The 70765-nt window shown below is 44.8% G+C and overlaps 3 protein-coding genes across 3 annotated transcripts; 2 read left to right on the top strand and 1 right to left on the bottom strand.

Moving 5' to 3' along the window:
• Window positions 1-13096: 13096 nt before the first annotated feature.
• PROK2 (prokineticin 2) lies at window positions 13097-20727 on the top strand. Its single transcript, XM_005521979.3, has 3 exons — window positions 13097-13228; window positions 16759-16884; window positions 19613-20727. The coding sequence occupies exons 1-3, from the start codon at window positions 13133-13135 to the stop codon at window positions 19736-19738; spliced, it is 348 nt and encodes a 115-aa protein (XP_005522036.1). The 5' UTR covers window positions 13097-13132; the 3' UTR covers window positions 19739-20727.
• A 10629-nt stretch (window positions 20728-31356) lies between these two features.
• Window positions 31357-33496, bottom strand: GPR27 (G protein-coupled receptor 27). The gene has a single exon (XM_005521980.3). It carries the CDS (start codon window positions 33490-33492, stop codon window positions 32350-32352), a length of 1143 nt encoding a protein of 380 aa, XP_005522037.1. The 5' UTR covers window positions 33493-33496; the 3' UTR covers window positions 31357-32349.
• A 14968-nt stretch (window positions 33497-48464) lies between these two features.
• On the top strand, window positions 48465-65200 carry EIF4E3 (eukaryotic translation initiation factor 4E family member 3). The gene is made up of 7 exons (XM_005522230.3): window positions 48465-48523; window positions 56945-57017; window positions 58940-59034; window positions 61050-61110; window positions 62375-62441; window positions 63489-63644; window positions 64169-65200. Exons 1-7 carry the CDS (start codon window positions 48465-48467, stop codon window positions 64198-64200), a joined length of 543 nt encoding a protein of 180 aa, XP_005522287.2. The 3' UTR covers window positions 64201-65200.
• The last annotated feature ends 5565 nt before the right edge of the window (window positions 65201-70765 follow it).

The following is a 70765-nucleotide window of genomic DNA, read 5'->3' as shown; positions in this document are numbered from 1 at the left end:
ACTCATTATTCAATACCTTATTTCATGCTTTGGTAACAGAAGCAGCAACCTTAGCACTTCCTCCTTTTACAGCCTCGTGGTTTCCGTCATTCTTTTCAACTCATAATGAGATTTAGTGTTGGAGAGAGATGGTTGTGCCAGAAAAACCAAGGTGGGATGGTTTTGGTAGAAAAAAAAATAAAATTTGAAGTTTGTAGGAAAGCTCAATTTCAGTGTGGAGGAACAAAGCTAATGCCACCTTTGTGAAGGTCTTTGGCGTTGTCTCCCGACTCCTGCTACGTCACAAATGTGTTTGTGGAAAGTCTGCGAGATCTCACTGTGTGAACTTGCCAGGGATTTTCTTCATGCCAAAAGAAACGTCCTCCCATGGATGCTTGGTCAGCTAATGGATTAGGTCAGGCTGCAGATGTTGGGAAGGCGCAGCAATTCTCTGTCCCTGCGTCACTGGGCAGAACTGCTGCTGCCAGTGAGCCGACAAAGAGGAGAGGCATTTTTCAGAGTGTTCGGTATCATATCCAAAGAGAAAAGGGAAAAAAAACCCCTCTGTGGCTGTGCACCTCCTGCAGTAGATTGAATCTGAAGGCAGGAGTGCAGTAAAAGTATGTTTTCTGCTAATAAACTGAGCAGAAGTGACAGGGAAGTCAGTGCAACACGGAACATGCATCTTACTTTTGCCATTTTCCTGATGATCTTGTCTTACCCAGGGCGTTTTGCAGACAGCTGCAGTTATCTCTTATCCCTGGTAAGGATGCAATGGGAAATACAAATACTTGAAGGGTCAGGATGCTGAAAAGCTGTAATTATTCACAGATTTTGCAGATATGCAGAATTATAAGAGTAATAAATCTATGAATTTATCATACAGCAATCTTAAAATTACCCTTTTCAGATTTTTATTTAATTTTTTTTATGTCCAGAGGACTGAAAATGTGGGTTAATTTCTCTCAGTTATGACTAAATACCACATGAGGAAGGGGCAGTATGGGGTCTGAGTGCAGAGATGTGCGTGTACCACAGCCAGTGTGCAGCATCCCACAGCCCTGCTCCTGCCTGTGTGTGACCCAGTCCCAAAGGAGCAGCTGTTCCTGCTGCTGTCCTCCCTGCAGAAGGACCAGCACCCTCAGTACCTGATCTCTGCCACTCATCCAGCCAGACCACCCCACTGCTATCCTCAGTGGAGAGGCACTAGCCATGGGGATGGAGACCACAAATACCAGAGGGGAAGATTATGGCAGCGGTGGTTCAGTGGTCTCCCTTTAATTTGACAGCTCTGGCCACTATTAAAACACCACAAGGGCCGAGGTGGGAGCACACAAATGCCTCAGGATTGCTCATTCCTGGTGCTGTGCCATGGATTGGTGTGTAGGCCTGAGACAGCTGCTGTCCCTCCTCCTGCCCCAGCAAGCTGAGCCTGTGGTCAGGATTCTGGAGCCCTTGGCTATCTCATGATCCCTGGAGCGAGCCCTGCTCCAGGCTGGAGCTGGCCAGGCTGTGCTGAGCACAAGCACCTTTGTGTCACCCAAGGGTCAGCCTGCACGGCCTCCAGCTCCTCCTCCTCCTCTCCTCCGGGAGCCACCAGCAAAGCTCAGCCATGCACCCTAAAATGATTAATTTTAGCCAAAAAAGCCCCGATGAACACACTCAGGGCTCTGATCTTAATGAATCACATAAAATGTTATGCCCTTTGGAAAGGCAAATACAACCCCAGTGGCTATGAGCTGCTTTAGTTTCTGCCTTGATGTCCTGCTCTGCCTTTTGGGTTTGCTATCTCTACATGCATATTTTGTGAGCAGCCCTTTGCCTTTGGATCACCAGGGAGCTCTGACACTGAGGTGACCCCCGTGCCTGGAGCACCACGTGTATCTGGAGGTGTAGGAGCAGATGCTGGAGGTACAAAGCAGAGATGGTAATTACTCACTCATTTCCTAAACGAGCATCTGAGAGGCGACGCTGACCCAAGCTCAGTGCTGCCATGACAGAATCCCCAAAGTGAAGAAACCCCAGAGCCAGGGAATGAGCCTCCTTTGGAGCTGTGGGTGGGCAGCAGCCTGAGCAGGGCAGCTGGACCAGCCTGGGGGATGAGGGTGCTGAGCAAAGAGCTGTGGTGTGGCCCGGCATGCAAAGGGCTGGAGCAGCTGCGGGGGCGGCCCCGCTCTCCCTGTGGGACCTCCATGGCACAGCCCAGCCTTTGAAGCTGCAACAGTCAGGGCTGATGCTGGGGAAAAGAACTGAGGATTTGGTTTGTTCTTTTTCAAAGGCTTTATTCCTCTGACAGCTGAGCTGGAGTCAAACCTGACTGTCCGATGAATCCAGCCCTTTTATTTTTCCCTCTTTAAGTTCCAAGTATGCACTTTACATACAGTCATGGCAGGCTTAAGCTTAACTGTCAGAATAAAAGCCTTTTCTTTTCCTAAGGCTTCCTCTCTGCAGTTCAAAACACCTCAAACCCAAGTGATGTCAGCTTCAAAGGCTTGCCCACACTGCACCCAGGGCTTTTGCCCGCTGCTGCCTATTTAGGGGTCTCTTGATGGCCTGTGGATCTGAGGGAAATCTGGGGGGCTCCAGCTGTTTAAATGAGCTGTCAGGGTGCAGCAGAGAGTGGGGTGGTAGATGCCAGCCAGGGTCAGGAACTCCCGGTGTGCTGGGAGCTGCAGTGGGGACGCCAAGGCCAAGGGAGCTGTGTTTGTGATGAGGGAGATCGCCCCGTCCTGCCACTGAGACAGCCAGGATGAATTTGTCCTTGCAAATAGAAACCTCAAGAGCTTCTCCAGCTTATGTTGGATTAGAGGCAGAATCATAAACAACCATAAGCACTCCCAGGGCAGAGGAAAGCCACAGGTCCCAGGACATGAGGAGTTAATTCCTGGGTGCTGCTGGTTGAACTTTAGTTAGGATTTGTTTGTGGCAAAGTTTGCTCTTCTGTCCACATTCTGGGCACCTTTTCTGGTAGAGGAAGTTGTTTAAAGTGCTGATAAAGATGATAATGTACAGAGGGTTTTCTTTAAATTCCTGCTTTATTGAAACCACACACTTTCCTTTATTTTCCCCTCAGTTTGTGCTTAATAATAAGCAAGTAGGACTAGTCTGCTGAAGAAAATTACATGCATAGTTGAATATTGCTCCATTTCACCTTATTTTCAACAGAGTATCCTGTTTCTGCTGTTCAGAAAAAGTAAAATTCACATCCATGAAAATTGTACCTGGCCTTTTAAAAAACCCATGCAGGTTTCTGGCCACGTCACCCCAAGCTGTAACCAGGAAGTGCAGAACAAGGAGCAAACACGGGGAAGTTTCAGCTAATAGTGTTCATTCACAGAGGAGAAGGAAACAGCAGGAAAAGGTCAGCGTAGACTAACACAAATGTGGGGTTTTTTTTCAATGAAGGATACACTCCTCTCTCTTTTCTCCTAGGCAATTAGTGTAATTACAGAACCAGCCATTTAGCAGACTTCTAACTGAGCACTATCAGCACTGGCTATGAGAGGTAAGGCACTTGACTTTACGCCAGTCAGACACGAAGCACTTGCAGCTTAAAATGTCATCTCAGACAAGACGATGAAATGAGCTGGAACCATCCCAGCTCTGACTATTAACCTTGGCAGGATGAGGCATGTAAGGACACCCTAATGGCAGAAGTGAAAGGGATCTGAATAGGTAAAACAGAAAAGGTTTTATTGGGGGATTTAAATACCAAAGCGATCCACTGAGAATTGATTTGTTCACGCTCTTTACTGTGTTAGGTGATGCAAAACTAAAGGATGGCTGGTTACATCACTCGCTGGAATTTAGGGTAAACTGAAGGAAATATTTCATCATCTGGAGTGTAATTGCTCTGTCTTGCTGCAGGAAGTTGAGAAACTGGGTTTAGAAAGAGCTGGATTTAGAAAGAGCTGGAGCGGTACCTGCCTGTTCCGCTCTTGATGCTTCCAACAGGTCTGAATACATTCATGCAACCACACATGGTGGGACCTTGAGCAGATGGCTCAGTGCTTCTCAGAAAAGGGACTCCTGAAACTCCAGCATTGCAGAATAATCCTGGCTGGGCGATGACCCTCATAAGAAAGCCTGTTTCTTATTTATTCATGGAGCTCCTGCATGGAGTGATGAAGGGAGGAGTCGCTTTAGGAAATGGTGCTGCTCCCCAGAGACCAAGTAATGGACTGAGCTTAGGCAGCCACATTTAACTGTTTTCTCACTGCTGCATGCTCTTGTCATGGCACTGAAGTGTATTGGTCACTGAGGAATTCCTAAATTAGATGTGCCATGATTGGAATTAATAGCAATGTAAAAGAAACCATGCTCTGGAAAATAGGAATTCTATTCCTCTGTGAGCAGCAGCCTGTTGGTTTAACCCCCCTAAGCCCGTGGATGTTGGCTGCAGGTCATCTTCAGACTCAGCAGATTTTGCAGGAGGCTCTAGCTAAAGAACATGAGTGTTTTGGACATTTGGGATTACTTTTTTATTTTCAAAAAACAGTGGAGTACTGGGAAGGGATATGCTATATAGTACTTGAAAACTCAGCCTTTGGAGGGAGAGACCGAAGACTCTTCCCAGGCAAAGATCCAGTCCCTCTCCAAAGGCAAAACCCTTGGTATATCATCATGGATAAGTGTATCCTGATGATCCTGCACATGTGTGAAAACGGTTTTGTGAGTCTAGTTGCTTGCCTTGTTTCCAGCCGGGTTTCATCAGCTGGTATTACCCCAGCACAGGGTTAAAATGGATCTCTTGAGCTTCAGTGCATTGTCAAGGCAACAAGAAACAGTGTTATGGTCTTACTCAGCCATTCCCCACAACTGCATTGTCCTCAAGCAAAGCTTTGGTGGCACCCTGGTCACAGGAGGGAGGCAACAGAGATATTGGCTCTGAGGGGAATGGAAAATGTCACTGCCACGTGTGCCCAAGCTGGCCATGCTGTTTTGGAGTGGTTGGTAGAATGGGAAAATGTCCTTTAGGAACCTGGGCAGCAAAAGAGCTGGTGCAGGTCCACATCCTCGGCATGGGGACACTGGCTAATGGGGCAGGTCTGTGGTGGGGAGAAATGAGCTCACCTCATACATGGCCCTAAAATTGCTGCCATGCCAGAAAATCACCCTGGGACTGGAGTTAAGACAATTCCAGCACTCAGTGAAGTGGTTTTGAGAGAGCAGAGCTGCTGCTGGGCTGTGTGGTCTAGCATGGACAACCTCTGTCACACTTTAACCACACTCCTTTTGCTGCTTCCTTTCCCTCAGCCTTGTGCCATCCTCATCCTCCCGTGCCTCCATTCCTCCCCATGAGTTTTCTGGCAACTTCTGCCCAGATAATGAGCTGTTGGGAGGATGAGATGCATCTTCCCAGCACTGGGCAGGGCTCAGGCAGGCAGCCAGCACCAGCCCGAATTGCTGGAGGTTTGCTTTTGTTTGATCTTTGCCATAAAAGGAACCAATTTGAATTCCTGGAATAATTAGCTGCCCTTTGCACTAGTGACTCTTGAAAAGCGAGCTGGCAGGAGAACAGAGTGGGAAGTGGGAGGATGAGGTGGATAATTTGTCCTTTGTAGCAGGTCGTTTTCAGGAGATGACGCTGTAGGTCACGATCTTCCCTGGAAAGCCAGGGCTTCCCTGCTTCCTCCTACCCTCACCTGGGGCTTGTGCACCTCTGGTCAGACCCAGCCAAGCCATGGTTAAGGGATCTCAGGGCTGCAGCCCCAGGCTGTGCCCTCAGTTGTGTGTGCAGGACTCACCCTCATGATGGCTATTTGTCAGCTGTATCCAGCTAAAAGGTAAACCCAAGTTGCTGATTTCTTCTGATGCTGAAAACTCCATGATATTTCCTGAGAATAGCCCAAACAGATCTAAGCTCCACATTAGCACTTTATTTTCTGCATCCTGAGAGAAAACTGCAAACCACACTGCTACCAAGCCAGGGGTGGGGTTCTCCTCTTGTGTAGCTGTAGCCAAAGTTCATTTTTAATGAGGGCATGTGAAGTTAAACACTTACCAGTTGTCACCCCAGCTCTGGTTATACCCCAGTCACAGCTGAAGGAAGTCAGGAGAATGTAATTTACTAAGTGCTTTGGGATTCTTAGAAATATAACTCACTAGAGAGACATTGCAATTTTCTAAGTTCATCCTTAAGGGAGTAGTAAGTGAAGTTTCTGTGTTGGAGGTGGCTCTGGTGAGGGAAAGCATTTTGCAGCCATCCCCACAGGGTTGTTAATGCATGCTTTTTGCTAACATGCCATTTCACTGGAATTTTCACCCTTCTGAGCAATCTTGCATATGGATGAAAAGGAGAAAAAGGAACTCAGTGGTACTCCAGGCCCTGGAGGCACCTCAGATGGGCTCTGCTGGGAATACCCGCCTTCCCATGGCAGGGACACATGAAGCAGAGTACAGGGATGAGAGGAAAAAAGTCAGAAATGAGAAAAAATGGGAGAGAAATTAAAATTTTAAAGATCTCATGGGGGGCCTGAAAGCCAAGGCAGATGGGTAAGTGGGCGAGATCCTCTGTGTATGTGTTCCCCCTGTTTCTGCCTTGGATGACCAGCCTTCAGAGCATCAGGGAAGGCTGGAGAGCCATGGAGCTGCCAGTCCCACATCCAGTGGGATGGACAGAGATGTGCTCCCAGCTGCCTCTCCTTCCCCTCCCTGCAGGTGACACCCCACAGCCTGCCCCACACACCACACCTACCATACATACCCCAAACAGGAGAACAGCTGCAGCTTCCACTGGCCTTGGGAAGACAGTGGGACAGAGCAGAGGTGCAGAAGAAGGGATTTTAGTGGTTAAATTCTGGTAATTTGCAGAACAAGTGACTCTTTTCTCTGGGCATTGCCTCGTTGGATAATTCTTTCCAGCCCTAATATGCTAATAGGGGCAGGAGCACAACCTGCCCTTCTCCTCTCGCTGGCCACCACCACATTCCAGCCAAGGACTGGAAAAGCACAGCAACAAAGAAACTAAACTGTGTGCTAAGGAGGAAAAAACCCTGCTCCCTCCAGGCAATCCAGGGAAGCCATGTGGCACCAGTACAGTAAATAAAACCAGAACAAGTGACCTCTTCTTGGTCCCTCTAGAGACAGTGGCAAGCCAGGGATTAGCAACATTCATAGTGCTCCCACAGGTTTCCATGATGAGGGACACAGAGGAGATTTGTGCAGTGCCTGGGGAGATGGGGAAGCAGAACTGGAAGGGACCAGAGGGACCCACGATGGGCCTGGCAGGGAGGAAAGGTGGGCTGGTTTGTTTATTGAACATGAGCCTACAAAACCTGCATGGCTTTGGTCTCTCCAGATCCCATTGAGGCATAGGAAGAATTGCCTGTCTGTGGTGGGAGCAGATCTACAACAATGCCCTCCTGAATGACTTCTCTCCAGTTCTTGCGTTTTGTAGATCTCTGTGGCCATGGACACCTCCCCACCTCCTTTTCCCATGGCTCAGTAAATTTTCATTTTCAGAAATTTTCATTTCAATGAAAAATGACCTCACTCTCTAGGTCTGGTGTGCAGGGAGAGACCCTGGCTCTACCAGAGGATCCTCTGCCCACAGCTCACAGCTCATGACCCTTTTTGGTGTGTAGGAGAAAGTTGTTTCCCACCAAAAGCAATCAGCAAGAAGAAAAAAGGCTGAAAGAATGTTTCCCCAAAGTCCAGCGAATTCCCCAAACCGATTCTCTATCTTCTTGGCAGGAGCTCTACATTTTTGAAAAGACATATCTGAAAATTATAGAAAGGCATTGAGTCCCTGCCCATCACATAAATCCACAGTTCCTGCTGAATCACTCAGAATTCTGCTGCCCTGGATTTTGCCAACGCAGTCATGTCTGCACAAAAGTCTAAATAAAATCTGTGTGCAAATCAAAGGAGTAAATTTCATGAGTAACTAGAAATTGTTAGTTTTTGTGGTATGTTTGCAGCTTTTTCTTATTCTAGCACTGTTTCCTGAGCAGACTCTGTAATATTCCACTTCAATCCCTCTAAGCTGACGGGAGAGCGTGTACTTCGCAATCAAAGTGATTCATGCAATTACATGAGCCAGTGCAGAGTAAGGGAGTGAGAATCCCTAATCTAGAACATTAGCACTCATCTGCTAAATGCTCTTTTCTAACATACTGCAGAACCATCATCTTATTCCTTACATAAGGTTCTTCAGGGGCTACTATGACAACAGCAGTGCTGAAAAGCAGCGTAATGAGACACCAGGAGCACTGGGAACAGATCGCTACAACAGCAGCTCATTACAACTATTTCTTGTCTTGACCCCAGAAATAAAATCACTTGTGGATGTTTTTTTTAATGCTGAAGTTCTTTGTTAATCTGTTTCATTTTTATTAGTGTATTCACTATATTTCTGTTCATACACTGATTGCTGACTTGGTCTGCAAGATTATATAAGTAAGAATGGAACAGTGTGGCTATTCCCAGGGGATGACAATATTCCTGACATCATACCAGAGACTTTGCAAAGTTTGTTGGTCTATGGGAAAGGTCGTGGAGGTGAGCTACCAGAATCACTTGTTAGTGATAAAAATGTAGTTGTGTAGTAAAACAGGTACTATGGAACTTGTTCCCTGCTTATTACACACGGAATGTGAAGATTCATATTAGAGGGCTTAATATCATATGCTGGTCCAGATCAGTGAAATTCAAACAGGAAATGAGCTTTTAAGAGTTGGAGAACTTTGCTGTGGGAAGCTGTCTTCATTGTTGTAAGTCAGTGCTTGATATCTCTTGAGGTAAGTGCTAGTTTAAAACACAATATATCTTTACATTTTGGATTCACTAACGAAATTTATGGATTGATTTGGCAGGGATTCAGACAACAGTGCCACTTCTAACCCCAAAATCAGCATTTGTGTTTAGACTTTTTAGAAATCAGTTTATTTGACGTCAGAAGAGACCAGGCATGAGCATGACGTGCGTGGATGCTGCTGCTCTCCTCCCCTGCATCCCATCCCAGGGCAGAAACGTGCTGACCTCTCAGCCAATGCTACAAGTTCCCACAAGCAGCAGCCCCATGGACATCTCCAAAGGCAATTCCAGTGTGAGAATTGCGTCTCACAGCCTGAATTGCCTCTCATTTTCTCCACATGATGCAAACCGCTGTCAGTGTGATCCAGCATCACACCAGGGGTGCCCAGACTTGCTAAGCCACTCACACCTCAGATCCCAGCTGGATTTTACAGTCACAGTGAGAGCTGCAGGTATGAAGCCTCCATTTCTCTGCCAGACTGCTGCTGGTAACTTGAGAAGGCACTGGCCAACTCCAGCCACATCAGAGAGAGAGGCAGGAGACTTAGAAGTCATTTACAGAAATATTTGCAACTCAAAAAAAGATAAATGGTCGTTGAGTAGATGCTGGGGACCCAAATTAATGTCAGCAGAAATGGTCTGTTCTGTCTCATGTACAGACCCCAAGAGAGAAGACAAATGATTGAGAAGAGGCTTGGGCTGTTTGTCTGTCAACCTTCACTGAACATTAGTTATTGGACTAAAGCAGAAATATTGGATGAAATAAGGACTACATCCCAACTCAGCTTAGAAATTTATTCTAAATTATTTGTTTGTTCGGGTTATTTCAGGCACTACAGGCAACTGATTTGAGGACTTTCATACCTTGGGTGAACTTTACACCTAGACTATACATTTATATATCTGATATAAATAAATACATTCTTCCTCTACAAGAGCCAGCAAATGTTCACCATTTTGCTGAATCAAGACCATTTTTGGGTATGCAGTGTGAAAGATTAAACAAATTAGATACTGTCATTATTAAGAGAGTTTTAAGATAAAAAGATAAATCCCCTGTCTCACATTACATTATTTTTCTCATTTCTTTTATGAGAAAATTATCTTTTTAGATAGCTGATATATTCACATTCTTAGTCTTCAAAATTCTGTAAACTCTGTAGTGCATTATCACTTGAATAGGCCAAATAATTACTTGAATGCCTACTCATAGATAGTCTTCAGTAAAACTGAGGCTTTGAGAAGAACCAGAGAGACCCACTGGAAGCTAAAAACAAGTATTTCACTCCAGATTCTTAATGCAGCTCAGGACTTTGTATGATCATTATCGCTCTGTGTCGAATCTAAAGTATTGTGATTAATTCAGAGTGATGTTCCCTAATCCTGATATTAGAAATTTTGTGGTGTTTAGTGGATTTGTGAAGGTGATCCGAAAATGGGGCTTTTGGGGTTCCCTCTTGGGAAGAAGCTGAACCCTTCTCAAGCACAGCCAGAGCTGGAGCTCCACCGAAGCCTTGCCCGGGGGTGGCTGCACTGGATCCTCCTGCTGGGTGCTCCCACGTGGGAGGAAAAATGTTCTGGGGTAGATTCTTTTTCACCAGGGTCATATCAGGAGTGTCTGGACCTTATTTAAGTGGAGGACTGGGAGTGGTCTCTGTGTTAATTGTGATAAAGCTGGAGAGGCTGGAGTGCTGTTTCTGCCCACTGCTGTCCCCAGGGGTCTTGCAGGGTGCTCTGGTCTTGTACCAGCAGAGACTGAAAGGATACAGCCAGAAATGTAACATATTTCAGAATGAATTTGTCCAGTGAGAAACCCAGCTATGCAAACAACCTTTCAAATGAAGAAAAGTAATATGAGGCTAGTCTTCAAAGTGGAGCAAAGAAATGAAATAAAACTTCTGAAACTCTGGTGTGTTCATGAGATGGGCACTGTGAGGATTTACACTTAAGACATGTTGTGGATTTTTACTACTTCTGCAGTAAAACAATTGTAATGACACTGAAATTCGGAACGTCATCTCCTGAACTTTCACCTTTTCTTTAAGAATAGGAATGATTTAGTCAGAATTAATTAATATTTCATTACAATTTTGTAATCACCTAAAGGCCACAGATGTCAAAGGTCTCTTCTGACAGCAAACCAGTTTTAGCACAAGTTGGTAGTAAGAATATTGGCATTAGGGTGGCTTCTAGTAAGGCTGTAGCATCCCCATTTTAATGTATAATGTTCCCCTTCTAAGCTCAGGACTGACAACTTTCCATAAACTATACTTTTTATGTCAGATGACTTTTACAAGAAATGACTGAGCCTACACAAACCTGCACAAAATTCTTCCCTTCCCCCTTATTATTTCTCCTCAATGCTGTAGTGTTTTTAGAGGATCAGGAGTTTTAGAGCTGAAAGTTATTATTTGTGTTTGAAAGTTATGGGCACCTGGAGATGGTGAAAATAATAATTCCGGGCTTATATTAATTTTTAGTTCCTAGGATACAAACAGAATTTAAAACAAGCTAATCCCTTCACCTGATTTAAACTGCCAGTGCTTTAGGCAGCAACATGAGTTTACAACAGCTAAGGATACATCCCAGTTATTTTTAATCCTTTCATGTCAAAATTGCCTTATCCCAATTTGCTTTTAAAGCATCCTCGGAGTAAAGCTCTATTTACCCAGCCCATATTTGTCTTGAGTGCACTTGTACAAAACAAACCTAAGCACCCAAAAAGGCCCTGTTTGTAATGAAAACACCTCCAGACAGACTGACCCCCTGAGGGGAGGCCACTGAGGAATCGATTTGACAGCTCCTGAGCAGGGCTGAACTGAGCAGGAGACACTCACTCTGCTCCTGCTCCCCTTCAGCCAAGGAACGAGGCTGGCTGAGGGCTCAGGGAAGTGAGAGCTCTGCAAAGGCTTTGCCTTCCTGGCTGGAACAAAAATATAAATTGAAAAGTCTGGGAAAAAAACTTGTGTGAACGGGACACGCTGGAGGAAGGGAGTAGAACAAAGGGTCCAGAGAGATGGAAATAGGAAGAGAGAAGCAGGAAAGGGGACAAAAAGGGAGTTAGGAGGGAGAAGAAAGGCAAAAAGAAGCATAAAGAGCTGGAAAAGTAAGGAAAATAGAGAAGAAAAGGAGTGAGAGAAGAAGGGAAGGAAATCCTGCATGTGTTTGTGATGTCCTCCTCCCACAGGGGACAGAGGCGCCCAAAGATACCACCATTAGTGGTTAGACCTTGGTTTGTACTGAATTTCAGTGCTGTGCAGGTAGAAACAGCTGCTCACAGAGACCATGAGATCATGGCCTGGCATTTGTGCTGGAAGGAGCCAGTGGGGCACTGCTTCTGGAATGGGGCTCTCTGCTCCTAGTGCTCCTTCTTCTCCATTCCCATGGATCTTTGGTGGGAACCAGCCCTGCTGTAGAAGAGAGAAGTTTTCCTCTGAGTGCCACAGGAGCCGGGAGGCTTCGGCAGAGGCAGGGATTACCTGTGGCAAGGAGGGGAGAACCACAGGAGAACAGGAATTCAAAAGGGTTCTGGGCTTCCAGCAGGAACTGGGGTTGGTCCAATTGGACTGTGGGGTACATTTGATGCTGCTCTGGCCCAGACAAGGTGAGCACAGCCTGCATGTCCCTCCCACGGCCATGCCCACAGCTCTGCCAGGTGTCAGCAGAGGCTGGGTTGAGGGCTACAGGTGGTTTCTGGTCACAGAGGGAGCAGGGGCAACACTGGGTCTGGGTCTGCTGCTGGCCAGGGGGCAGAGGGAACATAGGCACTGCTCCATGCTGGCTCCAGTGGCTGTGGGCTACTACTGCCCCACTGTGGGATGTGCTCTGACCTGCTGCGGAATTCCCTCATCCTGCTGCAGGATCTCCACAAGACCTGCTGTGTCCTGTCCCCGACTTGCTTCATGGTGTCCCCAATATGTTGTGGGATGTTTCCCCTCTAGCCTGCTGCTGGATACCTCCTTGATCTGCTGTGGGATGGCCATAGCCAGCCTTGGGACGATCCCCTAGACCTGCCGTGGGACATCCTCACACCTGACACAGGGCATACCCCAGCCAGCCCTGGCACGACCCCACCACACCCGCTGTGGGAAATCCTTCAGCCGCCCTGCGGGACGTTTCCCCCCGAGCCCTGGGATGTTCCCCAGAACTGCTGCGGGATGTTACCCCCTAAACCCAGGTCCCCCGGACCTGATAGGGGACATCTCCAAGATACCGGGGGATGTCCCCTGGGGCCCCCCCTCCAGTTTTCCCTCAGCGCGCACCTGGGCGCGGTGAGTGCGGGCGGCGCTGCCGGGCGGGGGTGACTCAGCCCCGCTTTATAACCCGGGCCGGGCCGAGCCCGGCTCCGCTGCGCCGCACCGCGCCCGCGGGGAGCGCCGGGGCTCGGCACCGCACCATGCGGAGCCTGCGCCCAGCCCCGCTGCCTCTGATGGTGCTGCTGGTGCTGCTGGTGCTGCTGCTGACCGCGGGGCACGGCGCCGTCATCACCGGGGTGAGCGCCGCCGCTCGGCACCGACGGCACCGACGGGACCCGGCACCGGGAGGGAAGGAGAGAGGGAGGGAGGGCTTGTTCGGGGCTTGTCCGGGGCTTGTTCACGGGGAGCGCTAGCGGGACTGGGGGAACCTGCCGGGATAAGGGGAGCGCTCTGCCGTGCCCGGGGCTGGCGGAGCTCTGCGGGAGCCGCGGTCTGTGCGCAGCCTCCGGTGCCAGCACGGAGCGGGGATGGATTGCCGGAGCTGGGCTCGGTGATAGCGAGGACGCGGGAGGGAAAGCAGCGGCAGGTGATGAGAGGTGACAGGGCTTGGGGGTCCGCTTGGGATAAGTGATACCGGACGTGGCATCTCTCTAGGGATGAGGGATGCTCGGAGCAGCGGGTCGGTCTGGATTAAGAGGTATCAGAGCCCGGGGGTCTCTCTGCCGTGAGTGATGCCAGCATATGTCAGTCCCTGCGGTGGGCAATGCTCGTGGGTCCCTGAGGTGAGGGGATGCCACACCGCGGGGTCTGCTCCTTTGGGGTGAGGGATGTCTGCACTGGCGGGGGGGCTGTCTCCAGTCTGGTCAGGAAGCGTGCAGAGATTCCTGCTGCTTTTCCAGCTCTGGAGCTGTCTCCCATCTCCCCCCATGCAACCCCAGTTCTCCCCAAACCTCTCTGAGAGGGTCTGGCTCAGGGCATTGCACTGCCCACTCCAGCCCCTCCGTGTACAGGGCAGAATTACAATCCTCGGAAAACGCTGTTTTCCTTCTTTTTTCTTCTTTGTCATTGACTGTGCTGCTTTTTCCCTTCAGTAGCAACCCCTTGCAAACAAGTCCCTCTTGTTGTTGTTGTTGTTTTTAAGCTCAAGATTTACTCTGGTTGTGAAAACACTTTTTTTTCCTAAAGACGTTATTTAACCCAAAGCGTTGCATCACTTTTAAGTAAAATAATTTTTGAAGTGTTTGCTTTGGATGAATAACTCAGCACTTACATTCCTCTGAGAGCTTACATGTCTTTTGTAACCATCAGAAGTTGCACTCACAGCAGTGGATTTCTCTGTGGCTGTCCAGGCTCTCTGTCTGGACCCCTGAAGTGCATGAAACAGCTCGTGGGCATTTTTCTGGAAGTCAGATCAGTTCCCAAGTCTGATTATTTTTTTAGAGCAGAGAATGTGAAGGAATTTTTTAATATTTGAGGATTTCAAGTTTCTTTTAAGTAGAAACATTCCCAGCAACAGAGGAGCAGTTTATCAGTTATTAGAGTTGAGGCTACACCTTTAAAGCATAATTAATCCATTAAATAAAGCAATTGTGAGGCACTGAATAATGGACCAATGACAAGGCTGATTCAAAAAGTAAAAATAGATTAGAACCAGCAAGTGTAACTTTTATTAACTATTGCAGAGCATTTCTACTTAAACCACTTTGATGCATTTTTGGCTTTTGATGAATGTGCAAATCTCAGATGAGAGCTGATGTAGGTGTTCCCCAACCTCCAAGCCTGCAAGGTACTTTTCCTTTGCAATTTAAGGACTTTTGAAAAATTTCCCTCGCTTCAGTGGTGGTTCTTGTGCTGACACCTGTTTCCTTTGCAGCTGGCATTTCACCTGAGACACATTCTTGGGCTGATTTTCCAGAAAACTGTGTTTAGATGAGGTGCTCATGTGGTGTTTGGGGAAATTTAGCAGTAGCAGCAGGAATTATACATTGCAGATAAGGTGTGGGCAGGAATGCTTGGGTTGAATATTTTCAAAACTTGTCATACATTTTTTGGAAAGGGAGCCTTTCAAGTTCTGTGTGTGTAAGTTTAGGAAGGAAATTGTTCAGCCTGGACATTCAAGACACTTGCTTGGTAGAACATACTTGGGTGGGTTTTTCAACTGAGTGGTGTTTCACCCCAGGACCAGTTCTACAGAGATGAATGGAGTTTGAGGTATATAACAGAAAAAAAAAGGAGTCAGGAGCTGACAGGTGAAAAATAGCAGAGCCTGTGGCTCCAGCTGAGCAGTGTGAACACCAGTGTGCTGGGACAGCCACTGGACCTGCATTTTTATTTGTGACTAGGGCAAAATAATATCATTAGAGTGCTTTTCTTTTCTTTTTTCTTTACTTTTTTTTTTTTTTTTTTTTGAGAGAGAGTTCAGAAAGTGAATAATATCTACCTGGCAGGCTTCAGTCATAGTTTTATGACCATATTAGTTTTAAAAGCAAATGCCCTGTGTTTGGGCTTACCTACAGCACAGAGCTCTGTGTTTAGGAGCTGTTTGGGTCACACACACTATTTAATAGTGATCCTAATGCAACAGCTTCTTCCAAAATTAGTGACTGATCTTTAAACGTGTGTTGTGATCTGGCTTCTGCTGGTCAGTGCAATATTTACCCATGGAGTACAGTCTAAAGTCATTCATCATGTAAATCCCAAGGTAAGATCAGTGAGTTTTTCCCTCGAGAGAATGTTTACTGTGATATGTGCCTTCCCCAGAGCTGTTATCATCATTTACTTATGTTTTTGAGTTTCCCATTTACGTAGTGCTGACCAGTGCCTTTGGTCTCTCACTGCTACTGTCAGATACCCAGAGCCCCAGTGAGTTAATCCAGTTTACATGGGTGTAATCAGAACCTTTAACTGATGGCATTTCTCCCTGGAGAAAGGAGACTGGTTTTTGCCTTAAATCTATTTAATATTTTGATTAAAAAGTAACTGAAGGATGTACAGTAACTTGTTTTCAAACCCTAATGTGTCAGCTGCTCTTCATAGTTTGTGGGTTTTAAAACATACCCACTAGTTTGTAATTTAGTTTTTTGCTTATCTAAGCTGTATTGGGTAAGTGGCTAAAATATTTTTTTGCCTCCCATGAAGGGGAATGCTACCACAGTAGCATTTTTTTTGGATGTGGATGCTTATGCAAAGCTTTTCTTAAGACCTCTTTTAGCTACATGTAATTCTAGATAAAAACCACAGAATCCATATTTAAACTTCTGGTTTAGCTACTTGGACTTCTCTAACAAAATTATCAGGCAGTCTTGCAAGGGCACTCACAACCATGATATTATTATATGAAGTTAGAAGGAATAGTTACCTAAAAGTCATTAAATTAATGGATGGTTTCCTATCTTAGCTCCTCCATAAGACTGGTTTGGTGACTCTTTTGGTGACAAGTTTAGTGTGGTTGGTCCCTGCTCCTGCCTGAGCTCACTTGTGCACCAGTCTGGGAGCTGGGAAAGCGTGTGGCACATGCCATGGTCTATCAGTGCTCAGAAGCTGGGACTGTAAATCACTGACAGTCCTGGGTTTGGCCCAGAGCAGCTCTGCCTGTGGTCCTGGCTTTAAACAACCTGGTCTCAACTCCAAAATGTGCCAGGAGCCTGCACGCTCCAATCCATGGGAGACACGAGTATTGCACACCAGCTTTAAATCTTATTATTCAGCCTTAATGAGCCATGATAACTTAGGGGTGCCAGAGGCAGCTCCTGAGCACCTGATCTGTCCTATTTCTGGACTACATTTATTATTCATTTAATTTGCTTAATGCTGTGTTGATCTCCAGGCCTGTGACCGAGACCAGCAGTGTGGAGGTGGGATGTGCTGCGCCGTCAGCCTGTGGATCCGCAGCCTGAGGATGTGCACCCCGATGGGAAACCTGGGAGACGAGTGCCACCCCTTGAGCCACAGAGTGAGTACCTCAGAGGGGGGATGTGGGGCTGGAGGAATGTCCTGAGCTGTACATCACACGGCATAAAACCTGTACGTGGTGGGAAGGCAGGGAAACTTCCCGTTCCTTACGATATCCAACCATCGGCGTCTGTATGGGAGCAGCAGTGAAGGCACCTACGTAAGGAAGTGCATTACTGTCAGAATTATGCTGAGGAGAAGCAGAGGATGAAAGCACTACACGCTCCCCAGATTGTTTTCTTATTAGTTTGTTGTTGCTGCTTTGTTTTGTTACGTGATCTGAAGCAGCGTTAACAGCTCCCAAACCCAGCCCTGCCAATCCTCACTGGAGTGAGCAGGAACACAGCAAGTGCCACTGACCCCAGTGGCAGTGGACAAGATCCTGTCACAGGCATAGAGATGTCACAAGTTGGTGCTGGGACCCCTGGTGCATTGATAAAGTGTTGACACACATTTGGACTTGAGAGAAGTCCCCACAGGCTCTCTTTGTTTCCATTCTACCTATTAATTTCAAATATAAACACACACTGTATTATTAATACAATGATTTTAACAAGTGCATTAATTTAAGGCTATGTAATGATGTATTTGTCATGCAGTATGAATAAAGGTGCTTCTTTAAAACACAAAAGATTGAAGGGGATGTTACCAGAGAGCTTGAGAACCTGGTGGTCTTCAGAGCCATCCTCAGGGAAGAGCACAGCCCAAGAGTCACCATAAGTGGAAGACATGAGGCAATAAATTCAGACCATAAATGTGCAGCTAGTTAGCTGCCTCTCTCACTGTTTCATCCAAGACCTGGCTCCTCAGCTCAGTATCTACAGTTTATTTTCTCAGTTTTAGGAAGTTTTAGGCTCTATTTTATTGCAGTTAAATTTTTAAAACTTCTGCTCTGATATTGGGGACCAAATTGTCATTTTTACTATGTGATGTAGCAGGTTTTTCTTGTAAGGGCTCTTTCCATTACCAGGAATTAGGATAAGAAAAATTGTCTTCTAGAAGGTTTTATGAGCTTATTGTTATTGGGCAATAATTTAAACTGTCTGATATATTTCAAGTTGATTGCCTGCCTAATTACAATCAGAGAAGATGCCTGTCCACTCCAGACTTAGTCACTGATGTTTATAAGCTTTATGAGGTTAATTTTAGATTTTTGATTCCTCACCCCACTGATCTTCCTGAGAAACACAAAGCAAATTGATTTACTGTAGCAGGTGAAATGAGGTTTTTTTAAGGATGGAGAGATTGCTCAGTGGTTCCTCTCTTGTAAAGAATTGTGCAGGGAGCAGCTGGGTGCCCTGATCACCAAAACCTCTCATTTACCTGCAGGAGAGGTCAAAAGCAGGCATGGCCATGGCACCTTGGGGACATCCAGAGGAGCCAGGAGATAACTGGGGGAGATGGCTGGCAGCTGGGGTTCCACCTTCTACTTTCCTTCTCAACAACTAGATGGTGATGGACTGATGCCATTAGCATCAGTCCCAGCTGGAATTTCCAGGCTGGGTCTGAGGCAGGGCCAGGCAGGGGAGATTCCCACTGAAAGGAACATTTCCTTGCAGCAAGTGGGATGTTTTTAATAAATCACCTGAGCTCTTGGAAGGCTGAGAGCTCAGCTTTGGGTTTTGCTGCAGTGTTGTGTGTGGGCACCCGAAGGGGTCATTCCCATGGGGAGTCCCCAGCACGAGTGGTTGTTTCCTGTCTGCTCACACTGGAGTGCCATGGGGAAACCCATGACATCCCTTGCCCTGGGGCTGCTCTTCAGGTGGTGCTGGCCCAGGGCACTGCAGGGGATGTGAGCCCTCTGCCCACCTCCTGCACCCAACAGGGTGGCACTGGAGTCAGGCTGGTGCTTGGCACCACGTGTGGAGGACTGCGTGGGACTTTCTTAAAGACAAAATTTGTATGCTGACACAAGAAAATCTTGGAATATTAAAATTTTAGGCTTCAACCCCACAGAAATCTGGAAGTGAGGGAATTAGGGTTGGTAGGGCTGCCTGGCTCATAGCAGTGGCTTTTTACCTCTGTGCCTCCTTTGCTGCATCCAGGGGATGCTCTGAGTGTGCTGCCAGCCTGCAGCACCACAGCTCCCAGACACTTCCCATGGGGCTGTCCTGCTTGGCTCCTGGAAGAGACAGAGCTTGTGACCAAGTTGTTGAAGAGTGTCAGTGCATGTGCATGTCATGGCACAATTAAATTTGTCTAATGTACTCCATATGTGCTCCCTGCAGCACAATGTGGCTGGAGGAGGGTGGGATGAAATGAGAAACCTCTGCCCTGTGGTGAAAAAGATCCTGCTCAAAGGGAGGTCAGGCAAGGTGACCTCCAGAGGTCCCTTCCAGCCTGATTACCACGGGATCCTGAGGTCCTGCCCTGTGCCATGTGATGGGGCAGGACTTGGGACACGCAGAAAACCCTGCACAGTGGCACCACAAAACGTGATGTAAAAGGCCAGAGTAGTTTCACAACAAACTCCTTTATGAAACAGGAGTAAGTGGAGAAGATGTGTCATCACAGATGTAGATTTACACAGCAACACAACTGTTAACGTCCTGCTCTTAACCCTGGCTGGACCAGGATGGGTGTACAGCGGGGCTGCCTTTGCCATCTGCTCTGTGCTGGGGGCCTCTGGCTGTGAATGGGCAGCATTCCCCACATCCCCATTATTCCTCCCACTTTGTGCCCCAGTGCCGTGGTTGTCCCAGTCACTGATGTCCCTGCTTTGTCCCCAGGTGCCCTTCTCCGGGCGGCGGACGCACCACACCTGCCCGTGCCTGCCGGGCCTGGCCTGCCTGCGGACTCCTCACAGCAGGTTCAGGTGCTTACCGGACTTCAGAAAAGAAGATGTCTTTTTTTAGCAGGAACTGCTCTGCGCTAGAAAGAGCCACTCAGTATTTTCGTTCTCTAGTTATTGTGACAAAAAACAAAGGGTCCTTGCCAGGGGAAACCCTTCACCAACATCGGCTGGAGATGAGACGCTGCTGCTGCGGCCAAGGTTTTCAGGAGGGACTCGCAGTGGAGGATGCTTTCATTTTGGGGTAGCCAAACAACATCTACTAGAGCAAAACTCTTTCTGAGGGCAGGGGCTTGACCATTCCTGAATAATTTTGTGAGCTTCATGGTTCTGGTTTAACCCCAGAATGAAAACATCCAAATTTATTGCCAATTTTTGAAAAAATTGGCCACATCTTTACACTTGGGAATACCTGAATTGAACTGAGAGTTGGATAACTGCATAGTGTGAAGCATATGACAATTTTGTCAAAAGAACTGTATTTATGTTGCATTTCGTATCTTTATTAATATAATTTTATTTGTAAGTTAGGCTCACCTCTAGGGTAAAGGTTTAACCAATAGATGTAGTTGTTACACTTTTAAAAAGTGACAGGTGGAACCAAAGCATTTCAGTATTCAGAGCATTAAAAGATTTTGTTATTTTAGTATTCTAAGATGAGAAGTTGTTTTTACTTGAATTGGTGTAAAACTACCTGATCATCTCAAACTATGTATTAAGATGTAGTTTCTATTAAAGAAAGAAGGAACACTGAAGTTAATTGTAATAGGCTGCCTGACTTCTTGTATATGTATCAAATTTGCTGTGCAAAAATTCTGTATCAGAAAAATGGCAGTGTATGATTTGATTTATTTTAATATTATAGCATTATTTTGTCATTGTGGTTTTTCATTTTTATTCAGTGTAATCTTTTATCCCACGTTTGATTCACTCAAGCTATCAGAGCTCCTTATGCATAGCTTAGCAAAAGATTACATGCCTCTGTCTGCTTCTTGGGAAACCTGGAGTTTACAAGGTATGAACTCCTCAATCAAGCTGCAGTTTCAGAATTTGGAGGAATCTTGGTGTAAATAATAGGAGAGGTTTTCCTCGGCTTGTGCCTCAAAGGATCAACTTTAGCCCAACAAACATAAGATTTGTGGGTTTTCTATGAAACACTGTGTGATTTCATATTTACTTGTCAGTCTCCAGAGCTGGAATAGCTTGTGTGAGAGTCACATGTTCCTTGCTCTTCTCAGACATGCAAACAGATGCTGGAACTGGAAAAGTGAAGTTGTTCACCTTTCAACCATCAGTGCTTTGCTGCTGGTGGAGATGGGGGGTTGGAGAAGTGAGCACACTGTACCAAGGCCAGACCTGTAAAACTTAGAGGAGAAACATCCCTGTGAGTTACCAGGTACTTTCTACAGGCTCCACAACCTTTCTCAGGAGACAGAAAAGAATAACTGGACTAGTTATTGCCAGGTCCTCATGGATTCTGTGTATGTTAGGGAAATAAAAGCCTTGAGAGAGACTCTATTCTCCTGGCTGAAGACAGCCCATCCCCAGGGTACCCACTCTAGTGCCTCTGTATTTTGCCTGCCCCTTTGCAGTGGTGACACAAAAAAAAAAAAGGACTGAGGTGTCACTAAAGGGTAATTTCGCATCTGGTTTGCATTAATGTGATCAGGTACAAAGTGCCTGTATTAGACCTGAATTCTCAGAGGGGCTCAGCACTAATCCAAAGGGCTGGTGAAAGGCCATGTCATTTATTGAGTTCAAAGTGACATGTCAGCACTGCAGAAATTCCCATAACCGGGATCTAAAACCAAACCCCAAGCCTGATTTTACCATTGTCACTAAATAGGGGGGGGTTCCCCAAACTCCCTGTGCACAAATTCTGGGTTTGCAGAGGAGGAACACACTGGAAGTGTGGGGGTTGCTTTTCTATTCATGTCTGTCCCCATAAAATAAGCTCAATATCATGGACTTCAATTTACACAAAATCAAGAAGAAAAATAGGAGCAGCCCAAATGTGCCAGTGCCCCATCTCTTGCTCCATTTTTTAAAATCAGAGCACAAAAAATGAACCATAGCAGGAAACTGTAGTCCTGCTCCTCTTCTTGTGCTGCCAAAATTCACCAGTGACTCCACTGGAGGCACAAACCCTGGTTTATATCTTTGTGATGGACAGTTATACCTAAGGACTGCCTCAGACCTGCCAAACTGAAATCCTAGGAGAGTTTATCAGACAAGAGCAGAGCAGCTTTGTAGTTGCAATTTGTGCCAATTAACTTGTGGGATTAAGCATTTATCTGGGTAATGAGAACAGCCCCAATTACATGAGTTTAAAGTTCTCACCATCTATAGCAGGTGGAAGATCCTGTGTCCTGCAGACACTCCTGGACAGAGTATTTGTGCAGCTTTGAGAGATGCATTATCCCATATTCGTCCTTGAGGGGCTGCTCCACACCTTCCCTGCTGATGTAGAGAGATAAAGGCAAAACTTCACTGTCCTACATCCCCACTATATTCACTTGGCAATAATTATTACGATTCCCCTTTTAGTAATTTAATTTCCATTAACTGACACTCACAATGGAGGTTAGTTGATTTGAGAGAATAGTTCTGGAAGGAAGATTAAGCTTTTGCATCCCCATTATTTCCTAAACTCTGCCCTAATCAATTATCTTTTCTCCCACCCTAGGGGAGATTTTCTCTCCCAAGCACACCTGCAAAGTCCCTTTAATTTCACTCTGCAGTGGAAGGGGCTGGGAGGGCACCCTTTACCTTTGCCTTACAACCATAATTGGCAAACCAGTGACCACAAGCATTTCCAAATGTGAATAGCCATGCAGTCCCCTCTGCTTTTCCCTGGAGCCAGCTTTTGTCTTGAGGAGCACAGCAAACGACTCAGGATGACCCACAGGAAAGGCGGCCAGCCTCAAGCCAACCCTGACACAAAAAGTTTTCTGCAGTCCCCTGTGCTGTTCAGTTTGCCTCAGAATCACCCTGGAAGTTATCTCAGGCCAGGGACAGCTTCCTCACCTGCCTTGAAGGAGGGGAAGGGGACAGGCTCTTGCAGGAGAAATCAGATGAGAAAATAGAACTTGTGCAGCCCTGGAACCTCCTTGGTGTGGTGGAAAAGCCTCACTCCCCATACCCACAGCTTGTGAAGAGAGAGGCTGGTTTAAACACTTCCCTTTATTCACTGCACTTAGATCTGTGCCAACGTGTGTTTTAACTTTATTAATATTGCAGTAATTTCATTATTAATAGAAATGTGTGCATTAATTTTTAATATTATATGAATATTGATATTACTGATATGTTATAGAATAATGTTGGTATCCCACCACACTCGAGGCATTTCCATGTTTCTTGCCAGATTTTGGGTTAGCAGAGAGGCCTTGCAGGAAAGGCCACCACCACTATAATGAGTTGCTGCCTTAATTTGATTACATGCTTATTAGGAAAGGGGAAGCAAGGTGTTTGGGATTTGAGGGTGCACATCTGGCTGAACCAGCACACACCTGTGAGCCTGGGGGATTGCAGGGAAGGCTCTTCTGCTGAGCACCAGCAACCCAAGCTGAAACTCAGCTTTTATCTGCATCTCCCTGCCCACAGTTCACCCCTGGGAAATTCTGGCACTTCAGAAAAACAGTGTTACAAGTCTTTGAGAGAGGAGGTGACACAAAAGTAAATTATTCTGGTTGTGTGGCAAGGGGGGGGACTTCAAATCTGAAGGGGTCCATGCAGAAGAGACAGGTCACCCTAACCTGGTTTTACAGAACTAGTAACTGGAAGGAGATTAACTGGCTGAAGGTTATCATGAGGTTTGAGAAGATAAAAGGGAACAATCCATACCTCTGTGGAGAGCACTTTAAGGTAAGAAAAGTGATTATTGCTGGTATTGTTAGTTCGTAGTGGTGTGGGAAACGTTATGCTTGTTGTGACCCCAAAGTGTGTTTGATGATCACATAACATTCCATGTCAAGGGGTGCTTTGCTAATTTTCCTCATCAGTACAATCCACCAAAGCAAAGGATGATACCAGCAAGTGTGACCCCAGACTGAGGTCCTTGCCAGTGCCTCCCCTGCCCCCGTAGCTCTGGGATTTGTTTCTGCACAGATGGATATTCAAAAGAAACAGAAGGTGCTAAGAATCCCTTGATTTAAACAAGATGTCTCAGGAATTTGATCTTGACAATGTGTAACGTGTTTTCCAGGAGGAATTAGAAAATTGCAAGAAGAGACTGTGCAAATGCAAGAGGATTTTGATAACAGCAAAATCAATGTGCCTTTCTCTGTTACAGAGATATGAAATGGCAAACCAGCAGGGGTACAGTCATTAGACTGATCAATAATTCTGAGCACAGGAATGGAGATGAGTTTAATGCACATCAGCAAATCACCTGTGGTGTCTCAAGGAGAGTCTTGAGCGCAGGCAGACCCAGCCCAGTGCAGCAGGAAACATTCCAATGATTTGGCATGACATGTGACATGTCTGCCTTGGAGGATGGTGGCAGCCTTTGGGTCATTCTGCCCGGTCATCAGGGCTGGGAAAGGCTGAAGCTGAGTAATCCTGGTGCACTAAAGGGAGGAGGATGGATGGCAGCTTGTTTTGTGACAAGGAGTACAGTGCAGGAAAGGAGGGAAGAGCAATATAACCACAGAGGACAGGTGTACATCTCCCTGTGGCAGGGGTTTCCCAGAAATCTGACTGTGAGCAGCTTAATGGGGCAGAAGATGAAGGCAAGAACAATGTCAAAAGGACAGAAAGTCTCCTCTGCAAAACCTGGGAAATTCTGTGCATGTTAATTGTGTGCCAGGAGTGCCCAGAGCACTCCAAACTGATGCTCCATTGTACTGTGGCACCAGAGATCAGCGTGTTACAGGCAATTCCCTGTCCCCAGAAGTTTGCAAATCTCACAGACCACATAAAGCAAGTGCCTGTGGCCTGTGCTGTACTCAGCGTGTTCCTGCATCGCTGCAGCCTCAGCTAGCCGGGGATGCAATGCTGTCCCTGCACTGCATCCCAGCACAGGGTACAGGAAGGATGGGCCATGGACCCCTGTGGAGCTCTGCACTGCACTGCTTGGGCAGCTGTATCTCTTCCAAGGCTGGGAATTCCACCAGGTCTCACAAACTTTGGTGCCTTGCCTCCACCACAGCATCGTAACACACAGAAAGGATTAAATCTGTTTTTAAAGCATAATGTGGCTTTTTAAATCCCAAGGCAGTAATGCAGTGCAGAAGCAGACTAAAAATATAGCCTGGTTCCAGCCCAGCAAGCAGGGCTGCTCTTCTTTATTTTCTTTTTCTCTTGCACGTGTGAGTGCACTCATGTAATTTCATGCAGAGATTTGTGGGCTTTCACTGCAAATGGGCAGATGTGGCTCTTGCTGCGAGGAGTTTGCAAACCAGCAAAGCTGATATTAATTCCAGGGGGTGCAGGATTCACCCTTTATTTATCCCTCCAGGCTACATGGGAGCCCAGACAGCAGAGCACACCTCTGACCTCTTTTATGGGACCACAAGGGTCAGCTCAGGGAAAGGCATCAGTGAGGCAGCTGCCAACATTCTCACTCTTTCCAAAAATTTCACCTCATCCTGTAAAATTAGTAGGTTTCTAATTTTTTCCTCCCCAATTTCTTTTCTCACATGGATGAAACCTTGACAGAAAGGTCCCCCACCACTTCAAATCAAACAGCAAAATTTCCTGACTGTGGTGGTGTCATAATTCCAGCTCCCTTCCCCACTCTTTCATTAAACTCCCCAAAGTTGCTAACAAACCTTCCACACATTGCAATAGAGCCTTCAGCTATTTGGATTTGGTTTACACCAGCACTTAGGCACAGACAAACATTGCACAAAAAGTAAGTAAAGGTCTGTCCTGCTGAGTATTTAGGATCTGTTGGGGAGGAAGCTCATCACCGAGCCCTGTCCCCACTGGCAGCTCTGTGGCAGGTCCTGCAGAGCCTGGTTTCTGCAGCCTCCCTCATGGCCCTGCTGGGATACCCTTGGGTGATGCTCAGCCCCTCCTTGCTTTCACATCCCAGCTCCAGCTCTACCTCTGCCTGTGATGCTGCTGGTTCCTTGGCTCAGGGGCTCATGTTCTCCCCCTGTAGTCACTGCAGCTTGGCTGAACATACTCCCTCTTCATCTGCCTTCCTGCACACCCAGGTGTCTCCTGGGGCTCTGCTGGAGCTGGCTCCCAGGGGCAGCTCGGTCCTGTGGGCACCCAGAGCTGGTCTCTGTGCCCCAAGGCCACTGCAGCCCTGTGCCACCAGGGCTGTCCCCCTGCCCTTGGCACAGCATGCTGAGGCACCTGCTGGGAGCCTGCAAAGCCTAATGAGAGAGGGAAAGGAAAGGAAAAGGAAAAGGAAAAAGCCCAGTTGATTTACTCGACTATCAAGCTACTCAACAGTTTCCTTTCCAGCACCCTCCTGCAAGTGCTCAGTGACAGATGGGGACAGATTGAGTGGTTTGATGCAGTGAGGTAATATTCCACTAAATCATTCCTCTATCTCTCACTGTCAGAAGACACCCAGACTTCAGCCCTTCCTCTGAATCTTCCTGTGTTTCCCTCTTTAATGACAAAGCCATTTTAGCTCTACCTCCGCTAAAATTTCTGAGAGAAGCAAGCACTGTTTATATGCTATGATAAAATGGGTGTTGTACAACAGTTAGCAAAAGGAAGGAGTGAATCACCCTGAGACAGAGAGGGTTCTGGTGCTGTTTACTGGTGTTTCTGACTTCTTTTTCTTGCCTGTGTGCTGGGGCTGAGCCCCAGACCCCGGTGCAGGGACCCTGGCTGGGCAGGCAGAGCTCGGGGCAGGTGTGCCGTGGGCAGGCGCGCAGGCTCACACTGCACGTCTCACAGATGGAAGATCCATTTTTTTCCTCTGGATGATTTGTTCCAATGGTTAATCATCCTCACAAAAACACAGGAGATTTTTTTTTTCATTTTTTTAATGACATACCAGTAAATAACATTCAGAAACCTTAGGATGGGCTTTCTCTCCACCGGGCAATCTCTTGATTTCTGCCTACTCTATGAATGCCATGATGATGCCTAAAATTAGCTGTGACTTCACAGCTTCCCTGTGCCCTTGCAAGACTAGCTTTGAACTTGAAAGCCTCCTACACAAAGTGCTTTGTGCTATCAACCTGGTCACGGCAGACGAGAAAAATGTGGCACTGAAGACGGTGGCCTTCCAATAAATACATCCTCAGTACAGCCATGCATGACTTGAGATCAAACACAGAGTGCAAGTGCTGAGGTCATTAAACATGAATAGAAATACAGAAATGCAACAGCTTGCATGAAAGGCTGAGCTTGACTTTAAAGTGATGAAAGCTTGTGTAGTCAGCGATTGTTCACCCGTGATAATGCTCCTGCCATCAGTGGTTCTCTGCCTTAGAAAGGTGAATAACTAATCATTCTTGGGATAAAGCATCGAGGTGTGGGGCAGTTAATGACTTGTACCAAGTCAAATTAGGCTGGGAGATGCTCAGCATCAGCAGCTCTAGGGAAAGTCAGAGTGCCACAGATGTCAAGTTGGAAAATCAGCTCCCGGTCACCAGTTCTGCAACTGATGGATGAGTAAGGATTTACCCCACACAAGTCCTTCAGGAATGACATGGCATCATAAGCCACCAGCATAAAAGGAGGTTTGGGGTAAGATATCCATAGGCACAGCCCCACCCCAGCATGACTCAGCACCAGCTTTTAGGAGACCATCTTCACAGTCTTTCTCGGATGGCTGCATTTCTTCAATATGTCATATATTTTTTAATATTCTGAATCATAAGAACATTATAGCATGGGGAATGCTTCCTGGTTCCTATCACAATAGAGTTAATTATAGCCTGTGCAGTGTTTTGAGCAACTACAAAGGAAGCTGTGCTAAAAATGATGACTTTAGGAAACCTCTATTAGAAAACAGCCCCCCTGCCATGTTTCTAATAATTTTTTGATTAGAAGCATAACTATCTAATAAGGTTTCTGGGGTATTCTGATACTGTGTGGAATGATCCAATCTGCAGCCTGAGCTAATGAAGTGATACTTAGTATTGTACTCTGCCAGTATGTGTCTGTTACTCTGTCTGGAGCCACTTCCCTCAGGGCGGTTTGTTGGCAATTCTGAGCAAGTGCAGGTGCCTCCAAAGAGCAAGGTGACTGTGCTTAACCATGTGGGGTGAGTGGCAGAGGTCCAGCCACATCCTTTTCTGGGAAGAGAGGGAAAATGCCAGCTTTGTGCTTCTCTGAGCTCTGCACAGTGTATCCCAGGACAGGCATACAGCATATGGCAGAGCAGCCTTCTGAAGATGTAGCTGTACCACATCCAGGTAGAGCCTCAGGAAAGAACTGTTGTTATCAAAGTAAGCCAAATTCCTGCCCTTTTCCTTGAGGCTACTGGCTTCACACCATTTTGGGAGGCAGCTTTGCCTCCTCTGTGCAGACCTGGTATTGGAAGAGGAAATGATGACAGCTCGTGGGCTTCGCATCCGCTGCTCACCCTCCGCCTCTAGCACGACCACTGAATGAGACCTTTACCCAACAACATGATTTGACTGAGGCCAAATGCTTCAGCTCCTTTCCTAGCTCTTTCCAAATCTAATAGCAGAGCTACAAGCACCCTGGAGTAGTGCAGGCACTGAGTGCTGTAAATCAGAGATTGTCTTAGCTGCTGACTGCGATTTCCGACCAGTGCCATTTTTCAAGCTGGCCTGACATTTAAGTCTACACAAAAATCCTCCACCGATTTCAAGATTTTGACTGGAAACACTTGTAAGGAATGTGTTAAATACCTGGTGAGTGAGTGAAGATGCCAGCAGCAACCAAGATTTTTATGGAGCAGCTCTCAGCCCAACTGCAATCCCTCACCACAGATATGCAGAAGCAGCATGCTGTGACCTCTGAGCCAGACTGTGAAGAATCTCTGGGGGAGATGATATTAGTATTTCCTGTGGTACTCAGCACTTGTGGTGCCCAGAATATGGGAAACTATCATGCAGCTGCCTGGAGGGGTAGAGAGAAGACTGAATGTCCATTCTGGTGAAGCACAGGTCAGTGGAAGAGCTGGGAGAGCCCCACTGCTGTGCAGCCCACCAAACCTTCTGAGTACTTTGTGTTTCGGTCTGTGGGGATGGGGAGAGGGGTTCAAACCATCTGAGTTTTTGGAAGAGAGTCCAGGACTTGTACAAGCAGCAATAGATTCACGCATGGCAGTAATTATTAATACCAGTCATTGGCACTTCTCAGTGAGACCAAAAGCACTCTGTTTTTTTGTGGGATGGAGGATTTACAGCCACACCTTACAGCAGCAGCCATCTCTCCCTGTGCTCATTCCATTCTCCCAAACACTATTTCTCTCTTTTTGTTTTTTTTAATCCAGAGCAGGTTTTCATCCTCCCCAACATCCCTTCTTCTGATCTTGGTCAAAGCATTTAATCTCTGTGACCCACTTTCCCCATATGCAGACTAAAGGCTGCTATGAGAACAAGTGAACACTGTGCTTTGGAAATGTCTTTTTTTTTTTTTTTTTTCCTCTCAACTTTCTTATATTTTCTCAGATTTCAGAAGGAATATTTATCTTCTGGTGCTTCTTTTTCTGGTTTTCCTTACTTTCTTGATGCACTCTCAGCCAGCAAAGTGGTGTTTGTTGGTGCGCTGGCACAGAGTACTCCTTAATTTTCTGCCATGTCCTTGATATTTAGTTTCACATCTTTTGAAATTAAGCCCTATTGTACAACACCTATCTAAACCCTGAATTAAAGCAACTGGAGTTCCTTCTCTTTTGTACTACCACAGCCAGGATCATAATCTGACTGACATCACAAGTACCTAAAATATAAAATTAACTTCAAACATTAACTTCAAACAGCACTGATTTTGCCCTCAGAGTATATCAGGAGTCCTGAGTCAGCCCTGGAAGCTGTGTGCAAGTAAAAGACATGGAATACAGATAATTAATTTTTTTTTTGGGGGTATGCTTGTGCTGTAGCAAGGCTGAGTCTGGCTGCCACTGATGGGTGATAGCAAAGCACCCAGCATCTTAACCAGATAAGAACCAACTCACCCATCTCCTGAGGGCATCACTGAGCCAGGGGATACCTCTGCACAGAGGCTGGCATTCAATACAGCAGCACTGCTTGATAAGCCAAGCCTAAATAAAACCATCAGGTCACCCAAAGGTGAGTTTTCATCCCCCGCATATATGACTGATTCTAAAATTTGTGCTCATTTTTTCTAGAAGCGAAAAATCTGGTCCTTGCAGCTTTTAAAATAACTATTTTCCCATCTCTGTGGTTTAAATAGAATCATAACCATACTACTTATAGCCTGGAAGAGAGAGAGGATGCCAAAATATCAGACATTTTTAATAGAGTAAAGAGAAAGAAAGTATTGGCTTGGTTACCAGCAGGATTAGGAAAAAGATGACAAGATCTGAGTTACAGATCACAGTTCTAGGCCCCTACTATGTAGGCAGCCTCTGAGGGAAATATGAGATACGAGAAAAGTTCCACAAGTTGGAACCCTGCAGAAAAGACCTAAAAGTAAACCAGGGGTATAAAGTATACTTGAAACACAATTCCCAACAACAGCACCCATGCTTTGCCCCATAGTCTTTGTAACACAGCTCTACCCCACTACTCTCCCAGGCTCACTAAGCTATCATATGATATTCCAGCCTGAAAATATAATTATCACTGATAACCAGCTGCTGCTGCGATCTGAAGTATGTGACAGCTTTCCTTCTGTACCCAGGTGCACTTTCAAAATGCTTTAGAAGCTTTAGAAATAATCATTAAATCTCTCCTTGTTTTAAAGATACCCCATCCATAGTCATATTTCTGAGCCCAGTTCTGGCAGCATTGGTACTGCAACTGTACCAAAAAACTCAAATTGCAACATTCTCCTTATGCACTGCAGGAAATGCTGCCTTTCTGGTGTCCAAATCCCAGCTGGGGGTGGAAAACAAGGCTTAAACCAAACCAGGAGTCCCAGCTCATTTCATGCCCTGCCTCAATCTGAAGCTGCCACCTTTGCCCTCTTCTGATCTGCCATGTCTCTTTTGTGCTCGCTTCATAGTCACAGCACAGCAACTTATTTCTCAGTTGATGTCTACCAGTTTTGGACTACTCCCTACAGAAATACTCAGCAGATGCAGATTTCTTCACATAAACTGAGGCTGTATCCCTGCCATTTGGTGTGAGACTTGCTCCAGCACAGGTTTGTTAAATGTTACATGACCCATCAGAAAGGGAAGCACCTCAGGGACAGCCTCCTCTGAGACAGCTAAGAAGTTGTGCCAGGATCCAGCCATCAGGTTACTGGTTAAAATACTTTCAGAGATGTTTTTGTAGAACAAAAGAGCAGGTTAAAATGCCATGCTTAATAAATGTAAGCTTCCCATTAAGAATATAGTTTATAAATGAGTATGGTATTGACCAAGCCACAGCGTTAAAAAACTGCTTTGCCAACTAGAATTAGCCATCCACAATTACACTCTTTCCTATCATAAACAGAGCAGCAATGAGCTACAACAGAAATTTGGTTTCAGCAGACACAAAGAATTGTGCTATTTAAACCTGTTGCCCATCATGAATTTAAGTCTTCTTAAAAATAGCTTTAGTCACTTTTATTGGTATAAACACCTAAATTGAGATCTAACAGCAAATAAGGATTGTGCTTGTCCATAATAACCTTAGCTGTGAAATCTACTCAGACACAAGACATACAACCTTCCACATACACAAGTTATTTGTCAGCAAAGCAGAATGCTGCCATTCTGAAACAATTACATACAGTAAAGGTTTTCAATATTTTATTAAAGAAAACAGTCAAAATGTACAAGTATTACCCAGGTTTGTAGATAACTTCCTATAAAGGCAGTAAAATATGAATTTCAATCTAGGTTTTAAAAACTGCTATAGTTGCTTATTTTTAAAGTTGGTATTTTAAAATCACGTTTCACAAATAGTTCTGAAATATTACCAAATGAATAGTGCAACAAGAAAAATTGAAATTAGTTCTACACTGTTTGCATGTCAAGCAAAAGTTATAACTAACGGCTTCAAATACTCAAACCATTTGAGAATGAATGAACCCAACAGCTCCCACCAAAACTGACTTCTGACCACACTAGAACGTCCTCTTCATGTTCTTCACTTAAAATCAAATAATAATAATAAAACAACACCTCTTGAGGTCATCAAAAATAACTTTAGTATAAAATTGTCTTGGCCCTTATCAAATATTACATGAGTAAAATTGTTAAGCCTTTATCAAAACAGACAGGAATAGGGAAACAAAAAAAAATGTCATGGCCTTAATCCGTATCTGTTGGAATCATGTTTAGAAACGTTAGAAGCAAGACCAGAAACTCGGAGCCCTGTTTTGTTTTTAAAAACCACACAATCACAAAGAAAAAAACCAGCTTCTTACTGCCTAAGGTTTGGGGGTGTTCTGCTCAAGTACCTGTTCCCATAGACAGCAACCTGTTATGTTCTGAAGAGAGCATACGCAAAATATAGAAAAATAAATAAAATAGCTTCTTACAGCCTAAGGTTTGGGTGCTGGGTGGTGGTTTAGTATGTCCCCCACAGGTCACACTCTCTTGAGCTCATATGCAGAAACATGGAAATTTTATATCCATCTTTCTTTTTTAGAAAGAGAAAAGCCCCCCTACATCCCAAAGCTCTTGAGATCGCAAAGGATGGTGCCCTGGGTGCTCTGGATGCTTTGGCAGCATGGGAAGTGGGCTCGGAGACAGACCCTGAGCTCCTTGTTGAAGATGAAGCAGAGGATCGGGTTGACCCCTGCCTGGGCAAACGTCATCCAGACGGAGGTGGTCAGGTACACCTGGGGGATGGAGCTGGCCTTAATGAAGACCCGCAGGTAGCAGGCCACAATGTAGGGGGACCAGAGCAGCAGGAAGAGCAAGGTGATCATGTAGAACATCTTGCAGAGCCTTTTCTCCATCTTAAACTCCTCCAGCACCAGCAGCCTCTTGATCTGGCTGTGGGTGGCCTGCCTTATGCCCACGAGGGTGGGCGGCGTGGGCCCCCTGCCAAAGCCAGCCGTCCAGTTCGCAGCCGCTTGGCCAGTGGCTCCTGGCCCGTGGAAGGTCCAGTTCTGGCTGATGGCCGGTACCAGCTGGGCCGGCTTCATCTTGCGGTGGCCGTGGATGAAGAAGAGCAGCTTGATGTAGACCAGGTGGGTGGCGGCGATGACGGCCGCCAACATGAGCATGAAGCCCAGCGTGTCATTGGCCTTGACGTAGCGGTGCTCGAAGATGCACTGTTCCTCCTCCCGGATGAACTTGTAGGTACCCACGTCAAAGACGGGGGGAAAGGCCATGGCCATGGAGAGGGTCCACACCATGCACACCACAGCCAGGCAGGTCCAGCCCGTCATGCGCTTGGCGTAGAAGCGGTGGTGGGCGATGGCCATGTAGCGTGTGACCCCCACGCAGAAGAGCAGGAAGGCGGCGTGGAAGCAGAAGAGCACGGCCAGGAAGGCCAGCACCTTGCAGCTGAGGGGCCCGTGGGGCCAGGCGGCCCCGCTGCGCACCGACAGCATGACGAAGGGGAAGCAGGCGAGCGAGCGGAGTCCGTCGGCCAGGCAGAGGTCCAGCAGCAGGTAGTAGGGCGCGCGGTGCAGGTGCCGGTCCTTGAGGATGAGCCAGGCGAAGAGCACGTTGCCGGCCAGGCTGACGCAGAGGATCAGCCCCAGCGTGGCGAGCTTCAGCCCGGAGGCGCTCAGCAGGCCGCCGGCGCTGGGCAGGTGCGGGCTGCTGCTGCTCCCCAGCTCGCTGCTGTTCGCCATCGGGTCCTTCCTCCACCTCCTCCTCCTCCTCCTCCTCCTCCTCCTCCTCCTCCTCCTCCTCCTCCTCCTCCTCCTCCTCCTCCTCCTCCTCCTCGCCTCCTCCGCGCGGGCAGGGCCGGGGGCTCAGCGCCGGGGGCTCAGCGCCGCGGCAGCGCGCCGGGGCCGAGGGCCGCGCCGCCCGGCGCCCCCATGCCCGCAGCCGCCGCCGCGCCGCCGCCGCCGCCCCGGCCGCCCCGGCGAGGCGGGGCGCTGCCGCCGCGCTCCCCGCGGGCCATGCGGCTCCCGCGCCCGCGCTAGCTCCGCGCCCGCCGCCGCCGCCGCCCCGGGGGCATCGGGGATGCGCTGGGGGGGGGAGGAGGGGGGCGCGGGGCGCAGCGGAGCCTCCCCTTACCGCCGGCAGCTGCTCCTCCGCGCCGGGAGAGGGGCCGGACGAGCCTGCGCACAGCGGCGGCGGCGGCTCTGCCCAGCTCCCGCCGAGGACAATGGGGTAAATCCCCCTCCCTCTCTCCCTCCTTTTTCCCTTCCCTCCTCCTCCTCCTCCTGCTGCTCCTCCGTCCCTCCGCCCACGCCTCCGCCCCCCGCGCAGCCCGGCCCCTGCGGAGCGCGGGGCTGAGGCAGGCGCGCAGCGGCGCGGAGCGGCGCGGAGGTCCCGCTGCCGCAGCGGGGATGGGAGCGGGGCTGGGCGGAGCGGACCCGCCCGCGGCCGGACCCCCGGCCCCCGCCCTCCTCCCGGGGGGAGCGAGTGCCGGATGGGGCTCGGGGGCAGCCGCGGGGTGCGGGGAGGTTCGGTGCGGTGGGGTGCGGGGAGGTGTCCGGCCCCAGCAGCCGTGGCGGGGATCCTCTGCATCCCCTTCCCGAGGAGCAGGGGGGCGTGATGCCGTTCACAGCTGATGGAGACGGTGTATATGGGTGTAAGACAGGTGTGTATGTGCCCATGTACACACATACCTATGGCGTGCGAATTGGTTCGGTATAGCCACACATCAGTGACACACCCGTGTGACAGTCACCAGTGTGCTTCTGCTAGATTTGGCCATACTAAATGGCCATTTAACTTCCTGCTGGCAAGCAAGGCAAGTCCAGCAGCACCTGTTGCAATGCAGCATCCGGGTGTGCTGTCCCTTGCTTGGCAGTGGGGTTTGAAGGGGAAGGAGGCTTGCAGCAAGCTTACAGGGCAGATGTTTCAGTGTGAACATCAAGGAAAAGGTGCCTCTGCAAGTCAGGAGCCTGACATTTGGGTTCCTAGTAGAACCTGTCATTTGGGGTCTGACTAGGGTTCTTAAGAAGGTCAAACAGGATGCTCTTCATGTTTCTGTGTTGTTCAGGGGCTTGCCAACTCCCAGGCTCAGTTACACAGGACCCACAGAGGGTTGGGCAGGTTTTGTGAGCTGGATAAACCACAATTGACCTGACTAGCACAGAGCATCTGCTGATGCACCTGTGCTGTTGGTGCAAGTTTATAATGGGCAGTTTAATGTAGGCCAGTCAGATACAGATCCTTGTCCTCTCTCTCCCACTTTGCCATCCTTGTGTATGTAGGGCAAGGCCTCTCTGCGTGCCTTGTAAGGCACGCACCAACGCACGGCCCTGGGCTCACTGGAGATGCTAATGCAATTATCGTACTATTACTGAGTTTCCTTCATGGCCTCTTGTGAAGGACACGTCTGAAATCCTTTTTGAGCATTCTATTAAAAGCCATCAGTAAATTCAGCGTTATTCCAGAAACTGTAGCAATTAAATCATTTGCATCAGCCCCAAAAGCAAAGATTGGTGGAGCATCTTTCGAGCGGATCTTTCTGGCTGGTTTCAGAAAGTCCCTCTGCATGTAGCAGGGACCAGGCTCTGACGCTGATCGTGCCACCAGACATCCAGAATAACTCTGCTGAACTCCTGGCATTTTAACAGTGGCGAACCAAAGCCAGACTTTGGCCCAAAGATGCGTCGAGGGCAATCTCTATCACACAGGACTTCATTTTCCCCTGAATCTGGTTTGTTTCTGTGATTTATTGCAGTGTTAGGAGACCAAAGAAATCCTGAGATGGGGAAAAAAAAAAGGTGGTAGATAATTGAGGCTGCTTTTTGCTTCCTACCAGTGCATCTGAGCTGTTTTCAGTTGTTAGGTTTCTCATTTGCACCGAAGTTTTACTGTGACAGAGAATTGCCCACGGGTTGTTCAGTGCTTTGTGCAATTTTCCGGGCGTTTCTCACATTCATGCAGTGACTCGAGTGCCGGGTTCGTGGTGTCCCCTGGGCAGCCCTGGCACCTCTGTCAGGAGCGGTGTTTTTGTGGAGGAGCCAGGACAGCGCTTGTGCCGCTGTTCCCCGGTGCAGCACAGGAGCAGGCTCTGCCACGGCAGGCTGCCAAGAGCCCGTGTGCTTTGCCAAAATGTGAGTATGAGGATGGGTTGTCCTTGGGGGCATGTGGCTTTTCAGAGGAGCAGAGGAGCCCTTATGGCCCGTGTTAGCTCTGAGATCTCTGCCATCAAGTGAACAAAAGGGAATAACACACCTGCTTCCCTCCTCCGCTCCTGCGGGAAGGGTTTCTCCTCTCCCTGAACGCTCGCCAGCGCAGCTGAGCTGGCTCAGGAGCTGCCGTAATTCACTGCTATCTTGCCAGGCCAGCAGCAAATTGCTAGCTCATCTTTCTTCCACCTGTAGCGAGAAGAGAGCCGGCAGGGAATGGTGTTTCATCCATTTTCCCAGGGCTGCTTCTCTGATGAGGCTGTTGCATAGTGCTATAGGAGGTGTGAGCCTAGAATTTGGCTGGCTGAGAGATGTGACACTAAAGGGACGGCCAGAAGGAATGGAGAAAATAAGGGGCAGGCAGGGGGTTAACAGTCTTTATATGAGCAGGCTCCTCGCCTCCCCAAGGGGCTGACCTGGCATTAGTCCCACCAGGATAACTCTGCCTGTTAGTTACACCCTGCCAGGAGAAGAGCCCTCCCTGCCCCACCTGGGTCACCCCATACAGGCAATCCAACACCGATTCAGGCTGCTTCATGTCTTGTTGCATCAGACCCATCAACTTCACACCACTTCCTCGTCTGGACTCAGTATGAGCTTGGACATTAGTGCCAGACTTGCAGCATTTGACTAAAAAATAGAAATAGGGTATTTTGTAACCCCTTTGCTGCTGCAGAGATGCTCAAGGAGCCCTTCCCACCTGCAGGGACTGTGGTGCCTGTGGAAATGTCAACCACTGAGAGTCAAAAGGAGCAGCAGGGACTGCTGTATTCACATGGCAAAGCCTTTATCTCTGGTGCTGCTTGGCTCTGCCGGGTGTCCAGCCCCTAGCCAAGCAGGGACACCTATGTGCATGGGTGTAAAGAGGTGTCCTGGACAATGAAACACAGAGCACCTCCGTCCAGTGCCCTGGTGGGGGCTGGAAACACTGCGTGTCCATTGGGTATCTCCAGACAAAAGCCAGACCCATCACAGCAGTCATGGGGAACAGGTAATTCCCAGAGACTGTAATGAGAGTGTTAAGCTATTTTCCTTTTCCCCTTCAATCACTTTCACAAAACGAGTTTAATGAAGAGCTATTCTCTGCTTACAAAATGGTGCTGCACAAGCTAGATGGATTCCTCTGACCTTTCAGTGTGCTTTACTTGAATTGGCTGCCTCTTCATGTTCTCCTCTCACTGCCTTGAACAGGAAAGACAGCTCAAATAGGGACTCTTACAGCAAATACTGTGGCATATTGCCTTCTTTCTATCAGTCACTGATGTGCTTCCTGAATGCTTATCTATTTATTATTAGTGGTTTTATTTGTGTTCCTGTGGCTGGGAGATCTGTATAACGTTTCTGGAAAAGTAAGTGTCCTGTGATAGTGTGGTAGGAATCAGTATTGTCCCTGGTGTGATGTAAGGGAAGGAGTAAGAAATGTCTGGATGTGCCTGAAGGACAGTCCCTGCACTCCACCATGGCTGACACGCCACAGGGAAGCAGGACAGGTGAGAGCAGTCAGCCAAAGCAATTTTGCTGTCACAGATAATTCAGGCAAGGAAAAGTTTTCAGGCTTTGCAGTCAAGGAGATGGAAAGGTCAGTCTGGAGCAAAAAGGGATAACAGTGGGTTGAGTTGGATCTGGCACAAAAACATTAAAGGTCCTCCTTGCCAGCTTCCTGTAATTCCCAGAAAGCTCTCTGGATGACACTCATTATTTGAGTTATCTTTGCACCTAGTGGAATGAGTCAGGGACCAGGGTGCTACAGAAGCAAAACAAAAAGCTGTCCTTTTGCCAAGGAAACTTAAAATCCAGCAGTGCAATGGGAGAGAGAGCTGATAGGAACCTTAGAGAAGGGGGAAAATGAGCGAACCACGAGGCTGCAGCCTAGGGAATGGCATCAGCATAAGGGTGGCTATAAATCATCCCTGGAAGGGGAGGAGGGAGTGTCAGGAGCTAATGAGGCAGATTTGTGGGTGTTTACAAGGATCATGATAATACTTTGTGGCAATGACAGAACAGAAGATGACACATGAAGGTAGTGTTTGGGCACTGGGTAATGTGAAAACAGTGTGAGAAAATTAAAATCTGCAAAATTTACAGTACTACCCAAAATAACTGCTCTGCACAGGAGCCATGCCTGCCCTCTGTAACCAGGGCACAGCCATGGTACTTGCCAGCAAAATTAAGGCAGATTTAAACAATGCTGGAAAACCTCCACCCTGCCTCTTGCTTGCAGAGGATCCAGATTTCAGGTTGGGAATGGGGCACTGGGCACTGCCATCAGGCTGGGAAGGGCAGCAAAACACTAATGAAGGATTTTGGATGTGGTTTTGTTCCCACAGTAGTGCAAAATGTACAGATGACACCAGAGTGGGTGAGACTATTAATGTCACTGTTGAATCCTGATTTCCTGGATGGCAGCAGAGGATCTGCAAGCGAACAATCACAGAGCTGCATCTCTGTGACAGAGGGGTATCTGACAGCTAGCGATCACATTTTTCAAGGGCTTATTCCTGGCTGTTTAATACTTCATATGCTCTCATGGGGAGGGAGGAGGGAAGAACGGAGGAGTATATTTGGCACAGCAGGGAAGTGGACTCGGGTCTTTTCCATCCCTTAGTGCTGTGCTGTTGCAGGAGGAGAGAAAGCCTCCTTCCACAGCAGTACTAATCCTCCTCCACAGCGAGATGAACGTTTTGAACTTGAACAACTCCTCTCATTTTTCCCCCATGTGATTGTGAGTCAGGCTGAGCTTCTCTATTCTTCTCCATAATTGAGTAGGAGATTATTTTGACTGGAAATAACCAGACACAGGTATCATGGCTGTGAAAGCCTCCATGCATGCTACTTGCTAAAAGTTCTGTAGCCTTCTGAAAAGGGACCTGGTCTTTAAAGGCTTTGCTCAATGGAGAGGGAAGAAAAGCTGAGGGGAAGAATAGCTCCTTCCTGCTCACTTCTATCACTGTCTCTGCTAAACTTAACCTGCTGAACTGTTGGTGACACACTGTTCTTCAGAAGCAGCTCCTTTGTGGAAGACCTCCCCTGTGACATGGGGAATAGCTGCTGTGAGACAGGAAATATCCCTGACATGATGGCTTTCTACAGGAGCTCGTAGCTGCTATCCAGTCCCATGGACATGTCGAGATAGTTATGAAGAACCATTCCTTTAAAATCTCCCTAGGCACAGATTTTCCTCTTCTTCTCTTCCTGTATCCATAGTTGTGTCCCATGGGATGCAGGCCAGCTGCTTGGGTTGCATTCCCTCCCCTCTGTCCCAGAGGCAGTGAGTGATGGAGTGCAGGGCAAGCGAGAAACAGATGCAGTGTGAGGCTGTGTCAGGGCACGTGGCTTCCTCTGCTGCCAGATGCCTGTTCTGGCTCTTGGTGGGTACCAGGGAGGCGGGTGTAGCCTCGTGGCAGGGCTGAGTTTTAGCTACACACACTCCTACCAGAAAAGACCCTAAGGGGCATTTCACAAGATCAGGCTTTCTCCAGGTTATACATAAGTGGGATTGCTTTAGGCTATTGAACCAGCCTGCTGCAGACTAGCCAAGCCCAGAAGTTTTATCTGTGTTGTAGCAAACTCAAGCCACTGCTGTTCTGCTTGTGCATCTAATGTCTCAGCTGCCTGCTGAAGAGCTAATGAGCTTTTGGGGATACATGGGTGCTATAAACTCCTTAGGCCAGACATAAGCAGCTTATTGCCTTTAGGAGCACTGCCAGCCCTTGGCTCTGCTGCTGCGGTGCTTCTCAGGCCCAAGTTCTTCGTTAGCAGGAAGGGCTGTAAAGTCTTGAAATAAATGTATTCTTGATTAGAGGTGTATGTGTGCATGCTGCAGCCATCTCCACAGGGTGAGGCAAAACCAGGCAGTGGGACGAGCAACAGCAGTCCACACTGTTGTCACATCTCCCTGTGTGTGACTTCAACCTTCACAAAGCACATTCCACCACCCTCATCACAGCAAAATGGCCTTTGGCACCCAACAGGAAATTCACTGTGGACAGTGCGGGCAGCTTCAGAACAAAAGGTGGCTCTGTTGGTTGTGAGGCAAATTATTTCTGTTGCTATCCTCTCTTTGCTTTTGGATAGACTTACTGTGAATGTCTGTCTAGAAAATTCACTGGGTAAAAAAAAAATTGGAGGTAATGCATAAATGAAAGTTCACTTGCAAAGCCACTGTGAAGGCAATTTTTTATTTTCTTCATATGAATTCAGCCCTTGCTGTTCTCCACTCATTATCTGCAGTGTCTAATATCAAAAGCAATCCCATTGCAACTGGCCAACAGGCTGAGGTTGCTACTCCTACTAAATGCTCGAGAGAGCCTTCAAATCTGCTTGGTTAGTCAAAGCATTTCCATCTTTATTGTGTATTTTAATTTTTCCTCCCTTTTTACCCAGGTATAAAGTAGCCAAACAGCTCTCCTTCAAGGCATAACTAGGAGCAGCATTTGGTATGCAATTCTCAAATTTTTATTCAGTTGCTCTCACTGGAACAGTTTTGGAATTAATCTAGTCATCAGGGAGAGTTACTGGAGGTGCTGGAAGTACCTTGTGATACCATCTTTTAATCTGAGTAGATAAAATCTGAAATCTGATTTCTTTGCTGCTCCACTGTCCTTATATGTTACCTTTCCTGTTGGTTTACACTGTGCACAGCTTAGATGAAGCCAGAACTACTCCCTTATTTTGGCACTCTATGCAAATGGATATCCTCTCCTTGCCTATGGCCCCTTCCCGCCACAGCTGGTGCAAACAAAAGGATGAGCAAAGTAAAACCTTTGGTGTGCCTAAAACTGTGAGACTGAACTGTACCAGCGAGTCCATGAACACTGTTTGAATGCTAAATTCATAGTTAAACATGTGTTGTGTGTTGAGATGACGCCCTTGCTGGGTGTTGGGGGGGATGATGATCCAGCAGTGTTCCCCTGACACCCTGAGGTCAGCTCAAGGCTCTCCACCACCGCTGCTGGAGCAGCACAGACAGTTCAGTGCCATGCCTGGAATTCAAATCCAGCCATCACCAGATTCATGCTCACAGGCTCAAAGTCACTAACTGACCCTTCTGTATTTAAATCACTTCTTCAACAAAGGCGTTCTCTTGTCATTTAATTTGGAACTGTAGGAATAGCACATTGAAAGGTTTTGCAGTTTTAAAGTGTTGGTGGGTCTCAACCAACTTTGTGGGCTAAGTAAAGCATGAGAAATATTTTTCACCAGACTATCCTATTATCTGAGCTTTTAAGGCAGAATGATGAAAAGGAAACTATTCTTTTAATAGTGCTTTCTCTCTGGTAAAAGGTCTTGCTAACTTGTTGAAGCAGAGCTTGGAATAACAGATGAAAACTGTCAGAAAAGCTGTGATGTACTTTGGAGCTGAGTGAAAATTGTGACCAAAATCTGAGTCTGCCCAAACCCTGAGTTATATGCCAAAATGCCCCAGGATTTCTTGAATCATCATGCAAGTTGATAAGGGTAAGAGCTTATTTTTTTGGGGTTGGGTTTATTCTTAGGCGTTCCTTTTGTGCGAAGAGTTTTTCTCTGAAAGGACGGGGTCGTTTAATTTTTTATTTATTTGGCCTTTTGCCTTTGCATTTTATCTAACAAAGTTCACTTCAGTGATGCAGGACTGATGAGGAAAAACCTCCCAGGGCTGTGTTAAACCCGAAGTCTTCATACCTGAGGGAAGCAGGGCCTGGGCTTTTGGAAAGATCCAGCAGCATTCCACATTTTTTGAGATCTTGAAAAAGTTTTTTGGGGTTAAATAAAAACAAAGATTAAGGGATAAAAAGGACACTGGTTATAAGCATAGCACAAAAGCCTTGGAGAAAGCCTCTGGATGCCACTGGCATGCCAATTGATTTACCTTTGCAATAAGGACATGATGACTGGGAGGATCACAGAGAGCTGTGTGAATTCTCTCCGTGCAATGTGTGAGCTCAGCCTGGGAAACAAACCTCATCTGCCAAGTTCTGTAGGGCCATTTCCAGCTTTTCTCCTCGAAGGAGAGGCTCTGCTACCAATGAATAAAGTGGGAATTTTGACACTGATTTCAAAGGAAGCTAAATTGAGCTCCATGAAAAGGGAGCACTAGCACGCAATGCTGCTCTTCGTTTTTTCTTATTAATGTGACTAATTAAATGTTTGTATTTTTTAAGCACTAACAGTTTTTTTGATGGTCGTTTAGAGACTTTGAGAAAGTCAATAATTTTGATGAAATAGGACTGTAGACTCCAGAACAAAGTCCACATGGAATCCGTGATGTTGCTAGGATACAGCTATTAGTATTTTCAGTGGCTGGGTTATTTTTTGGTGTGGGTTTTTTGGGTTTTTTTTAATAGAGTTGGCCTAACCTCTCTTACAAACAATAGAAGAACACATGACTGCCTGATCCCATTTACATGATGCTCTCTCAGTTTTCCTTGATGAAGCCAAACTTGACCCTTTAATTTCAGCCACTTTTATGTGTGAAGAGGAAACACAAAGAGCGATTTTGACCCAAATCTTGTTCGTTTTCTTTAATGGATGTGCAGGATTTTCTCCCTATGGGTGTTCCATTGCTGAAGTTAGTCTCCCTCTAGTGGTTTATTTCCAGAGGGGGGGCTTTGCTTTGCTGGCTTGGACAGGTACCAAATGTGCTGGTGTGATGCAGAAAGTGGAATGACCCCTATGAGCTGAACCATAGAGCAGCAAGCTCGTATAAAAATATTATGTCCTGTAATTTTTATCTGTTAGGATGTACTTATTTTTTACAATATCCATAGTAGTGGGGGGGTTTCCATCCCAGACTCACTCTGCAGTCCAGGCTAACATGGTTTGTGCTGTTTGTAGGATGTGACTCTTGCACGTTGTTTCCTTCAGCTGTACACTGGGAAGCCTGTAAAAAAAAGATCAGTATTTAAGCTCATGTTCCACATCAAAGCCAGTGCCAGATGTGGTGCCAATAACATTATGACACAGAATAGCATTGAGGATGGTGCTATTTTGGGATCCTCATGTTTGGGGAAGCAATGTCTAAGTGAAACACTGCAGATATTTTACTGGAAAATCAGGAAAAGCAAGATGTTTGGAGTTTGTTTCCAACGTATAACATGGAGATTTGTCAGGTTTCTTGCATTTATGCTCCTAACCTCACTTTTGCTGGGTATGTCTTTAGCACCTCAGAGAGCCCCAGTGCATTTCAAGTGTGGGGAACAGGGAAGGATGACAGCAGAAGCCCAGTATCTAAAGCTAAGTAAGAAATTCCAGTGTTTTAATACCTGATGTATTGACTGGATGCTGGGTTAAGCCACTTCAGCTCCCCCAAAATGGCTAGGTAAAGAAATAAAGATCTCATCTAAAGCATGATGAAGTCAATCTATGCCCTTATTTAACTGTAAAGGGTTTTGGATGAGACTCAGACTTCCTTCACAAGTGGTGGTAACCAGAGAGAGCTGTGATTCTGGAATGCATCAAGGATCCTGGAAAGACTGATGTCTTTCCAACTTGTACACTAACTTGAGGTAGGTACTGCCTTCTTCATGCTCATATCTGGCAGAATTCCATCCTGTGATTTGCTTTCAGTGTACCAAAAGAGCTATTGGACCCATTTTTTCCCCCTTATTAGCTGTAATTAGAAAGCCTGGAGAAATATAGGATTTCCAGTCCCAGAAGTTAGCAAGCTCCTGTTCCATTTCCACAGGAGGTCATGAGGTGCCATCTCCTTCCCATGAAGCATTTTACAGAATGTTCAGTTATGTAACAACTTTAAGGGTAAAAGTTTTACTTTTGTTTGCCTTTTACTTAATGCTCATCTTCTATTGGGCAATCAGGAATCTTGGTTCCTTGGGATATATTAAACCACCTTCCTTTGGATGCTACTCCATAAAGTCTGCACAGTGGTTTCCATGAGAGCAATTTTGGAGCCAATTTTGTATTTCATTTTTATTTTCACTCTTCAGGATAAAGTTTCTACACAGTGTCCTGGCCAAAGCTGACTTGATTTTAGTTTATAACTTGAGAAAGAACTATTCCATTTATTTTTTGTTGTATTAAAAAAGCCAAACATTTACTCCTACGATGTGGACAAAGTTCCTGTACTTTTTAACAGCTTCACAGCTAAAAAAGCAGAGGTACAAATTTAGCATGCACATATCCTTTCTGAGATTTGTTCTGCCATCAGTCACCAAGAGTAAGTTAATAGAATTCCTGTGTTTACAAGGACACTTAGGAGATGGCCACCACCTCATGAATTTGCTTTACTTTTATGTAATTTTACAGATTTTTTGTTATTTTATAGATTTTCAAAATGCATCTGCAGGAAATTTTGCTAAGGGAGGAAAGGATCTGATTGAACTGCACTTCTTTTTGGACTAGTAAATGGCTGTGCCAGTTGGAGAGGCTGAGGAAAGGTTCCTCTGCTTGTTTGACTTGGGCAGGTTCATGGATTTGAAGGAAGACTTCTCTGGGAGCTTGCAGGCACCAGCTGCTTGAGGAGCCTCTCCTGTGGAGCAGGTACTGTGTGGAAAACCTGTCCCAGGCAGGACTGGACACAAGCCTGTCAGAAAACCAGGGGCAGTGATCCAGGTTGTTTTTAAGAAAACAAAGTTATGCAATATCATTTAGTTCTGACATGTTCCCAATATGCAGCAAATGAAGAACTCACTAAATACAGTATATCTCTGGCCATATCATTTGAATAAAACTTGTTTCCATGACAACCTCTGCTTAACAGCTTGGCTGATATGAAATCATTCCTAGATGAGGGAGCTTTTGCCAAAAGCATTGGGATTCAACACTTTAATATTGTGTTTTAGGGTTTAAAAAACATTTATTTAAGCCTCTGGAAGCAAATATCAACTAAAATCCCTTCATCCTCACCTCTGCTTCGGCTCTCAGTTGATCAGTTTATCTTCCTGGGAACCTCTCAGAAGCAGCTCCTGTGTTACTTAATATGCTTCTGAAGTCCCAGGCAGTGTTTCAAGAGCAAGTGATCGTGACACCAGCATTTGGTAGAGAAATTACATTTCATGGCTGTTGGCTCAGGCTGTGAGGCAGCAGCATCAGCAGCAGCTGGGCACAGCAGCCGAGGCTTGTGCTCCTGCCATCCCTCAAATCCAGGAAGGTTTATGTTCCAGCCAGCTCTGCCTCAGAGTGAAAACGAGGATCTTCAGCTGGAGAAAGGTCTAGCTAAGGTTTCACACCATTTATTTTTTTGTCAGCAGCACTGAACAAACCCAGGTTATCTCTCAGATGTTTTTTGAGGTGCAGTACCTGTCGCTTCAGACAGCTGTGGAACACTTCCAGGATGGAAATGCACTGTGACTGCTCATATGGTGCTTGTTCCCTTCCTCCCTTCCAGGTGCTATTACACTATTAGAATACAGCTAAAATAAGCCTAATGCTTGCCTAATATTTCTTATGTATGCAAGCATTGCAGTTGCCACAGTGATGGTGCACAACTGTCAGCAGGGGAAAGGAAGGTCCTGATGGTTTTAAGAGGCATTCTGCCCCCTCAAAACACCATTGTATTGTAGCAGGGGGATTCCCTGCACCAGCTGAGAGCAGGGACTACAGCAAAACCTACTAGAACAGTGAAATAATGTTTCAAGCACATGTGATGTACCCATTGCTGTCAAGATTTTGGGATCAGCAAGGATTATAAGGGTAGGGATTTAAATCTGTAATAAAACCATGGAAAGAGGTATGAAGTATTTATTGTTTCTTCTGGCTATAATGTGCCTTCTTCAGCTCTAATTTGCCCCAGTGTGGGGCAACTTGGGCCTTTGTGTGGTAAAAAGGTTCAGGTGCCTGAAACTGGGTGCAGACAAGCAGTGCTAGGAGCACAAATACGGGGCAGAGCAGTATTGCCTATTCCAGTTTGTTGGGGTTTTCTTCTCCCCAGTTGTTACCTGGGAAAATTACAGCTGTTAGTCAATGGAAACGAGCTGAGCTAACCTACCAGCTGACTCCTGCTCTCTACCCCACAGCCCTGCTTTGTGAGGCCTTAGCAAAAAATTACCAGCTTACCTGGAGAGTCCTGCAAGGGAAAGGAAGATGTGGCTGGAAGGAGGTGTCAGGAATGGAGCCACAAGCCACAAGTCCCTTCTGGGGTGGTGAGCTTCAAGCAACTCATCTCTGCACCAGCTTGTAGCACAGGGCTGCACCATAACACAGTTTGCTTCTGGTAAAGCTGCTTGACAAGGTACAAGAGCACAGGAGGCATCACCAGGGTTTCCTTAAAAAGAAACCTTCCAAATAGGTAGCAAACACCGATAAAATACATTTTTAATTCAAGTCCTATAAATACCTCTCTGAAAGCGGTAATAACTTCCTGGGATTTTTAATCTCTGAAATGATTTCACTCAAGGTGTGCTGGCAGCATGAGGTAGCTGAGCAGAATCAGGATGCTGTGCTCGTGATAATTTTTCCTTGTGAGATTCATCTCAGGAGACTCTTTTTTTTTCCTCTGTGTCACGACTTCTTGGAAGTCTCTGTAGGCAAAGGATGCATTAATTTGATGCATCCTGTGATTGCCCTTCCTCCACAACTAAATTAATTTACTGTTAGTTGAGATTCCCACAACGTTCCTTGTGCCACTGCAAAGCCTGGTATTTACTGATGTAAATAAGGAATAAACGGAGGCTTTACATATCTCATTTGGAATAATGATCCAGGCTGTGCCTCCTGGCTCTCACTCCGTGTCTCGGAGGTGTGAGGGTTTTATTTCTATAGTGTTCCTTGCAGCCCAGGTTGTTTATAACAGAATGATTTGTTTTCAGCATGAGCTGTAATGTTTTAACTGATGAGCAGCTCCCTCTTAATGGAATCTGGAGGTTTTCACTGAAGCGTGTGGTTCCATCAGAGGCAGGTGCTGGATTCAAAGTTACTTTTTGTAATACAATCTGCTGGAGTTGGCCTTATTTCCAGAGTGATGCTGCTGCATATCCAAAATTTAATACTCTTGGCAACCTCAGCAGAGGACACCAAAAATGTGCTAGGCGTGGAGTGTGTCATTGGCAGTCACAGAGGCAAGATGTGGCCCTTTTGGGTCATAAGAAATTAGCACTCTCCTCCTCTCCTCCTGTCTTCTCCAGCTCTTCTGAGAAAATTTGTGCCTAGATACAGCCATTTATTGTAGGGTTTTTTCCAGGATTAACATTTTTGGTGGGCTCATCATTAAAATAGAGAGAAAATGCTCAGAGTGGGCATACCAATGAATTTTTAGATTCCAAGCTCTCCCAAATGGTCATTATCTTGCCTTCTATTTAAAGAGGAATAAATTAAATTGTAAGAGATGGTGCAACTTGTTTTGCAGATCTTATTTAATTTGGACTAGCAGTTTGCATTTTCCATCTGCACAACATAATCATTAACTTTTTGTGTTTCTTCATTGTCACTGTGCAGAGTGCTTTTCATGGGTGAACTCTGCCCTTTCTTACTGTTAGATTTTTATTTCTTTAAAGGAGTGTGTCTCTATTGATTTTTCTTTTAGGATGAAGTATATATAAAATTATTCATCCTAGTAAATGTGCTTGCAAAAAAATCTATGTGATTCATGGTCTTTGATCCTGTTATCACTTATGTGGGTGTTTAACTTTACTACTGTGCACAGTCCCAATGGGGAGAATCTTAATTTAAAAAGTACTATTCTAAAAATAATGTGAGGGGGTTTGCACATGTCCATATTGTATTGTGAGGAACATCTCCCTGTAAAACCAAGCACGTAAATTAAATGAGCTGTAGAGAAGATGGGAAAACAGAGAAATTATTATCCCCTAAGTGTGGAAATTTTGATGTTGAATTGTCTCCATCCATGGTCAGCCTGCACAGTAGCCATCTCTTCATTGTGTGAATGTAGAAAATGTTTTGTCTTAAAGCTTGGATTTTTGGAAAGATTTAGTGTTTTGGTCAGCATTGCCAAACCAAACCGAGCACAAGGGTTATTTTGCTCAGTAAGGCAGCCCAGAGACACGCTGGGTCAGCGGTGTGACCTGTGTATGTGCAGACAAGGGACTGCCAGCAGCGTGTGTGAACGTGGTTTTGTGTCCTAAAAGTTGGAGTTCTAGAGAGATTTAGTGTTTTGCTCAGCACTGCCAAGCCAAACTGAGCACGAAGGTTGTTTTGCTCAAAAAGGCAGCCCCAGAGATTTGTCAGGTCTGTGCTGTGGGCTGTGTATGTGCAGAGAGGGGTGCAGGGTGGTGGCACTGGGGGCCCCGTGTGCCCCAACGCCTCGTAGCTTGTTGTAAAGGTCCCGGGAAGAAGATCAGCGATTCCCTTCAGCTGTGCCCCGCAGGAGAGGCAGTAAGGGGATGGAGCGAGCGCCTGTGCCCCTTTGGGGAGCCACCCGCGCTCTCCAAAGGTCCCTTGGCCACGTCCATCTCTGTCATCACCCTGCCCTATTCCCGTCTGTCCTTCCCGTCGCATCTCGTCCCCGTCTGTCTGTCCCTCCCCTGTCTGTCGTCCAAGCCCGAGTCCCGCTCACCCCCTCCCTCCCTTGTCCCCTCCCCGCGGCCCGTCCCGCCCCTCGCCCCCCGCCCGCCGCGGAGATGGCGTTCAGCCCCCCCGAGCTGCCGCTGCACTCGCCATGGACCTTCTGGCTGGACAAGTGAGTGGGGCCGGGGGCTGCGGGAGCTGGGGAAACCCCCCCGAATCCGTCTAGGAAGGGATGCGCATCTCTGGGATTATCGGTTCGCTCGTCCAAAGATTGGATCCGGGAAGTTAATGCTGGGCTGCGTGCGGGAAACGCGCTGGTGCGAGGGACTGCCCCGGTGCCTGTGCCCATCCAGGGGGTCGGCAGCGGTTCCGAGTAGTGAAACCGGCTTGGAAACGCTTTCGGATCTGTAGTTTAAGGGACACACATTGGTCCAGGCACCGTCGGTTCAGGTTTGAGCTCTAAATTTAGAGATGAATCTCGCCAGCCGCGGGAATAGAAGGGTAAAGGTTGTGCTTTGCTGCTGTGGTTTGCGCAGCCCTGCTGCCCCAGATGGACCCGCTGACATGCCGAATCTTACAACGCTTTGATATCAGGTTTGGCTCCCGCAGGTGATCAGTTCTTAAAATCCGAAGTGATGCGTTTTGAAGGATTAGCTAAAATTTATTTATTACCTGCAGGTTCTTATTATACTTCATCTGCTTGAAGTTTGAGTCTCTGATGCTGTGGAAAGAGGCTGCCAAGGGAGCTCACTCCTGTGCTGCAAACAGCAAGGCATAGGGAAGAAGTGCCCAAGTCAAAACTGAAAGTTTCTTACCAGCATTTGATGTTATTTTCCTAGCATGTATTTTCCAACATCTTGTTATTTAATCTACAGCTTCCTTTTCTCAATTTTTTGGTGTATTTCTCCTCTCTCCCCACCCCAGAAGGCAAGTTTATCAGTTTTTCTGCCACTGCACATACTGCCCCATGCTATTAGTAAAATTCTCCTCTTTAGTTATTCTTCTGGTAACTTTCCAACTCATGATAGAGAAATAACAAGGAACTGTTGAAAACTCAGGTGCAGCAAATCAAATCTAATTAATAAAGCCGTCAATTATTTCTGATTACTTCTTTTGCAGTCGTGACGCAGTTATGGTCAGGTTCGGGATCCAAGTTGTATTTTTGCTTCTTTGTTTTTAAAAAGCATCATTTGAACTGGTGTTTAATCAAGTCACCCACCAGGTCTGTTTGTTTGTTTACATAAGCCATGTAGAGATAAACGTGTCTATTTTTTATAATCAGTGTTGGCAGTTAAAATCCATTTTGAGTTCCTGAGTCCTTGCATTTTTTTTCTTAAGTCTTACTTCCACAATGCTTCAGTCTCTTAAAATTCAGTTATTCTATAGATTTTTTTTTGACTTTTCAGACCACATGTAAATGCATTTAATTAGTACTGTTGTTTCTTAACTTATATATCCAAGTGTCTGTAAAAGAAAAAAAAAAAACTGTGACTATAAATACACAAAACTCTTTTGTTTACCAGTAACAAGGATAGAATAATGACAGGAAACAAGAATGAACGCAAACAAGATATGTTTTATGCACTCAAAAGTCATTTAAGGCATTAAAAAGCACACAAGAAATGGAACCGTGATCTTAATTTAATTTACTGCTGTGTGTGGAAGTTGACATCTCTCTGCAGAGCCCCGCAGAAGTGGCTGGGATGTTTATTGGTACATCCACAGAGATTTGATGGTGGCTTAGGCTTGCATCTGTTGGACTTCCTGGAGAAGATAACTGTGGGCACTTTTTGAACTGACTTCAGTAGCACCTAGTGTGGAGCAGTGCTGTTTCCTCAGGAGATTGAATTGATTTCTGACTGCTGCTGCATTTTACCCTGTACTTGCAGAGAAAAGCAGGAAGAAGTGACGCTTAAGGATAAATAGATGTTGAGATGGATACATAGTTATCTCTTTCTATTAAATTACTGTGAGAGAGATCCATGACATACAATTTTAAGATCTCTAAAACATATCTTTTCATTAAGTCACGCTGTTAAAATAAATATCCATCAGCTAAGTGGTACTTTCTGCTGCAACTAGTGATGTGCTACGCTTGGGGTTCATGGCCTTGCTTTTATCATAGCAGCACTATCCATCTCCTGCTTTAGAAGTAAATGTCTTTGTTTTATCTACATCAGCACTTGTTTCAGTGAATGCCTTGGCACAGGCTGAACATCTGGAGGCTGGCATCCTGTGGCCAGGTCCTGGTTCATTGCCATCATCCCACACGTGTCAGAGGGCATCTGCATTTCCCGTTAGTGCTAAGCTTTTCTTGGTATCCGTGTCTGAAATAGCAGCCATCTGATGGTGCTCTCTGCTCTCTTACCCTGCGAATGCCTTAGGAAAATGAGCACGATGAAAGCTGTGGGAGAATATTATTCACCAGTTTGACAAAAAAGACCATATCTATGATCTTGAAATGCTTGCAGGTCAGCAGTTCCAAAGAAGGTGCAGAGAAGCTGGCAGGTGTTTTCCTCTTAAGACAAATGAGATTTCCTTTTTAACTGTTAAAATGTTCCAAGGTCAAGTGCTAAAAGTTTGGAAAACAGGAGTTTAGCTCTGCTGTTTATTTTGTCCATTCTACAGATTTCCAAGTTCATACTCACATGTCTCATTGGTAGGATTTTTGCCTGCAGTGATGTTAGGGAGCAGAGGGAATTTCAGTCAGGCTTGCAGGAGCTTTTGGTGCCACCTTGGGAAGCTGATTCATGCTGGTGGCTCTTTATACTTGTGCTTATCTCAGGAAGACTCTGGTTCTGGTTGAAGTGGCTTCTGCTCTGAAAGGAAAAGTTGCCTTCTTAGGTTTTGCTACATTGTGTAGTCTTTCAGTTATTTTTTACAATGAAGTGTCAATATGCATCACTGAATATAACGAATAAAATATGAGCATTGCCAATCTGGTCACTATGTTGAGTAGCACATTCAACACTGGAATTGCACAAAAGGAAAAGTCAAGTGACATGACCATCAAAGACTGGGCTGTCCTGGATAACAAACCACCTTATGCCCTTGAAACCATCCCTTAATGGGATTTGGGGCTGTGGATCTGGGTGTGATATTTCTGTAAATACAAAGCTGTGAAGATGATTATACTTTTTCATGTACATGTGGACATGATGCAAATATCCTATTTAATAAACTTTGCAAATCCCAATTGTCACTTAGCCTGGGTATCACACAGTGTGATTTAACCCCAGACAAAACCGAAGCACCGCACAGACGCTCACTCGCTCCCTCACCAGCAGGATTGGGAAGAGAATTGGAAGGGTAAAAGCTGGAAAAGTCGTGGGCTGAGATAATGACAGTTTAATAGGGAAAGCAAAAGCCGCACACGCAGGCAAAGCAAAACAAGGAATTAATTCACTGCTTCCCATGGGCAGGCAGGTGTTCAGCCACCTCCAGGAGAGCAGGGCTCCATCCCACGTGCCTTGGGAAGACAAACACCATCACTCAAAACATCCCTCCTTCCTCCTCCTTGCACTTTATATACTGAACACAATGTCAGATGGAATATCCCTTGGGTCAGCTGGGGTCAGCTGTCCTGGCTGTGTCTCCTCCCAGTTTCCCATCGCTTTGCAGGATCATGTCCTGCTTGCCCTGTTTTCTGGCCTGACTTCGAACAATGCCCTTTAGATAATCTTAATTCTCTTGCAAGAATAGTTTAACTCTTCAGTATCTTTGTGAGGGGAAGTATGTGTGTATAAACTATCAAAGGTTATTTGTCTTCTTCTGGAAAGACAAAATATTCTTACAGAAGTTACTATCCTTATGTGCTGATTTTTCTGTCTGTATGTTGTAGATGAGTTCTATATAGAGCTGAGTAGATACATTTTGATAACTGAACCATTTTAATAATGTGTTAATCTTCCTAGCTGAACACATCAGATATTTGAAACTAAACTTAATAATTTTCCTTCTTCCCTATAGCAAAATTTATTTATCTAGGATCATCTATTTCATCTATTACAGCTTATGAGTAGGTGGCTTACAATGAAAAATGATGGTTAATATTATAAGAATGTTCAATCCAGTAAGTGCATTTTGACAGGCTTTGATGGCTTGAAATCAGTCTTTGTATTCAGAATGGATTACCAGATTTATTTAGTTGCCACAGCATGTTTTTGACTTTATGCTTTTTAAGTAAATATTTTGCTTATTTATACCAAAAGCAGTTGTGGCTAAGCACTTACAGGGGTATTTTCAAAATTGCTTGGCAGCTTTTAAAGCTCCCGCTAAAGCTGTGATGAGAGCCCCACTGGGAAACAAAGGCCAGTGTGAGCACATATGAAACAACTTCTATACTTAATTCTTTGCAGAAAAACAGAAAAGCTACAGTTCAGCATCAGAAATTAACATAAGTGCAACCACCTGGAGGTTTATTCATGGATAAAACAATGGAATTTATCTTTGTATCCTTTGTTCTTTATTCGTGCTGGAATAATGAAGGAGTAGCAAAGAAAGCTGGCATTAGGATTCGTTTTGTGGAGATTATTCCTGTTTCCACATTCCCGTGTGATTCACCACGAGATGCTGTACAGTGGGTCTGGCTTGATTAGGCAACTCAATTAGTCCTGATACTGCGCTAAATTTTCTCCTATAAAGGTTCTGAAGATGCAGTGGCGTCACAGGACATGAAACAGGCAGACCAGGAGAACCACTGAAATATTTTATATGCAGACCCTCCATGGGAAACCCAGATGCACAATTGTAGGTGAAGCACAACTGTTTCCACCCCCAGAGGATCTGTCATTGCCAGGCTGGTGCTGTGATCCAGCTCCTTCCTGTTCCTGTGCTCCTGGGGATTGGCAGGGCCTGTTGAGTTCTTGGAAATAAATTGTTCACCATGGCAGTAACTCACAGATCAGTAGGGCATATTGGATTAATTGTACTGTTGATGGCAGTAAAACTATCTGAATGGGAAGAATCCTACAATGGAATTTTGAGGGTCAATATTTGCAGGGTCTTGTTTTGGTGTACCACGTGTACTGAGGGTTTTAGTGAGGTACACAGCCATCTCCCTATTCTTACCTTATAGTTCTGGAGAGTTAGACAAATAGGAATTTCTACAGATTCTTTCACTTGAAAATCATCTGTCATTTCTGCTAACTTAATTTAAACTTTACTTAAAATGTGTACTCAAGTAAAAAGAAAATAAATCACAATTTCATGGGTTTCAAGGCACAAAACTCCTGAGTGGTTTGCTGAGTTTCTGGGTGAAACAAACACTACAGTTCAGATTTGTCAGCAGTCTGGAATTTTGCAGGAAATTAAAGGTTTTTTTCTTCTATCTGTCAGATTAAAATACTGTTCCTGCCTTATACTCATTAAACCAAATTTGTGCAGGTATAAATTCTGGAGCAAATGATCCTGAACTTTCAAATTGATGCATCATCATTTTCTCAAATACATTTTTTCAGTAGGATTTTGGTTTTGTTTGATTGTTTGTTTTTCAGATAAAAATGTTTGTGTGTTCATGCTCATATCCATAAATGACTGACGCTTTCCAAAGCTGAATGAAAGGCTAAAATAATACTGTAATCTGGAGGGCCTGGAGCACTTACCAGGCAGGTTACCAGGAATAAATGGTCACTCACCATAACTTTTAAAAGAGGTAATTTGCTGGTTGGTTGCTGCTTTCTGTCAGCTGATCACAGTTTCTCTGGAAAATGTTGCTTACAAATATCAAAATGAATAATTTTATAACCTTGGAGTGGTATATTCTACCTGTCTTAGCTGCTATTTTAAATGACATTAAATTTTCTAAATGGCTACCATGATGATCTAGGTAACCTTTGAAGGCTATGGCTAGAGAATACATTTTTATCTTTTATTTGAATAGACCTTACTATTGAAGCAACTCAGTGGCAGTATCAGCACCAGGATATCAAGTGATGGCAGTATCTGTTGTACGACACATGTAATGCCAGAGGCTTTGGTGACTGCTAAGCCACCAGTGGCAGAAATAGTCCAGAAGAGAAGTAATTTCTTGGGCAGTGGGGTGAGACAAAAAGAGGCAAAATTTACCTTGGGTTTTGCCTCTTTGTGTTCCATTCTACATGAAACAAAGTGTTAGTAGAGAGATGCTAGTATGGTTAGCAAGAAAAGAACAAGGGGTAGTTGGTTGTGAATCCAATAGTTAAATCACTTTGTAAGTTTTAAAGTCTGTTTGAACTTATTACCTTTTTGTTGTGCTTTCAAAACCAATCTGTTTCTCTAAAATACTGTGAATTTCCCTTTTTGCTCTTTAATGCTGAGTGTAAAGTGTACATAAAAAATGCCAAAACACACACACACAAAAAAACTCCAGACCTCCAAACCTTACTACAATAATTCCTTTTATCATGTTGATGACAGATTTTTTTTGTTACTGGTTTTAAGTCATCCGTTTTTTCATGGGAGTTCTCATAGTTCACGAGCCACCAGACTACAAGCTGTGCCATGGTGATTTCTTGTTGATTTTTTTTGTCTCCTGCCAGTTCCACCATTGTAATGTGCTGGTAATTAACAGGCAAATAGTAAAGCAGATGTTACTTAGCCTGTTTTATAGTGAAAAAGTTGGGAGGTATTTTTCTGCTGGTTTTGTATGTATTTTTAAAGCAGCTTATTTTAACAGGAGCCTTTAAAAACCTTAGAGCTATTATTAGACTTTTGAAGATGTGATGCTGTTTCAGTGGTTTTGCATATTAAATTTCTTCCTTTACATGGATATCTAGGGTTTGCCCAGAGCTTCAATTATATCTGTAACAGCTGAGAGTAACTTCAGTGTTTCCCTGGACGTATTTCACGCTGATCAGATGTATCAGGGAGGGATGCTGAGATCTGCTTTGCTTTTATCCCTTCTTCAGCTGGTACCCAAGCAACAGCTGCGTTTTCTTCTGTTTCCTTAAACCTGCTCTCTTGCTTCTGTTTCCAGATTTAGTAATTTTACACATTTTTGTTTCCTCTTCTGAGACACAATGGGAGGTTGCTTTTGTCTTTGATCTTCATTTTTCTTTAGAAATCCTACTTCAGCTTCTGAAGGGAAAGAGAAATGTTTCTAGTTCTAAGAAATTGAATGTGCCTTAGCAATTTTGACCTCATTCCCCCAAAACTGTGCCTGTGGGATTGTGTGCTGGGAATTTTAAGGTGGGTGTTACGATACACTGTTAGTGCAGTGACAGGAACACAGGAATGTCTGGGGGTGTGAATGCACTGTCCCATGTCTCATGCACTGAAGAGTAATGAAAAAGATTATAAATAGGACCATTTGGTTGGAAAAGACCTTTCAGATGATGGGATGCAGCTGGTGCTGTGTGTGACTAAAGAATCACAGACTATCCTGAGTTGGAAGGGACCCATGAGGATGAAGTCCAGCTCCTGGCCCTGCACAGGACCATCCCCAAGGGTCATGCCCTGTGCTTGAGAACATTGTCCATGTGCTCCTTGGCATCCATGGGACTGTGCCCATTCCCTGGGGAGCCTGTCAGTGCCGGACCGCTCTCTGGGGGAACCTGTTCCTGATATCCCTAAACCTCCCCTGGCACAGCTCCAGCCGTTCCCTTGGGTCAGTGTCACCACAGAGATCAGTGCTCTCCACTTCCCCTCATGAAGAACTTGTAAACTGCAACAAGGTTTCCCCCTCAGTCTCCTCCAGGCTGAACAGACTGAGTGACCTCAACTACTCCTCTTATGGCTTCCCCTGAAGGCCCTCGAGAGAGAGAAGCAGCTCTGGGTGGAGCTGGTGCTGGTCAGTATGAGGGTGAGCTACAGAAGCTGAACCACACCTGGTGTACCAGGGTGCCTGGCAGCGACACCAGCCCAAGGCTGTCTTGGCTTTACAGGGCGTGCTGGTGGTACATGTGCCTTGAGGGCATCGGTGTCGGCAGTACAAGATCTGCTTGGAACCACGGAGGTTCCCTGGCTGCGTCGGGTGCCATAGCCTGACCTGCGGCACTTATGCTTCTCAGCCCGTGTGGGTGTCCCATCCTTCAGGGGTAGCGAGGAGCTCGTGGCGGGTGTGGCCGTCCTGGTGAGGGCGGTGCGGGGCTGAGGGGAGGCGAGGCCGCGCCCGCGCCCCGCCGGCTGTGCGCCTGCGCCACCTAGCGGCCCGCGCTGAGGGCCCGGCAGCACAGGCTGTGCGGATGAGCTTCCTTTTCAACGTGTGAAGCACCGGGAGCGCCTTAAAACGCTGAAAAAGGGGGTTGGGGTGTGTTAAATGCAATTGAAAATAGTTCCGGGGTACGATCATGCGGTCCTCTTCTGGTAGCCCGTCACCAGTGAACAGCAGAGCTTTGATGGTGTGTGGTAGCTCTGAGAGCAGCACTGTGCTGCTCGGCTAAAACTCCTGATACTTCTGTTAAGTTTTACGAATTACCTGGCAAATATTAATTTATTCGCAAGTATAAAAGAACTTTAACTCCTATCTTTAAATTATTCATGATAATTTGGAATTGGACTTCCCCTTTGACATGCGAACATTTTAACTTCATGCTCATGCAATTCACATTCCATCTCCTTTCTCTGCCTCCTTGATAAAATAAATATTTTAATTAATCAATGCTTTGTCTTCAAGGTCACTTCCTGGTACAACAGCGGCTGAATGTGCATTAAATTTGAAGAAGATTTATACAGTACAAACAGTGCAGGTAAGGCATGTGGCTCTGCTACAGGAGCTGCCACATGTTATTAATGTAACTTCACACCTCAAGTTTCGTTTTTCCTCCTAGGATGAGTCACACCTGTAGCTTTGCTTACTTGAGGTGTGAAACGTGAGTGTTACTGGTGTTGTGTGTTTGTATTTCTGAGTCAGTGTTTGAATTTCATTTGGCTTTCCGGATGGGAAAAGGAGGAGGCATATTGGATTGGGCATGCTGAATTCTTAAACCTTCCTGAGTTTCCACTAGTACACTGAATTATATTTGGTGTATTTTAAATACCTTTCCAGCCTTTTCTCCTTTTTCTAATACAGAAACTAACTGTGCAAAGACTAAAAATTGCAGTGTGTGGCGCTTTTTTTTTTTCTTTTTTGGTGGGGTTTCTCTCCTTAAATGTCTATCTAAAAAAAGATTCTAGCAAACTGAATTAGACTCTTAAACCATGTGATACTTGCAGCAGTGAGAAATTCTGCATGTCTGTGTCATCTGCCATTGCCTAGTAGTGGGTATCTCTTGCAAGTAAAATTGTATCTGTTTTAATACTACAGTTAGCATGAAGTGTGTAGCAAATTGGTATTTGTCTCACCTTAGTGCTAAGCTAACTAGTTCACTAAATCCCTGAAATTTTAGGGTAATGCCAGACTCTTCTCTTTGAGAAGTACACCTGCAGCAATCTATTGAAGTTTTAAATAAGGCTTTCTCATGAAGGTCTGCACAACTTCATACATTGCATGAGATTTCCAAACACAAAACCTTCCAAACTGTATGTCCTAGTTCAGGATAAAAAGATCTCTCAAATGTTTCCACAGCCATGTATCTCTGCTCCTTCTTCTGCAAGTAGCTTTAGGGTTTTGGCACGCAACAATTTAAGAATAAGGTCATAGTTTAAATGGGTGTTTCATACCAAATTTTTAAATTTTTAGTAGTCTTTAATGTCTTCTTGTGGCTGGGTAAAGGTAATGGCTGTTAGGCAGCATTGCCAAGGGCCACAAAATTTTATCACATAATGTTACAATCCTTGTTTCTAAAGTTGTGCTAGTGATTAACTATTATGTATTACTTAATGTATTTAGATAATTAAATATTATGTCTAGATAATACTTAATGAGTTGCACTAGTGATTAATATTGCATCACCACATGTTGATGCAACTTAAGTCTTTCAAAATCCTTTCTATTCCCAGCTGTTGGATAAAGGGAGAAGAGCTTGTGATCTTTTCAATCATTTGTCCCTGTTGCTCACTACTGCTTTTGGGTGCATTTTTATCCATCCCAAACCTGCCTGACAGCTTCTGCTTTTACCAGCAGAAACATTGGGAAGTAATCCAATGGTTCCTGTTAAACTGAATCTTTGAATTTTTGCCCCATTCCTGTATTAACATACATATAAAAAAAGCATATCAGGTTCTTTGCATCTGGTTGAAACATTTCACTCAGACAAACTAGTTGGGTTGCTGGCTAGACATTTAGTTCACCAGAATTATTGTTTGTGGTGTTTTTGTAACTCAGGATAATCATAATGACGCTTAGGCTAGTCTTAAGTGAAGCAAGGTGGATGTTTGATATAAATATATCTTTTTAATAGGCTAAGGAAGTTTTATGTACTGGTTTGTTCTTACATACTCAAAGTAACTCTGGTTTTGATGATTTTTTTCCCTCTCTATTCAAAACTATAATCTGTGTTTGGACTTCTTCCCTTTTTTCCACCTTCAGGTATGCAGGACTGTCATCTAAAAATAATAAAAGTAGAAATGATTCTGTAAGAAGTTCTTTTCAGAACATTTTACTATAACATAGAAGGTGCCTGGTCTCCAGGAGAAGGATGTTTAATTGGTTAAAAAAAAATTAGCAAGGAAATAAATCTGCATGAAACACCCTCTTGTATTAATGCAACTAATATTTTTCCTTTTCAAGGATTTCTGGAGTGTCTACAACAACATTCCTCCCGTGACAAACTTGCTTCTGAGATGTAGCTACCATTTAATGCGGGGAGAAAGGCGCCCGCTTTGGTACGTGTGTTGTCAGACATTTCTGGGAATGGGCAGTGGAATAACTTGAAGGGTGAAAGATGTGGGATAGGAGGGTCTTGTTTCTGTTGGCTGCAAACACCTGAACTCAAGAGACCAATGAAAGAAATACTCCAAGGTTCTTGTTCAGTTTGAAAGTGGCTTGTACCAAAGAGCCTTTATTAAAAACACAGACTGTAATTTCATTGTCCACCTCTGGATGTAAATGTACAAGAATAGATTATGAAATAGAAGCTTAAGAAATTATAATATGACTCTGAATTTCAGTTTAGGAATACACAGAATAAGTTACTTCTATTTGAATTTTTTTAGCTTGCACATTATTTTCTTTTCTGGTGAAATAATGATGCAAACAACTGATGGTCCTTCACTCCTTTTCATCTGTGCAAAAGTACAGATATGCTTCATGTACCTTGGATCAAAAGTAATTTAAGACATTATGAGGTGATTCATTGCAGAAAATTCCTACTTGATTGTACGATAGCAATGGAACAAAGTATAAATAATTCATGTTTTCCTTTCAGAAATCAAACTACATCCCTTCTTCCTGTTGCAGTTCTGTTGCATTTCAGAGAACTTCAGCACTTTCTGAAGAGTTTTGATCTCTTTGGCATCATTTGGGTTGATTGGGATTGCATTAGGGCTCTTTAACTTAATCATAGTTGTCTAACTTTGTGGTGACTTACTACAGGAGATTTCTGTCCTAGTCTACTGGAAATGTAAATTTTCTAAAATGAAATGCATCTGAAGGTCTGTGTTACTTATATGAAAATACTGTGACTGGTCAGGATAGCTAAAGTGGGCATGAAAAAACATTGATATCTGTATAAATCAACTGGGCCATCATCTGCAGGCCTTCATATCTTTGTAAGGATGAATGAGAGCATTTTGGGGTTTGATTTTTTTGGGTTTGTTTTTCCTATTTTTAGTTTTCATTTGTTAAGTGACTACTAGAGGATTAAAATGCAAAGATAATTTCTGAAAATTAAACACTTTTTAAAGCCTATCAAAGTAATTTCACATTTTAAGAAAGGGATTGCAAGAGATTGATCTCATTATCAGTAATTTGCTAACTTTTCAATAATTACTGCCAAGAAGCTTTTCCCAGATTGCCATTACAGTATAGTGGCCAATTCCAGAATTCTGTGTATTTTTTTTTTTCTTTTAGAAAGAAAGAGAAATCCTGAAGTAAGAATTGAGGATGCAGATTCTTAAAGACGTCCTCCCAAAGTTTTCCCCCTCTTTTCCCCAGAATCTGTCAGGATTGGTGGGAGACCATTGATCCTGAGGAATCTCTATCAGTCTCACAACGTTTAGATATTCCAAAGACTAATTTTTAGGTTATTCCTTTAATAAAAAAAAGTAAAGGCCTTTTTGGCCTTTACAGAGTTTTAGCAGGAAATGAGAAGCCCTAATTTAAAATCTTAGAAAAAGAATTGTGACAGAATAAACTTGAGAAACTCACAGGTTAGTGCATTGTGCCTTTGTCATTACAAGGCAGTTTAATGGTTACAGTTGCTCCGACCCAGGGCAGCTTCAGTCTTTTTTTAATAAGGGCAATTAATTTCTAGCTGTCACAAAACTGAAATGAAGCGTGCTCATGTTCTTTTATTAAATTGAATAAACGGAAGAGTAAAAAGCTGCTGCTGTGAAAATATGCCAGAGGTTTTCCAAAATTAAAGGTTACCATAGTAAAATGTAAAATTGTTTTGTGGCTTGTTCCCGTACAGTGTGCAGCCACTTCAAAGATGGTCTGTAGTCAGGGAAAATACAAGTGTTTTCCAACACACAAAACTTGAAAAGGGTTAGGTGTTGAGTGATACACTTCATATGAACAATGAAAGAGTTATCTCTGATGTCAGAAGTCAGAGTCATGCTCCCTGGAGTTAGTAATTGCATTTCAGATGGGATTTTTCTGGGAAAATGAAACCACAAACATAGGGCTATCTAGATGTGAATTTGAATGTTTATTTTCACTGATCTATCTCCCGTGACAGGGAAGAAGAAAGCAATGCCAAAGGAGGTATATGGAAAATGAAGGTCCCCAAAGAAAGTACGGTATGTTACATTGACTCTTTACTCAGACCTTGTTTAGTAAGGGAGTTTCTTTAAATTCTGCTTGATAAAGATGTTGTAAAGGTTTTTACTTCTTACATCACCCAACACAACAACCAAATACTACTTTAACTTCCATAACCTTTTAAAGACAATGAGCAGAAGTTTATTTTGCAGTAATTCCATATCTCTTGCTTTAGATAACATTTGGCAATGTATTATATAACAAAAGAAAGTTTGTATTATAAAACAAAAGAAAGCTACAGTGTTTCAATTTGGAAACATGGTAATTCATAATCACCTTTGTTCTCCAGACTGTTTCCTTATAGGCATACAAAGAAAAATAGAAAGACTTTTCCTGATAATCTATGCTAAATTATGTATTTTTTTCATTTAAAAGTATGAAAGATGAAATCTATTCAGGCATATCCTTGAGCTCTAATGAAATAACTGTGTTTCTCTTTGCCTCTAATCAAATGCATGTGAGTAACTTCTGTGAACTGCCACAGAATGGAGATTTGACCTCTTCACACATGGTGTTTATGTGTGTAAGTGTGCTCTGGATCAGGCCTTTAAACAGAAAAAGTGAAGTGTCAGAAAAATGTGACAGCCTTGCAGAAGGTATTAAATGCTGAAAGATGGTACTCAAAATTTCAGCTGAAAGTTAATTGATTTTTGCCTGTGGGCTTTTTCCTTGTATATGAGTTGCAGCTTTCCTCCCCCGCAGTCCCAAGTGGTCACAAAAGACTGAAATTGAAATTGTCTTTTTCCTCCTATAATCCAAGGTGTGAAGATTGTCAGAAGTGACAAGTGGTTTGGAGAGCCTGAATTACTGGGCAGTGAATTTAGGGACCCCAGAGGCCTTGTTTTTCAGAGGCTGAATGACAGCCCCTTTTTGATATGAAGGTACTTTTGATCTCTCAAACTATGCACCACATGGCCTCAGTCACTTCTGAAAGGTTTGCTTGAAGGTGAACTTCAGTCAGCTTTCAGTGCTTGGTAAATAGCATAAATAACACCTTTATACCTGTTTCTCATTTTTTTGCCTTCAGTCTTCACCACACGTGGGCACAGCATCTCCTTGGCTATGATGAACCATCTTGTACAGACCCAACAATTAATTATATAACACAGCATGCACTTACAAGAAATACTCCTTTTTGGCTAGACAACCTCAGAAAGAGAAGATGCTCAGAACTGACTTAGCAAACCTAACTTTTCATTTAAGAAATAATAATGTGAATGTAATGTTTTCCTGCCTTCTTAGGCTGCAGTTTGGAAAGAGCTTCTGCTAGCAACTATTGGAGAGCAATTTACAGATTGTTGTGCAGCAGGTAATGATTGAGACATTTCTCCATCATTTCTTTTCACCAAATTTGCTCCTCTCCTTAGCATGAATATCTGATAAAAGTGGCTATTACACTGACAGTGAATATTCTGTTAGGAATTGTCTTTCACTGGCTATCATTCCACAAAAAAAAGAATGGCATTTCTCAAGTTTACAGAGCAGTTCAGAAATAACCCTTCAAATGGTCTCTTATACACTTTATACACTGATAGGGTTGTCTTGGGGTCACTTTAAGCAAATATATGATATTCTGCTGTCCACAGAGGTGGTTCTTGCCTTTGGCAATGTGCTTCTGATACCACCTTTGTGTTTTGTTAGTGACCCTTTCCCTGGGATGCACAGAACAGCTGTGCTATGGAGCTCACAGCTGGATCAGCCACTGCTCCCAGCTGTGGCATGGCATTTGAGCTCTCCACAAAGCTGCATCCTAACAACTTCACACCAAAAAGGGCTTCTTCAGTGTAGCACTGAGTTACCAGCACTGGCAGCAGCAGCAGCCTGACTGAGGCTTTTTAAATTTCATTAATTTTGTTTTCTTTTTTTTTCTGTTGCTGCCTTGACAAAATGTAAAGGAAAAAGAGGGCAAAGTCTGGAAAAGCTGGTGTCTGATCTCCACCAGGTACTGTTCCTGGAGTTTTAGTTGTTTTACCCTCATCCTCCCATTTCTGCTTATAGACATCACTCTAAGTAAATTGTCTTTGGGAGTTCATATTGCTGACCTTAGTGGAGGGAGTCTTGTGATTCCCTTCTAATCAAGTCTAAGAGTGCTAATAGCAAAGATGAATAATCCTATGCACCTCATAAAAAACACCATGAGGTAATGTTTCCAATAACTTCTAAAAACAGAGTTTCTTTCTGGTAACTACTTTGTCTGTTTTGAACATTGGTATTTTCCTCACTGAGGATTTCTCTTTTCTTTCACATCTTTATTTTTTTTCCAGCTTTTGGACACTGTTTCATAATACATAAGTAGCAAATTAGACATGTCTCACTTTTAAAGTATTCCTTAATGGTTCTCCCCCTTTCTGTGCAGATGATGAAGTAGTAGGGGTAAGTGTCAGTGTTCGTGACCGTGAAGATGTTGTTCAAGTCTGGAACAGGAATTCCTCTTCAGCAAGTGAAGCAAAAGTTGTAGAAAAGATTCATAAACTTCTCCCACACACATCTTTTAAAGTGGTTTTTTATAAATGTAAGTATTTTGTACTGTTCATTTCTACCTCCATTAGAAAAACAAGAAGCTGGTAGGGTATTTCTATGGGAATATCCTACCTGATTCATCATTAATCACTTAGGAATGTAGCATCTGTCATTGCATTAAAATGATGTCCCTTCAATACAGAAGTTAGCTATCATTCAAAAGATATGTTTAATTTTATTGTACAATCTGTTCTGTATCATGTTTAATGTGCCTCATTCACAAAACAAATTAAATATCTTAATAACTCTTGAGGCTACATACTGTCCAATTTAAGTATTAATTTAGAGGAACCAGTTGCAATCAGGATTTCAAGGGATCTCATATTTTAGGCTCCCTGTAAATGTATTATCAAACAGTGTATTCTGAAAGATGCCTTGTTGGCACATTGTGTTCTCCCCTCCCTTGACTGATTTATACAGTTTTATCTTCTTTTTTTTTTTTTTTTTTTATCTTTTCAACTCCTTGACAGAGTTTACATATTCTTCTATTATTTTTTTTCCTTCTCTCTTTCCTAGCCCACAGAGAGCACCATGCTTTTGAAGGCTGATGTGGAAAGCATTGAATGCATTATATGCCAAGATCATTTGTTGTTATTTGGTGTTTTGAGCTGGTCTGGACAAGGAGGAGGATGGTGGAAGTGCTACATGGGGTTAACCCTTTTGACTTTCTGACATTTCACACTGGCCTATTGCTACTGATAATGAAAAAAACCCAAACAGTTGCCTTGACCACTAAATACATGATTCATTGCTTCATGTTGAGTTGGTGTATTTAGTTCTTAGCTGTTTCTTTAAAAAAATATTTTGGCCACTTATTTGTTCAACCCGACTGTATTTGTTTCCATTTCTTTAAGATAGTTGGCTTTTTCTTCTGTGCTGTACTTAGTGAAAAGCAAACATACAGAGATGCTATGCTGCTTTTCCAAGATGTGCTGTACATAGAGGAATTCTGGCTTGGGGAAATGTGTTTTCAATTTTCACTATGAAACATTCCTACTATGTTAAAATTTACTCACTGGTTTTGTCCCAGGAGAGAAAGAAATTGCACTGCATTTATTCTAATGTTCAGTGTAATCTGGTCTTACAGTGAAAACAGCACATACTGTAAATGTAAATAGAAAAGGGTGCCTTAAATGAGCAATTAAAAAGAATACATTTATATTGGAACTAACCCTGTGTAGGGCGATGTTAATGTCTTTTAATTGTATTGATTTTAGAAGAGCCCTTGTTCAGGTTAGAATCAGAAATTTCTCTGTAGGAAACCCTGCAAACTCAACACCTCTTATTTAAGGGTGATAGGGTATTCATGGTTTTATATTATATGCTCTCTTATGGTGCCTTTCTGTACATCCATGAAAAAGTATCATGAATAATTTCTAATTAATTGTAGAAACTGGATCCATCTCTCCCACTTCCTCAAGTATGTCAGGCCTGTGTCTGCACCCACTGGTTCAGTGTCAGAATTGCTGCTGACTTCAGTGCAAAGAGATCCTGTTGTAGTTTCAAGCTCTCTTCTACTTCTTCAACTTCCTAAGTATCCTTTTTAAAATAAACAAAAAATACAGAAAAGAAATTTGTGTCACAGCTTGAATAGGAATATAAACAGTGTTAACCTTTAAATGTTTGTCTATATTAACTATTTGAGGTGTTTTAACTACCAAAGATTGATTTGGTTCCTTTTACAAGGTAGAGATGAACATACCTTCTGCTGAACACTCCTTCATCCTTTAGAGGTTTTTGAAGAGCTGGCAGCTCTTCAAGTTGCACTGATTTCTACATCTTTAATATATTAAGAGGCAGCCATAAAAATCAAATAAATTTAAAAATAAGTAACACACTATTGAGATTACTTTTTTACAACTTTATCTTGTACTTTCAACTTTAACTTGTATTTATGGATTAAAACTGTGTAGTTAATGAGCTTTATTAATTAAACACATTTTCTAAAATCCAAGCGTCCTGCTTCGGTAATTGCTTTCTGAGATGTAATGTTACCGGTCCTGCCTTTTCAAACCTGTGTATTTTACATTAAAACTTACTCTCTTAAAAGCTGTCTGTTTTGTTCTTAGATTAATTTTTTTTTTCAGTGAAAAAGGGTGAAGTACCAGTGGATAACTTGCAGGGATGTACCTGGACAGCCTCCAGGCCTGTGTGATGGAGGGCAAAAGTGACTTCAGAGAAGTGAAGGTTAGAACACAGTGAGGAGAAATGTTTTCCACTACTTGATGAGCAAGATTTCTCACTTGAAATATTTCCCTGTCTTTGGAGGAAATGTAAGTGGAATACTAATGGAGAATTAATCATGCACCTCTCCCTCTGCTTCCTTTTACTTTTGGAAACAAGCCACAGCCTCTTATTTCTTCCCCAGGTTTGTTTTCAGGATGGATGTTTATTCCGGTAGAGTTGGAGCTGCTGGCAGAAGGGGCTGATCTGGTGATGTCACTGGAACTTTCCAGTTTAAGGTATTACTTTACTCATCCAACTGCAGGCAAATATGTTTATGTTGTTGCCTTGTGTGCCTCTTTAATATTAAAGACCTCTCTGCTTCAACACTGGGTAAAGACTTAGAGACAACATTCTAGCTGTAGGGTAGGGTAGCTAGCTACAGGCTGACTATCAAGATCCATATTTCAAATTGTAAATTTTTCATTCTTTTAAGTTCCTAGTTTATAAAATCAGGGATTCTGTTTTTTTCATATGCCTTAATTCTGACGGTAGTTGTTAGCATTATTTAGAATAAGAGTTGATGGATATCTTTTCAACGAAAATTAATTTATTCTTATGCCACAATCCAAGATTGGGTTTAGATCAAACTGGGCAGTGCAAATTCACAGGAACATGACAAATTGCATATTAAGATTTTGCAAATATTGATTTTAAGACTTAGTAGAATTTTTGAACTATCCTTTCATCCCTACATCTGTAGGGATGTATTTATACCAAATGATGTTGAACAATTAATTTTTATACTCTTTTAAATATTCATTATTTTCACCTGGAGATTTGCTTTATTGAACTTGATTAAATGAGCCCCCTAGTACTTCAAAATCATCTAAATTGTTTAAATGGATATCAGAGAAGTGCCTACAACTTCCTATCAAATTTAATTTCTGCTGGCATTTCAATGTAAAATTAAAACATTTAACTTCCATGGTGACAGACTGCAAAGAAACTCCAGACTAGCTAAATGAAAGAAATCTGCTTCCCTTTTGGGGTGGGAACAAGCCCTGTCTGATCCCTCCCACACTGGAATGGTACCTTTGGGCACTATCCAGAAAGGCTGAAGCTTTTTCTGTAGCTGGAGCACTTGTCACTTTTATCCAGGCTGTTTTGTGAATTTTGTGGAAACTTCATATCCTTGATGCACCTGGGAAGCCAGGTGAGATGAGGAGAGCTCTGGTTTAGAAGTGTTTGTAGCACCTTGTAAAAGTGCTCACTGCATCCTGCTGGGGAAAGCTTGGATGCTGCTGGTGCTAGGTGGAGGGTGGTGTGGAGCTGAAGGGGCACTGCCTGCCTCTTGCATGGGCTCAGGCATGGACTGCACAGAGGAAGGAAGGAAGGAAGGGGATGCAGCCCAGGGGAAGAGGAGATGCTGGCCACACTGTGGTTGAAGCCACCTGGGCAACGGGAGCCAGGAAGGAGAGCCATGGATTAGTAAGAAGAATGAACAGGTTTTTTAATTCTGAGTGTTACCCTTGTGCTGGTCTGCACCTTCCCAGGGCTGAAGACAGCCACTGGCAGAAGGTGGGAGCCGAGCTCTGATGCTCCCCCCACCTTTATGGCCATCACTAATTGCTCTCTGGGGCTCTCCAGGCTGCAACACAATGGCTGCTGGAGGGATTAGTTGGGAATTTCACTTAACAGGGATGAGAGGATGTCTTCTGGGGCTGGCTAATTAACAGGATTTTACTCTAGTAATTAAATAGCAGTTTGTTGAACACAACTTAGTTGATGAAATCTTTGGAAAACATAACAATTAGCAGGCAAGGAAGGCAGCTTTGCCTCAAAAGACTGTCTCCAACCAGTTGCTGGCACAGTTTTAACCTTTTCTTCCCCAGCAGAGACACTGTTGACTATTAATTTATTTGGTTTTGCTGCTGTTGTTGGATGCTGCTGCTGTTGGACAGCTTGTTCACCCTCTGCTGTCACAGCAGCTGGTTCCTCTAAGGCTTTATCTCAGCTGAAGGGGCTTGAGATGTGCCACATGTTGCTCTCTCTGGCACTGCCTTCTTAAAGCTAGTGCTGGGAGACAGGAGTGTTTGCTGCCAGACAAAGGAATATTTTTATTTTTATATTCTTTCTATGGCAGATTAACCAGAGGGGATGAAATTTAAGAGTTGTCTTGAAACGTAAACCTGACAGAGGGAAATTATTGATCCCACACAGCTTATAGAAGCCTCTCATCTGCACACACACAGAAGGGGAAGGTGCCTTCAGTTGGAAATTGCTCCTGTCTTCATCCCTCTACTTCTCCGTGTCTTGTAATGATTCTTTTAGGACAACGAGGATGAGGAAATTAGATTAGACAAACAGTGGGAGATTCCACAGTTGGCTATTAAAGCCACCTCCTATCTTTGCTACACTTTGACAGCTCTCAATTTCTTAATTTGACAAGGTAATGAACACTGGATTATTTCTGAAGCTGTAGGTACCACAGCGCAGGGGAATAGGGGCTATGCTCTGAACGGGAACTACACATTCCAGCACCTTACTCCCACCCAGGGTACAAAATCTCATCCCCGGGAGGGAGGTGTGAGGAGCCAGGGTTGGGAGCTGTGGTGTTAGTGCAGGGCTCTGCAGGATGCTCCTGTGCCAGGGGACAAGTGGACCTGCCTCGGGAGCATGTGTCATCTCCAAGAAGCCGTGCGGCAGCTTCTGACCTCCCCGTGTTTTGCTTGGCTGGGCAGTGCATTGTTTCCTTCCACTCTCCCCGAGGCTGTGCAGACAGTGGAATGGGCTGGCCGAGCCAGCCAAGCTAAATACAGCCGGAGACATCCCGTGGTACCTCCCAGGCACAGCATTCCTGGAGAGGGCGGGTGGGCATCCATGCACCGGCACGGCTCTTGAGTCCAGCCTGGTGTCTGCTCCTAGTCAAGGGGCAGGAAAAAGGGCTTTAAATGTGGTGGAGAAACTGCCAGCTGTTGGGAACAGTGTCAGTGGGAAGTGCAGCAGTTCTGGAGAAGTCCTGGGGAGTTCTGCACAGTGGTGAGGTCAGGAACAGAGTTTTATCTTTTACTGCTCCCTCCCTGAACTGCCTATTGCAGCCCAGTGCCTGTGATGTGCTCAGTCTCATGGAGGAACTGGGAGCATATCCATCAACACTGAGGCCCCATAAATAAATAAGCACATGGGAGCAGGCTGGAAGTGAAGTAGGTATCATTCATCATATGAGGGGGCCTGGAGTATGTTCAGCTCATAATGTGTAACAGAGTTACGAACAGGCATGGGATGGATCCCCTTCTTTTCGGATCATGATTCTGTGTAATAAACATGCAAGACAATTTGTATAAAATAGTGAGGATTCTTTCCTAGAGAAGTCATTTAAAGCTATATTTGCACATCAGTGAACAACTCAGAGGAATGTTTTGTAGTTACATTTCCATACAAGTGTGCAAAGAGAAAACAACCCAGTCAGCGAGTGATGGATAGTGCAAGTAATCCTGTGCCGTGATGTGCCCTCCCTGGGTGATCATATTCCAATGGGGACCCACCAGGGAAGCACTCATCCTGGCACCCCTGCCTCCCTGCTGGAGTTGTCACAGTGGGGTGGATCACATTGTAAGTCCCATCAAGAGTAGAAGAGATTTTTCCTGCATGTCTTTGGTCATGAAATAGGGGGTTTGGAATAGGAAAATCCTGTCCCAAATGCATTAGCACTGTTGGCCCTTAGCAACCTTTCAAAATAATATTTACCTGTGAAAGGACAGGATGACTTGCCAGGTTAACTGGGAAATGATCATTGTGGCACAGGCAGTGTCTGCACAGAAAGCTTGATGGCTGTTTTTTCACTTTGCAATAATACTGGGGAGACTTTTTTTTTGTGTTCAGTATTTCCAAGCCAGATTGTTAGTCACTCCCTACATCTACATCCTGCAGCAGCAGCACCACTCTTCTGGCTTTGTGTCTCGGATCCCCCACGCTCTTGCTGTGACTACGCAAAGTCAGCTGGTGACTTTCCTGGAGTTTGTCCCAGCAGGACAGCTGGGCAGCCCCTCTCCATGTTTTCAGAAGCAATCAGGGTAATGTTTCTCCCTCTGGAGTCTAACTACAAAAGTGATGTGAGCATCTTCATTGCCCTCATCTCCATCCTTCCTGATTCTTAGAAAAGAATTTATCTCTGCTGATTGTTCTCCATCCTTGGGCTTCCTTTGAAGGCTGTTAAGTTTCTAAAATTTTTAAATTTTAAGAAGTTACCAAAAACCCTCATTTAATCTTTTCAGGGTGTTTTTTTTTGTTGTTTCCTGTTTGCTTTTCTTTTTGCGAGTTCATAAATTTAAGGCCTCAACAACTCAACGAGAAAACACATGCAAAGAGCTGAAAGCAAGTGGAGCTCCTGTGAAAGGCTGGCACTGGAGCTGCCATGAGATGGCACTGCGACATCAGGCATGGAGCTGTGCCGCTCCATCCTGCCGGGTGTGCGGGGAAGTACCTTTCTGGAGAGAGAAAAAATGCCAAGGAAGAGAAAGGACTTATGTAAGGATAATTCTGCTATTAGTCAGGAGGAGCTGTCATGGAGCTGTGTCTGGACTGGACTTTTCCTGCTTATACGAAGCACATAATGCTGTAGGAATTCGTGTATAAACAGTGCAAATAAGAGGGGAGGGTGGTAAAATTATGAACAGCAGTAAGGAAATAGATTTTCTTTAATTGTTGCTGGAAAATTCTGAAAGTTTGATTTCTGAGGGGTTTCTGAACACAACTGCATGCTAAAAATAGTCATGGTATAACTTTTCTGGACTTTTGTGTTTCTCCATTTCTTTGAGCATACAAAAAGTTTAAAACAAGCTGTAGGAACAGGGAGAAGCTATTATGGCTGGGCAGGTTTGCTGCTAGAGTGGGGCTGGCCATGCTGCCCTGGTGTTTCTCCTTAGGGATGGGATCTCTTTCTGGGGC

The sequence above is a fragment of the Pseudopodoces humilis genome, chromosome 13 (assembly GCF_049639895.1).
Source record: "Pseudopodoces humilis isolate 2021_Gansu_Grassland_sample_001 chromosome 13, ASM4963989v1, whole genome shotgun sequence".
Classification (NCBI taxonomy): domain Eukaryota; kingdom Metazoa; phylum Chordata; class Aves; order Passeriformes; family Paridae; genus Pseudopodoces; species Pseudopodoces humilis.
Note: the sequence above shows the minus strand (reverse complement) of the source record. Positions and strands in the feature narration are given on the sequence as shown.

Excerpts from the sequence above, each read along its gene's own strand:
- PROK2 (XM_005521979.3), top strand. The coding sequence starts at position 13,133 with ATGCGGAGCCTGCGCCCAGCCCCGCTGCCTCTGATGGTGCTGCTGGTG. Across the intron at positions 13,229-16,758 it reads ACGGCGCCGTCATCACCGGG|GCCTGTGACCGAGACCAGCA; the intron begins GTGAGCGCCGCC and ends GTTGATCTCCAG. Across the intron at positions 16,885-19,612 it reads GCCACCCCTTGAGCCACAGA|GTGCCCTTCTCCGGGCGGCG; the intron begins GTGAGTACCTCA and ends CTTTGTCCCCAG.
- EIF4E3 (XM_005522230.3), top strand. The coding sequence starts at position 48,465 with ATGGCGTTCAGCCCCCCCGAGCTGCCGCTGCACTCGCCATGGACCTTC. Across the intron at positions 59,035-61,049 it reads GGAGAAAGGCGCCCGCTTTG|GGAAGAAGAAAGCAATGCCA; the intron begins GTACGTGTGTTG and ends CTCCCGTGACAG. Across the intron at positions 61,111-62,374 it reads AGGTCCCCAAAGAAAGTACG|GCTGCAGTTTGGAAAGAGCT; the intron begins GTATGTTACATT and ends CTGCCTTCTTAG.
- GPR27 (XM_005521980.3), bottom strand. The coding sequence starts at position 33,492 with ATGGCGAACAGCAGCGAGCTGGGGAGCAGCAGCAGCCCGCACCTGCCC.